Source organism: Lacerta agilis, chromosome 8 (assembly GCF_009819535.1).
Source record: "Lacerta agilis isolate rLacAgi1 chromosome 8, rLacAgi1.pri, whole genome shotgun sequence".
In the NCBI taxonomy this organism is placed as follows: domain Eukaryota; kingdom Metazoa; phylum Chordata; class Lepidosauria; order Squamata; family Lacertidae; genus Lacerta; species Lacerta agilis.
This window is the reverse complement of record NC_046319.1, coordinates 64,086,670-64,158,053: the sequence shown is the minus strand read 5'-3', so window position 1 is coordinate 64,158,053 and position 71,384 is coordinate 64,086,670. Positions and strand designations below refer to the sequence as shown.

The 71,384-nt window shown below is 40.9% G+C and overlaps 1 protein-coding gene across 12 annotated transcripts; it reads left to right on the top strand.

Moving 5' to 3' along the window:
- Positions 1–14,796: 14,796 nt before the first annotated feature.
- Positions 14,797–70,439, top strand: LOC117051511 (lethal(3)malignant brain tumor-like protein 4). Of its 12 annotated transcripts, none has more exons than XM_033157975.1 (22): positions 14,820–14,947; positions 28,497–28,626; positions 31,775–31,928; positions 33,970–34,075; positions 36,068–36,215; positions 36,781–36,835; positions 38,350–38,438; positions 41,415–41,519; positions 42,354–42,489; positions 43,660–43,751; positions 45,395–45,546; positions 48,437–48,513; positions 49,981–50,066; positions 51,797–51,907; positions 54,185–54,299; positions 54,401–54,524; positions 57,087–57,251; positions 57,879–58,016; positions 58,477–58,538; positions 60,010–60,176; positions 65,473–65,535; positions 69,923–70,439. In XM_033157975.1, exons 2-22 carry the CDS (start codon positions 28,510–28,512, stop codon positions 70,049–70,051), a joined length of 2,391 nt encoding a protein of 796 aa, XP_033013866.1. In that variant the 5' UTR covers positions 14,820–14,947; positions 28,497–28,509; the 3' UTR covers positions 70,052–70,439. The 12 variants fall into 12 exon arrangements, with proteins under 12 accessions (XP_033013872.1, XP_033013866.1, XP_033013863.1 ...); XM_033157972.1 differs by having other exon boundaries at positions 28,457–28,626; XM_033157974.1 differs by having other exon boundaries at positions 14,934–15,030.
- The last annotated feature ends 945 nt before the right edge of the window (positions 70,440–71,384 follow it).

Sequence of the window (71,384 nt, the reverse complement as noted above, 5' to 3'; positions counted from 1 at the left end):
GAGTTTTAAGCGTCTGAGCAGAACTTAGTTGGATACACCTACTCAGTGGTGAGGCTTCTGATCTTCTCTCGGTGTGGTGCCATTGCTCCAGTGGGTGGATTAGGAGTTCTTCCTTGCAAATGTAACCAATGAAGTTTTGTTTAGGTTTTTATTCCACCTGGGAGCTCTTCAGCTTCTGAACAACCCATATGCTGCATTGACAGCATGCATTTCTGGATCAAAGAAGGTGAACACATGCTACATCTAAAGCTCAAGAGTGCCTTAAACTCTTGGATACATATTATTAAAGTTTGGAACTGCTATGATCTTCTGCAGTTGTGCTGGTAGGAATAGTGTTTTTCGGGAGGCACAAATATATATATATTTCTGCTCAGATCACTTCTATCAAGGAACTATTTAGTGTTGCAGTTCTGATGCAAAATCTTCCAAGTGGATGGTGCAAGACGGTAACGAAACAAGATTAATAAATTTTCTCCTGGACTATGGTACATAATATCTAAACTTTGAAAACTGTCTGTAATGGAACTGAACTATTCTTTTATAGCCTTGTGTATTTAGACTAGCAGAGCATTTGGGAAAAGATATACGTGAATTTCTTGTCTATCTGGACCAGTACAAAAATAAACTGTTTCCTACTGCTTATTGCATTGTAGTTTATATGCCAGATCTGTACTGCATGGTACACCACCAGGAACTGTGGGTTTTATAATGTTAGAATCAGCCTCGTAAATAAGTTCGCAAAGTTAATAGCCTGCTGGAGTGGCGGAGTAGGGATGGAGAGCTGCATTTCTATGCTATGTGCAGCAGCCCCATCTGTTTCTACACTGCATGCAGCAGAGAGCCACAGCGCCCTTTCCTTCCTCTTCCAGTTCACTCATTTGCATGGAATTCTGTTTGCCTGCATGGAATTCCAGTTGCCTGTGGCTACCAGACCAGTGTTTAAATACATGGCTGATTAAAATGTTTACCCTGCCCTTCAGGGATCTGTCCATGGTCTTGTCCTCTTACCTTTACCACAACCTGGTGAAGCAGGTTGAGCTGAAGGTGAGTGACTGGCTCAGGGGCAAGCTTTGTGGCTGAGCAGGAAATTGAAATGGAGTCACCCTAACTGAAGTCAAAAGTTCCAGCCATTTCACTGTAGTTGCTCAGTGGTTTGAAGAATGCTGTAACAGCAACCTGATGCAGCAGCTTTTCATTCCATGGCTATGCTGGGCTGTGAGCAATTCCTGTCTAAAATCTTGACACATTACTAGCGGCAAGTGTAAATACTGAGCTGGATGGAGGAGAATCATAGGATTGTAGAGTTGGAAGGTGCCACAAGGGTGCAGTGTCTCTGGAGCCTTTTTGCCCAACATGGGTCTCAAAACCACATCCCATGAGATTAAGAGTCTCATGCTCTAAAGGACCCCTGACCATTAGGTCTAGTTTTGTCCGACTCTGGGGTTGCAGCGCTCATCTCGTGTTACTGGCTGAGGGAGCCGGCGTACAGCTTCCGGGTCATGTGGTCAACATTACTAAGCCGCTTGTGGCGAACCAGAGCAGCGCACAGAAACACCGTTTACCTTCCCACTGGAGCGGTACCTATTTATCTACTTGCACTTTGACATGCTTTCGAACTGCTAGGTGGGCAGGAGCTGGGACTGAGCAACAGGAGTTCACCCCGTCGCGGGGATTTGAACCGCCAGCCTTCTGATCAGCAAGCCCTAGCCTCTGTGGTTTAACCCACAGCGCCACCCGCATCCCTTCTCATGCTCTACAATTGAGCTATCCCAGCTCCGTCTCAATATACAGATCTTCCTATGATGTTCCAGCACATGGTTCAGCAGCCAAGTGGGATGTGTTCCCTCCTTTCCTGAAGCAGCAAGACGATGGCAACAATAATGGTGCTGGACATAGTGGACTAGAGGAGAAGCTACATTGGGGATATTGGAGACAGGAGGGTGGACTAGACAGGGAAGTGAATGTGAAAGAAAAAGGGTCCCTTGGCTTACGTTCCCTCTCCACCCCACTGGAATTTCACGTTACCCTGAAGTGGCAGCACTGTCGAGAGGCTTCAAATGAAAATTTAGGAGAGACTGGATACATGTCATCCAGCCTTTCAAAGCATCTCTTCTTCGTGTGAAAGACAGGAAGAGTGATGGATGGGCCAAATGAGTTTCAAGCAAATGTAATATTTGAGGAATTTAATGGGGCAGAACTTCAACACATTCCCTTTTGGCATTCTCAGCAGCACAGCAAGTCTAGGTGCAAGCAATATTTAATCCTTTCTGTGGAAGCATAATGGGTCGCTGCTAGCCAACTCTTTTCCAAAGGGTCAACTTTGGGTATTTTTTTGAGGAAGATAATTTTGCACCACCTGAAGGCGGGACTTGATTCCATTATGGGAAATCCTCTCCAGTCCCTAAGGAAAGCTGTCCAATGTGTTTTCAGGGATGGGAAATCATCCGTTGTTAATTCTTCCTTTATTTAAGCTATTCATATACTGCTTAATTACCAAAGTTTCCTAAAAGGCCTTGCTGCAACTTGATAGCTGCATAGCAGCTAAAAGAACCTCACTTGAACGCCTGCTACCTCTTTCCCACCCTGCCTTCTTTCGTAAGACTGGCCAGATGCAGAGGGAGCACCATCCATCTGATGCCAGATATAAGGAGCTCCATCCATCTTCCTCCAGGGTTCAGGCATGCTAATCAGCTTCTGCCAAGAGGAGCACAGGGGAACACAGGAATAAGATGTCCTCTGCATAACACCAATAGGGAGACGGAAAGCGGAGGAAGAGCTTCCCCTTAGGAAAACACCAGAAGAAGTATCAGACAAGTAGGAAGAGAACAATGTGAGGGCAGTATCAATAGATACAAAATTCTGAATGAGACTGACTTTCAAAATTAGCATCTCTAGGCACAGTTGCGAGAGAGGTTATTCTGGCTCAATGAATTTGACTTTTTAAAAAATAAATAAATAAATGATGCATTTGTTTTCAAAAGAGACACACTGATGCTTTGATCAAAGCACCTTCAAAAAAAGACCAGTGTGGGGCTTAACTGCCAAATCACTTGGATGTGTGCCCTTCCCGTCAACAGAATTTTTAATCTCACCATTAATAAAAAGGTGAGGGGGATGAAAAGGTAGTGCTTCCAAAAGACTTGCTGAAATGCCCTGACGAAGTGTATTTAAAAGGGTCCCAACCTTTCTGCCTTTTATACTATTCAGGGCGTCACTTTCTTCCATTGCCACAAAGAAGCAAAATAAAGGACGGTATTAGCAGCCCAAAATCTCCATGCGGGATTTAGCACATAAAAGACTTTATTTCTTTCCGTTTAAAGATTCCACAGACATTTATACACACACACACATATACAGGTGATTTTTTTATCATTATTTTTCCTCTTCCTTGACCTCTTATGTATTATGCAGCAAAATCATTCAGCACAGCCTTTCATTCCTCCCCAGCTGCTCTCCCACAGGCTTGGGTCCCCAGCAGCATTTATCTTTAGTCGCATACGTTGTGCGCAACTTCATTCTTTTCCAGGGTTGTATTGAAATGCTTTCGGAAGGAAAATAATCCCTTTGTTACTCAGAGTTTCAGTCTTGGCAAGCTTAATCCTGGGGCAAATAAAGCAACCAGCTTCTCTGTTCTCGTGCTTTCTACCAAGGGACTCCCCTGTCTCAGGTTCATTCATTTGCCCAGGTCCCAAACTATCCTTCAGTGTGACAGAGGGCCCCGCCAGGTGTCCTATTAATTAGGAATTGATGACTATTTTTGTACATGATGGTATCAGGGCAGTTGTGCGTTACCCCTTCTCTCAGTACTGTTTGCTCTTGTCCTGCAAAAATTCAGATTGGGCACGCTGCTTTTATTCCAATCTGTGTGTGCCCCATAACTTCTTGTTGAAATACTATAACTATTTACACCACAGGTGTTCTGTTTTTGTTTTACTCTGCCCTGCTTTTGTGTTATATTTATTTTATTATTGCATTATATCCCACCGTTTTCTCCTAGGAACTCAAGGTGGTGAACATAGTTCTTCCCCTCCTCATTTAATCCCCACAACAAACCTGTAAGGTACATAAGGCTGAGAAGCAGAGACTGGCCTGAGATCGCCCAGTGAGCTTCATGGCCGAAGAGATTTGAACCCTGGTCTCCCAGGCTCTATTCCAAGAGGGCGTCTCCAAACATTAACACAGCCATACCTTGGTTTTCCAACAGCTTAGTTCTTGAACGTTTTGGCTCCTAAATGTCACAAACCCGGAAGTGAGTGTTTCAGTTTGCGAACTACTTTTGGAAGCCGAACGTCCGACAGGGCTTCTGTGGCTTCCGATTGGTTGCAGGAGCTTCCTGCAGCCAATCAGAAGCTGCGCTTCAGTTTCCGAACATTTTGGAAGTCGAACGGACTTCTAGAACGGATTCCGTTCAACTTCCAAGGTATGACTGTAATGCAATAACGTCGGGGAAGCACCACAGAACAACTGGTAAAACAAAACGTGTGTACAAGCCAGTATAAATTCACCATTAATACACTATGATTGGGTCAATTATATGTTGCAACACACACACACACACACCCAGCCTGAGCTCATGCACGGCTTTCCTCAAACATTTGCATTTTAGGTTGCTTCATAGTCCTCCAAATCCGTCTTTCTACCACCTTGTTTGCTGGTTGCCATTTAACACTAATTCAGTCTGTATATTTGGTTCATCAAGGTTTGTCTGTATGGAGCAGGGGTGGGCAGAAAGTAGGTTAGGTTCTGCTAGGAAACCTCTGGCCGATTTGAAATTCGGGACAGAAAGCTCTGCCAACTTTGGTTTCCTTGGTTTCTCATTTTATCAGTCCTAAATTTCTGTAAGCGCCACATCTTGGGAACCCTTGCTCCCAACTTGGTGATGATATCCAATAGGCAGCCAAACCTATAGATGTTACAGGATGGGAGGTGCTGAGAGACACCCCATCACCACGAACCTCACACATTACCAAAACATCAATCACTAAGGCAGTGCTTTTTTCTGGGGGGACGCATACCCATAAACATTTTGTGAATCTTTGTGCTTTTGTCCATTTATAGTATTTTTTTCCCTGATTTGAACTATAAAGTGGTGGTTTTCTTGAGTCAAAATGAGAGTACCCCTAAACATTTTTTTTGGGGGGAAGCACTGCATTTGGGTTCAAGACTCCATTCACAAAGTGCCTGTCTAATCAGAAACTCAAGATCCCCGACAGCAGCCCCTAATGTCAAGAAAATTAACAGCAACGTATCTACAAAGGCATTGCATCTGCAAGGGAAGCTCAGCTCAGTTTGTAGGAGGAGCCCACGACTCCCCGCTGAGCCCCAGGTCCCCAACAAAGGAAAACAGGGAAAGCGCCAATACCAAATGTAGCAATTCATTGATAAATGTATCCATGTACTGGCTCAATGGGAAAACTTTAGAAATCCATAAGATATCACTCGTATCAATCTTCTCGGTTCCAATGACATTTAGGACCCAGGGAAGTGAGGTACAACAAGGGGAGGGGTTAGCAAGCCCACAGTCATGTCAGCAGGGCCTTCGAAAGGAGTCATGACCAGTGATATCCTGCCCCAAAAGTGTCAGACGGATAACCATCTCAGTCACAATGCCTACCCCCCCCCCATATAGAATAGTGGGACAAGACAAAGGGGTGTGTTTGACTTGACTCAGGGACCAGGGAACTGTAAATACTTTCCTTTGTACTAGTTACAGGTAGGTAGCCGTGTTGGTCTGCCATAGTCAAAACAAAATAAAATAAAAAAATTCTTCCAGTAACACCTTAGAGACCAACTAAGTTTGTTCTTGATATGAGCTTTCGTGTGCATGCAAACGAAAGCTCATACCAAGAACAAACTTAGTTGGTCTCTAAGGTGCTACTGGAAGGATTTTTTTGTTTTGTTTTGTTTTTCCTTTGTACTGTGATGGAGTAGGTGTGAAAGCGTATATTTGATTGACAGGGGCATGCCTGCATCTCCACACTTTTTTCTGTGACATATCTATGATGTCTCGATGATGCTTCTGGAAATGTATTATGGGAAACTTTTTTTTAAAAAAAACTGATGTAACAATTGATCAGGGCTTCTGGCTGCTTCGTCTTTGTGGTAGTGGGAAGTCTTGTTGCAACAATAAAGATTAGGCCAACTGGCCGTTGTTTTGCTTCTATCTCCTGGCTGAAGTCTCTTGCTTGTGACCCCTGACCTGAACCTGTGGGAGTCAAGGTTAGGCAATTATAGGGTGCTGCAAGGGCTCCCTTTTACACAGAGAACAAACGGACGGACGGACAAGCCACTTTCCCAAATCTATATTGGATAAAACAGGTGTATCTGTTTTCGCTGGAAATTAATGGAACAACAGAGAATGGGCTGCAAATTGAAGCGATTGTGCTCTCCCCAGTGCCTCCTGAAGAGCAAGAACACTGGAGGACATTTGCATCTGCCTGTTTATGTACTCCAAATCCCTGGGCCTATAAACGACCTGTGATAAGAATTTAATAGCTTCTGTACAGACAGATGCAAAGCTCATCCCTTATCTCTTGGCTCCAAAAATCCCTCTTTGAAAAAATATTGCTTGAGAAAGTACTTTCTCGATAGCGCCGGGAAGATGCAGCAATATAGCTATGGCCAAAAATAAAAGGATACCCCCCCACCTTGGCAAAACAGAGCAAATCTGGGAGGAGGCAGGGAAAGCAAAATAATCATAATTGTGCTCATGTATCCCTCTACTGGGTACCTAATCTGCATTTAAAAGACTATATAAATATGTATTTTATGCTTGCTGTGACTTCAAAAAACACCAGGAAATACTTTGCTATGGGTTCTATTTTTTCAACAAACCTGACATAATTTGGTATATTGAAATAGCTGTTTCTCTTGGCTTTCATATAGGGCTAGTTTGAAACATTTCTGTATGTGGGAAGAGGGTTTGTCATTGCCTTCAGTTTAATTCAAGACCTTAGGCAAACTATTTGAGCAAACATTTTCAAAAACACACAGGGAGTTCTGATCCTTGGAGTTCTTGATTTCAAATGGGGGGTGTCCTACTGCAAAAAATAAAATAAATCACAGCATGCAGCTGTTTCAGTGACAACAGCACTTGGGGCACCTGGAGCAGAAATCTTCTAGTCAGTTAATCTGAAGGAGCCCTGGGCTGTTCCCATCAGTATCCTGATGATAGACAAGCTCTATTCCATAACATTTGAACCAGGAGAGTCTGTGCAATCCCTGAACCACTGGTAAGGCATGTCATTTTAGGGGGCTAAACTTAGGTTACCAGATTTTTTCAATGAATTCTGGGACACAATCAATCAAAATCAATCAAATATTTTTTTTAAAAGAAAAACGTTATTAAAAAAATAAAGAAGTAATATCTTCTCTTCTGTGGTCTCCTCTGTTGCGCGGCCTACCTCTGGGTCCCGGCCTTTCTTGCAGTGCTAGCTGTGCTCCCCTCTCCCTCCCTCCCTCTCCCTCCTTGCACTGTGATCCCCTACAGGCTTACTTGAGAGTAAGTGTTAGCAGAAACCCCCTCCTGCTGCCCATCTGCCGTGCAGTGCACCCATTTAGTGGGTCCGGGGCAGAACCAGCAGTGAGCGAGTGGGAGGAGGCATGCTTGGGCTGGATCAGCTCGTCTCCTACTCGCCTCTCGTCTGTGATGGCCAATGACGAGCTGGCCAACAAGCTGAGCCGCCACTTGCAAGTCGAGGAGCAGAATGGTGAAGCTGAGCAGCAGCCGCAGCCACCCAAGCACCACCCGGAGGCCGAGGCTGAGCCGACAGCCTTGGACAGCGGCGCTGACAAGCTGAGCGCCAAGTTACAGCGGTGCACTGAGCTCACTGATCCTGCGCAGCTCTCGCCTGGCGGCGGTGCCCAGCACCATGTCTTCAGCCCCTACACCGAGTCCCAGACATCATATGGGGACTTCCAGCGAGGCAAAATGGCAGGCGCCACGGCAGCGGGCAGCTCTTGAAGCCAGCCAGAGCCAACTGCACTACCAGGCTGGCGAGATTGCTGCTGCTGCTGCTGCTGCTGCTGCCATGTTTCCTGGGGACATTAGATGAAATCTGGGGACATTCCAGGGATGGAATTTGTCCAGGGACAAATTTGCAATCCGGGGACTGTCCCTGGGAAACGGGGACATCTGGTAACCCTGGGCTAAACTTTATTTTTGAAAATTTCTTCAGTGAGGGGAGGGGTCTTAAGAAAATGTTTTTGGGTGTGAGGAATTCAAATCTGGTATTATTTTTTGACTGCACAACATTTAGCTTGGTTAATCTATGTTTGATTAAAAAGCACCTAAATTGAGAGCCAGTGTGGTGTAGTGGTTAAGAGCGGCAGACTCGTAATCTGGGGAACCGGGTTCGTGTCTCCGCTCCTCCACATGCAGCTGCTGGGTGACCTTGGGCTAGTCACGCTTCTCTGAAGTCTCTCAGCCCCACTCACCTCACAGAGTGTTTGTTGTGGGGGAGGAAGGGAAAGGAGAATGTTAGCCGCTTTGAGACTCCTTCGGGTAGTGAAAAGCGGGATATCAAATCCAAACTCTTCTTCTTCTTCTTCTCGGAAAACAATAAAAAATACTAATTTTGTTGTTGTTCAGTCGTTCAGTCGTGTCCGACTCTTCGTGACCCCATGGACTAGAGCACGCCAGGCACGCCTATCCTTCACTGCCTCTTGCAGTTTGGCCAAACTCATGTCAGTAGCTTCGAGAACACTGTCCAACCACCTCATCCTCTGTCGTCCCCTTCTTCTTGTGCCCTCCATCTTTCCCAACATCAGGGTCTTTTCTAGGGAGTCTTCTCTTCTCATGAGGTGGCCAAAGTACTGGAGCCTCAACTTCAGGATCTGTCCTTCTAGTGAGCACTCAGGGCTGATTTCTTTGGTTGTCTTTGTCCATGGAGTTTTCTTGGCAGGGATACTGGAGTGGCTTGCCAGTTCCTTCTCCAGGTGGAACTAATTTTACCTTCTGAAAATTGCAGGTAGTGCTGAATTTTTTGTTTTGTTTTTCTGCATAAAACATATCCTACTAAGCATGCAACATTACCTTGTAATCATAAAACAACATTAGAAAGCAATGGCACCAGTTAATTTAAACCAAATGTAAAATAAATGTAAGCAACTTTCATCAAGTCTTGCTTTGATTCACTGACTTGTTTCTTGGCCTCTGATGTAGTCCTCACATTTCTCATTTCTCTTCATTTGACTTTTAATTTGTATGCCACCTTTCTACATTACTATGCACAAGACAGTTTACAGCAACAAAATGTACAACAAAGATCACACACCTTATGTGTATACACCTACCTGCTTCCTTGTTTCGCACACATCTCTATAGACTGAGCCTGACAGGGCCATCAGTTTACTTATTTACTTCCGCTGTTGTAAGTTTACATGTCAAAGGTTCATAGACCCCGTCAGACCAGTCTTATCAGCAACAACAGGGATGAAACACTGGAGTTGATGGAAGGTGTCCTTCTTGTCTGTACAGAAAGATCTGAGTTGAGACTTCAGAGCGCAACAACTGTCTGCCAGTTCCAGTTAGTTTGCTCATATGTGTGAATGTCCCCAGTCCTGTTCTACGTTTAGGAGCCATTGTAGGTCAATCCATACTGGTTAGGATGGAAGTAGTAGTAGCAGAAGAAGAAGAAGAAGAAGAAGAAGAAGAAGAAGAAGAAGAAGAAGAAGAAGAAGAAGAAGAAGAAGAGGCACTGATAGACAAGTAATATAACTGCAAGTACTTGGCAATCATTTTTAATGATTTTTATGCAATTTGTCACACATTTTTTTCACAAAAAATTAGTAAGACAAGTTTAAATTAATGGAAATTCCACAAAACCCCCCTCAAAAAGTCACTATTTTAATGTAGCTATTTACCATACCAAACTAAATTATGTTAATTTAACCAATACAGCTTTTGAATTCCTAATCCATGTTAAAACTTTTTAGCACCCCTCATTTTTGGAATTTGAAAGTTGAAAAATTCAACATGCCCTAGAAGCTGAAGACACAGAGTCATGTCTTGCTATGTGCTGAACCGAAGCTGCGACTCCCCTAGAAACCTAATGGGGATGCAAGATCTAATGAAGTGTTAATGCTCTGAGCCCCTCCATCCTATGCTCAGGTTATACACACACATATATCATAAAGAGGCTTCAGTGACCTTCATTCTAAGGAAACTGAACCTGAGGCATGTATTGACACCCTGGAAGTCTTCCTCAGTTCAGAGATTGAGATGTGCATGACAGGATATTGAAAGACACAAGAAAAAGTGACTTAACAACCTGTTGCAGATGAAGAAAACTTTCAGTTGCCAAATATATTGCAACCAACTGAAAGCTTCCTTGTCTGGGAGAGTGTGTTATGTTTTCATCTGTCTTTCAATACAAGCTGTAATTTGTCACTGTGTTCAGAAGCTATTTTTTCTTGCTGTTGAGCAACTGAAAGAGTAGTTTGCCTCATTTGCATAATTTGAAATAGTTTGCCTGTTGTATTCACTTGTATTTTAATATACCTTGCATTTTATCATTGTGTATAGAAGCTGGTTTACTTTGTTGCTTTTTTTGGTGCGCAATTATATCTTGAATCAAATTTGCAGTGTTTGATGGTCCTAACTGTGCATATTGTGTTCTGGTGCTGAATGGTCCTCATTCTTAGATTCTGCCTAACTTACACAGCACACGAGACATCCCTAAATCATTATAAAATCAAAGGGTCTCTGCATCACATGGAATGAGATACATCTTTCTAAAAATCACAATTATTTTCCAGGAATGTGCCATAACATTCACATGAACCTTTATGGCAATTAATGAGATATCCTTCTATGGGTGCACCCCATGCCCTGGGTGAGATAGGTGGGGCCATGAGTAGAAGTCCTTTCCAGTAGTCCTTTCCACCTAAATTCCCTCCTTTAGCATATATGTTCATGTCAACCTTTTAGGCAGTTTGAGGGTTTGACTGGCATTTGATTTGTTCTACATAGATTCTGGTGTGTTTTGCTGTTTTATTATGTTGTTTCATTATAACACATCGTGGTATTCTTTTATATCCATCTTGACCCTTTGTAGAAACTGGGCTATAGTATGCATACATATGTACTGTGGCTTGTATCCAATGCAGTGTTAAGTATCTTGTCATCGCAAGAACTTAAGTGTGTGAGATGGGACATTCCCCCCTCTCCTCCGCCTGTGTGCCCCCATTTTTGTTCTGAGGTTTCCCCCAAACCTTTGGAGCAGATTTGGGGAAGGGGAGGGTGCAGGAATAAGTCCTGTTGCAGAAGAGTAAATCCTTGCACTAATAGGACAGTTACTTAGCACTACACTGTATACAAATCATAATAAATGCATACATTTCTTGTTGTCTATTCAGTAATTTTATTGAAAGCATTTTTATCCTGCTCTTCAGCTGGAAAGGCTCCCGGAACAGCTTACATAAATAAATATATATTAGCTTAGTTTGGAGAATGTTCCTGAAGAACTGTGATGTCTGCCAATGAAACATTTAAAGATAGAAGTATATATCTGAGTATTATATCCCTACCCATCTTGTATCTTCTTCCATGTCCCCCCTCCCCAAAAATTACCCCCCTCCTTGATTGTCTCATAACGGGACAAAAAGGAAGGATACAAATCTTTCAAAACATACAAACAAATAAAATCTACCTGCAGCTGTATAAACTGTAAAGCAACAGGAATGCTAAATCATCTGACAGACTTCAGTAGATTATGCATACTTGATATACTCATGGCAAGCCAGTTGTACTATTTCAGTTACAATCGATCCTTTCACTTTCAGCACAAAAGATAAAGGAAGATCAGCTCCGGTCACTCCAATCAAAACGGCTCATTTGGGAATCAATTGGTTGGGGGAGAAATGGGCAAATAGAAGTTTGGACTCCAAAAGGAAGCTGCTTCTTTTAATTCAGTGATACCAAAGTAAAGGGTTTTTGTGGTAGCGCCAGCTGAGGTGAGCGACACCGACTTGTCCATCATATTGGATGCATTATGCTAAACTCTTATCACCACGCCACAGCTTTAAAAAGATGAAGCCTGAAGAAATATGTGAGCAATTATTTCGAACAGCCATTATGACATTGTTGCTACACCACTGTATAAAACCTCAGCAAGCACATTGCTTTGTACTATCCATAAAGCTGTCACTTTCCAGAAGATCTAGAATGGGCTATTTTGGACAAAATCATTACAACACACACACACACATACAACCCAAATTAAATTTTTCATATTGTATTAACATAAACCACTTTGAAAACCTATCAAATCTGTGCCAAAGTTCCACACGTTGTGAACTTCCTCATTAGAGCGGCCGCTGTTATGAACTTTGAAATGGCTTTGCAAACATGTTTAGAAGGATTGCACTAACCATAATTTGCAGGTTTGAACCATAGAATCATAAGAGTTGGAAGGGACCTCTAAGGGTTATCTAGTATAGGAAAATGCGGAGCAGGCAGGATGGAATATAGGGAAGGGCCATAATTCAGTGGTAGAGCATCTGCTGTATATGTAGGTCACAGTCCTATCCCCAGCATCTCCAGGTAGGGCTGGGAGAGAACCCTATCTTAAATCCTGGAGAGCCACTACCAGTCAGTGTAGACAATACTGAGCTAGATGGATCAATGGTTTGACTCAGACTATGTATACACTAATCTGTTTGTAGCACAAAAATGTGGGTTTTTCTCAATCTACAATCATTCATGCTAGCCCTCAACATGCTGCTTTCAATCTAGATTGATTCTAGATCCTGCTGTTCACAGGGGTGGGTGTGGTTACTTTGATTCACACTTGAAATTCCTTCTCTTTATTATGTTCTCCACACCTACACACAGGTGAATGAAGAAGGAAGTGGTGATTGTGATCTCCGCATGTGCCCAACCACAAAGTCGTTGGCCAGGTATGAACCACATGCTTTTGTTTTCATCTGACTCAAGAGCCCTGTGGTGGAAAGTGGCACAAAGCAACAAAACACACACAAACAGGAAAATGGTATAAACTGCCCTACATTGGGGAGATCTCTGTCTGGTTCAATAACAAATTAGCAACTTTGCTCAGTTTGATGGACTTGGTCAAAGGTCACTGATGATAACTGCTGCTAATAAATCCATTGTGGGTATATTTAAATTAATAAATGTTACAGCGCAATCCCATAGACCCCAGATAAACAGATACAGGATTGCAGCCTTAAGAACAGAAGACACCATAAACTTGTGTGTGCGCACATGCAGATGTGTGTGTCTGTGTGTTGTATGAGTTGCACCAGTATGGTGCTATGCATGTTTCGTTGTTGTTGTTTAGTCATTTACTTGCCAGTAATTCCTATTAAATTTGATGGGATTCCCCCCCCCCCCCATGTATAGGATTGCAACTAAAATGTACCAGCATGCTGCCTAACCATCAGCAGAATCATGATTCTAACATCAAATCAGATATGCAGATTAGGCAAAATATGTGCTCCCGTTTAGTGAATTTTAATAGCAGGTTTTAAAAGTATCTCACTCTAGCAATCAAGACTAGTTTAACATGTACTTCATGTGAGCCATTTAGCTTCTCACGTATCATCTTCCTTCGATCCCATTTTCATTTAAATTGTAACAGTTTCAGGCCTGCTTGAGGCTTTATTTTTCCCTGCATTATAGATGTGTCTTACAACTCCAGTGGGAGAAAACTGTTTTTTATTGGGGGGGGGGGGAATATTGTTATTGTTTTAGCATTCAAACAAAACTGAGCAATAAAGTGTTCCCAATTATGGAGGTAAACAACGTGAACAAATGGAAAGATAACAAAAATACCATGCATTAAAAGTGGCAAGACAATCATGACCGCATGACAAGACTTATTGAATCATAAAAGCTGCTGTAGATGCAAAAACAGCCTTGGGTGCAAATTTGGTAAGGGGCGTTGGATGTGAACACATACACCCTTCAAGTTATTTTCTTCATTATCAAATCCCAACCCTTTTAAAAGACAAGTAATACATCAGAACTCACAAGCGTAAATATGACATGCATGTGGATACGATACCAGGGAGGGAAAGATCTAAATCAATCCTGTTGCCACATTAAAAAACTGAAAAAAGGAGCTGCTGTTCTTGAAAGCAGGGATGGCGAACCTGCAACCAGAGCCTGAAGCAGCTGCTTCAGGCGGCAGAATCCCATGGGCTGGGGTCACACAGAGGCGGCTTCCATTCCATTCTTGCATAGGTGCCCATTCCTTGGGGCCCTGGGTGCCCGAGAACCCACAAAATTCCCCATGAAGAGGCTGGGCACTCACAATTTCAGTGCCAGGGCCATGCACGCTGCATGGCACCCACCACCCCGGGCAACCACAGTGGCGGGGCCAAGCCGGCACTCCTGATGTCTTGCAAGATGTAGCTTGCACGAGATCTCACCAGATCTCTGCCAGACCTCCCCTGGAAGCTGCCACCTCATGACCCCAGTAAGCGAGGCTTAGGCAAGACGGGGGAAACAGGATGAGCCACCCCTGTCTGGGACACCCACTCACTCACCCACCCACCCACCACAAGATGATGTTGGACTCCAACTCCCATGAGCCCCAGCCAGCATGACCATGGGGCAGGGAGGATGGGAGCTGTAGGTCAGCAACATCCTATGGGCCAGAATCCCCATGCCTACAAGATTCAGGGCGTGTGTGTGTGTTTGTGTGGCAACTTGTGTCACGCAAAAAACTCCCCTCCCAAGTCGCCCGCCAAAACATCCCCTTGCCCCCCCCCCCCGCCCCAGGAGGCAGCCGATGCGCGCGCTCCCGCCTCCCACAGGCTGAGCCTCGCGCCCCTCCCACCCTCATCCCCTTGCTCGCTCGCGCGCCCCGCCGCCTCCACTCCGGGCCTCAATCCCTCGGGTTCCCTCACAAACCGGCCGGAACGGCCCGCGCCGCCCCAGTTATTACGCGCATGCGCTCTGGCCGCTCCGAGCACCGCTCCGGTAAGGGAAGAGTGGAGGGAGGGGGGGGCGGGTGAAGAATTGTTGTGGGAGTTTAAAGGAGAAGAGTCCAGCGAGGGGAGGAGGTGAGTAGGGAAAAGAGATGGGGAGTGGGGAGTGTGGGGGGGGAGTCGGCCAGGAAGGAAAGAGCGGAGGCTCTCAACCCCTCTTTGTACTTCAAATTCAGTTTGGGGGGGGGGGATGGAATGGGACGGGAGAAAAAGAGGATTAGTTTGTGCATGGGGGGCGGGGAGGCCCCTGTCTTTTGTCGTCGTCGTCGTCGTCGTCGTCCCCGTCGCCGCCGCCGCCGCTTCGCGTGCGCTGCACACACCGTTAGGCGGCGCTTCCTCCCGCCATTTTGAGAAGAAAGTGAGGAGGAAGGGGGGGTCTGTCCCATTAAGTGCGCTCAACCCCCCCCCCAAAATCGGAGTGAGTCGCTAGGTAAATGAGCGAGCGACAGAGTCGGGGCTCCCAACCTCCCCCCCCCCACCTCGCTCCGGGACTCGGAAACTGCCCCTTCCCCTCCTCTAACCCCGTGGCCGCTTCGGCCGCTGCGCTCCCCAAGTCCTGTGGGGAAGTTTGAAGAGGATGCCAAGTTGTCTTTCCTCTCCGCGCCCCCCCCCCCCGCCACCCGCCGCATCTTTCTTCCTTCCCCATCCCGTAATTTCTGCTTTGTGCTTGGGTGGGTGGGTGAGATTTCCCCTCTCTCCCCTCCCCACCCAACCCCCACCAAAAAACAAAAACAAAGGTCTTGATGGGGAGTGGTGGCTGTGTGGCTTACCCTTGCTTACCTGGGAGTAAGTCCCATTGCAGTCCCTGGGGTTGTTTTTGTTCATTTAAAGTTGAGGGATGTCTAGGGTTTCACAGTCAGGCAACAACAAATGTCCAGTGGCATCTTCAAAGACTTACTGTGACAGGAGGTTTTGTTTACCCCCCCCCCCATATTTGCCTGATGTGTAAAAAAAATATGGAGAGAAAACTATTATGTGGTGGTGGGGAGATTGTCTTATTCCTGTCTATTCCTGTGGTATGGAACTCTTGCAAACTGTGACCCCAGGAATATAGGAAGCTGCCTATATTCCTGGTCAGATTATATGTTGATCTTGAATTGAAACCTGGGGCCTTCTGCACGCAGCACTTGTGCTTTCGCTGAGCAGTGCTCCATCTCCTCCTACTTGCACGGATAATAATGCATATATGGCACAAACAGCCACAGGGCTGTTAGGAGGGGAGTCTTACATGCCCTCTAGACCAAATTGCTGCTCGCTGTAGGAAATCCAGAGTTAGAGCATCCCAATCAGAGGACAATCCAATCTTGAAGATCTCTAGGTAACTACCGGTAGTTCCATTATCCGACTGCTTTTACCATTAAGAAGTTTCTCCTAATGGGAAATTGAAATCTATCCTGTAACTTAAGCCCATTAGATCTACTCTTTCTCCTACGTGACAGCCTTTTAAGTACAATATTTGAAAAGTGCTATCATTTTCTCCCTCCATCTTCTCTTTTTTCGGCTCAACATATCCAGTTTCTTCAACCTTTCCTAACAGGAGTTGTTTTCTCCAGTGCAATGTCCAGGACTGAATACAGTTCTTCAGATGAAATCTGACTAGTGCAGAGGTGTACAGAAAAAATGTAAACAATGGAGCCAAACTGCAGAGCTCAAAAGTATACATGTCACAGATTGTACCTCTGGCATTTAATGGTCCTGCTGTTTACATTTTTTTTCTTTACACCTGTATATATGTATGTCTGCTAGCTGAGAATGGCAATTGATTAAATAAGTTCTGGGCCACAAAAGCTTATGTCATAATAAACCTGTTGGTCTTTAAAGTGTCACAGGACTCCCCATTGTTCACAACAAAGTGTATACTCTCTAGGGAGCTGTAGCCAATTCTGCATAGCTCTTTGATTAGTGTACTATGAAACATGGTTTTAAACATGGGGTTGTCTTTTTCACATATTACATTATATGTACCCTCAAAGCATTTTAGATTTACAGCAAAAATATAATATGTAATTTGTCCTTGAAGATGTCTCAGATGTGGATCCTGGCTGGCCAGCTGCAACAGTCTGTACCAATGCCACTGTCCCCTTCTGAATTTCAGGAAAGGATAATAAATGTGTTCCTCATCCTCATCTCCTCTGCTGATAGGCCAGATAATTCCACAGAAAGGTCACATTAATGCAGGACCTGAAGTCATGGGTGCAAATTTCACCAACTAACTTAATATGTAGTCATATACAAGTCACTTTCTCTCAGCCCCCTTCCTGCAATATGATTATATGACTGGTGTACTTTACAAGGCTATTGTAAAGATTACTGAGAAAATATATTCTAAGCACTTTGAGTGCTTAATCCTGTCTTGGCAGGATTATTGACTTATGGTGGAAGAAGTCAATAATCTTCAGCAGCCTCTGCTGAAACCATTGTAGTCCCTTTGGGAGTTAATATATAGCAGAATAAAACCTCTAATTGTACCTTTACACTCCCTAAGTGTACATTCAAAATGAATTACTTTGAAGCAATAGATAAGACAGAAAAGCTGTTTTCTTGCTTGCAAAGATCATTAGTAAGAATTATAGAACTATATGTTTTCAGCCCAAATCATACTATATTTTGAAATAGTTGGCCAGGTTCCAGTATAGAGTGTCTGTGAAATCAAATCCTTAATTTCTATGGGGCTTAAATGCTCATACATGTGCATTTGCATTGTGGCCATTTCCTCTTAGGAGCCTCAGTTGGCACTGGTACCGGTAGTTACAGGGCTATGGCAAAAATCAGGTGTTCTTGAACTTCACTCTCATCCTGTAGAAATCATTCTTGCAATGAATGGGTTTACATGCATGCAGAAGTTCTAGTGTGGTGAAATAATTGTATAAGAATTAGAGTGGCAAGGGATAATAGCAGGTAGAGAGATGTATAAAAGGAAATAGCAAGGAGCAAAGGTCATTCTAGCAGGACATTATTCCCACCCTTCAATCCCTATTGTTTCTGCCCATGTGAATGGCCTGTGTTAATAGAACCAGTAAAGTAAATTGATTTTGCTGGTAGAATTGCCTGCTTGTTTGTGTATTTCCTGATTCTGTGGGAAGGGGTATGGGGGTGGAGAATACAGTGTTCCTTGTGGCCTATGGCACAAAGAGCTGTGCAGAGGTTCCCCCTGAGACTTTCATTGTCTAGCATAAGAATATAAGAACAGCCCTGCTGGATGAGGTCAAAGGTCCATCTAGTCCAGAATCCTGTTCACACTGGCCAACCAGATGTCTATGAGAAGCCCATAAACAGGACCCAAGTGTGACAACACTCTCTTTTTGTGATGCCCAGCTACTGATATTCCGGAGCATACTGCAGAAAATTTTGATTTCAGGATTAAGATTAAAACTTTTTCACTTGTAGGATGGGCTCAATAGTATATGTGTAGGAGGAGCCTGGGTTGCAAGTTTGTGCAGAAAAGTTTAGAAAAGTTACGGTAGTTGCAGCGTTCTCTGGATGGGGCTATGGATTGATTAGACACTAGTCTGACAAAAGTTTGGTTATGTAACTATAGCTATGTTAAGTTTCCCCCCTTCCCCCACATATTGATGGTAGGAAGCATGTTCCTAGAATCCATGTTCATAGTTAGATACGCAAGTTACCTTCCGACCATGGTTTCAGATCATAGTTAGTGAGCTTAGTTGGATCTGAATGTACAAACATGCTAAAGAATTAAGCTAAACAAATAATAGTTTAGCATTCTGTCTGAAACAAGTTACTATGTTCTCAGTATGAGAATTTCATCATTTCAAATTAATTCCCACCTATACTGTTATTTTGGAGACGTTAGAAGTATAGTTTCATTGCTAGTTGTTTTTGTCGGCAAATTATTCTTGAGAATAATTGATTTTTTATTTTGTAGCATATTTGTCAAACATTAGAAGAATGGAATACTCGACTGTGTAGTACAGGGATGGGGAGCCTGCATCCTCCAGATGTTAATGGGCTATAGCTTCCATTATTTCTGACATTGGCCATGTTGGCTGGGGTTGATGTGAGTCCAACAGTGTATGGGGGGGCACAGGTTCCCCTCCTACCCCCAGTGCAAAAGCTGAAAGACAGAGGCTGCAATCCTTATACACACTTAGCTGGGAGGAAGTCTCATTTAACTTCTGAGTAGACTTACATTGGATTGTGCTGTATGGCTTTGGCCCTTTATGTGCTTATCTGGGCAGCAGTTAAACTTATTTCCCAGTTAACATGCGTAGTAGGATAGAATGGAAAGAGAGATGAGGCTTTGTGTTCAATTTCTAATGTAACATTAAACTGCTATTGTATCAGCACCTTCAAGTTATTCATAAGCAAAAATGGAAAAGTATACAGTGGTGGAAACTGTTACGTGATAATAGGCATTTGTGATAAACAACTCATACTTCCTATCGGATTCACTCTTTTCTCTTATCTATCTTTTATGCTTTTTCTGATGATGTGACTAGGAAAAGCCATGTTTCATCTGTTGATTGGACAATGGAATGTTTAATATGTACAAATCATGAATTATCAAAAGAATGGCCTTGGAACCTAGTGAGAGAGTTCTAGCAAAATAATTACATGTATAACTCAAAAGAGATGGGTATATGGGTGAAACTAACAGTTATTGCCAGTAAAGGAGTGCTAGTTTTCCCTCAGAAATAAATTGGATGAACAACCAATATATATATGTGGACATCATTGAACTGAGTAATTTCTCAATCTACAAATGTTTCCCTCCAAAACTGACTTCTTGTAAAATATGATTTTTGTAAAATATAGATATGGTTTCTATATTTGAAGCTCCAAAGAATTCCAGTATAAATTGTCAAAGTGCATATTGCTTTTCATTTGCTCTGATTAGCAGGAATCTCTTGCTTTATGAATGATATTACAGTATCTTTTATTGCCGAAGTAAATGATAGTGTTAATTTTAATGGGATGAATGGTGTACATGAGAGCACATTACATTCAGTTGTTATCATGGACAATAAGCATATTTCTCATTTAACGTATTTTACCAGGTTACATTATTAAGGCTACTGTAGTAGCTGGTTATTTTACTCATTTCTCTATGACGAGACAAATATATTGTCATTACTGGTGGCTGGGAAGTTGGTTGTTGGTTCGGTAGGCTCAGAAAGGGCTTCCAGGTAGTCTGAAGTAGCTCAACCTTTCATAAGTGACATGATTGTCAGTAGTTGTATTGGGTTAGAAAGACCTTCAGACCTAGGGGTAGAGCCAAGAACTTTGTTCACTTACTAAAAATAGTACAATTGAACTTTGGATAAAGAGTTTATAATTATTTTAAGTGGACTGAATATAAGGTTATGTTAGCACATCAGTTAGATGAAATAATAAGAGAATGTGGTGTTCAACTATATTAACTCATGGTTTTAGTTTTTGGTGTAGCATAGCCCAATCCTATAACTGAGATTTGTGCAGCTAATCTCATTGATTTCAGTGGGCTAAGACATGCCTAAATCTGCACTCTTAAGTTCTTATTGTCCGGGGAAAAACATACTTTTGTGTTACTAACTTGCTTTCATATTAAAACCTGTCTGTTTCTGAAGTATGTTAGTAAATGAAAGTCATCCTTTAACCTTAATGTTTGATCACTTCTGATAAGGTAAACAAACAAGTTTGGTGCGCATCAAAGAATACTATTAAATTTCAGCATTTTAATTATGTGATATTAAAATGTCAAGGGCAGTGAAATATGCATAGTAATGCATATATTTCTACCAACAGGAGTCCTGTAATATTTCCAAAATAACAATTGCTCATAGATTTACAACTTAATCACACTGCCTCGTATAGCAAACTATGTTTATACACTGCTCACATTTTGTTCTTAAAATTCCCAAACTCTGTTCCACTTCTGTTCAAACCATTAAAAGTTGGTTAACTTTCTATCCTTAACTGTTGATCAACTGCCATGGAATCTTTTAGCTCCTTACACACATACTTTTCTGTTTAACCTTTCTAGTCTTTACATCCTTATGCTACAGGATGGTGGTTTTTATCTGGCTGATTTGTATCCCAATAATCTTTTTAGCCATGATAAAAGTGTTAATGTCTAAATTGGAGATGGCAGGTTTGTTAGGGTATTTTCTACTGGCATTTGTAGTTTTCACTAAAATCAGGAAGTGTCCATTCATTCAGGCGCCTTGTAAATATTACCTGGTTGTGACAGCTACTTAAAACACAAGTTTCAGGAATAAGCCAATACTTTTGTAATAATTTTTGTGGTAATAGAACCATGTTAAGGGAATTACTGTTGATTGAAACACTAATCATCATAACCAACTGGCCATTCTCTTAACTTACATTTTAACCTGCAATTGTCAAAGATGAAATGATTGTGACTAGAGTGAAATAATAATTGTGTGAAGCTTGTTAATGGTGGATTCCTTGATTACTTCTTCCCGATACCACTGAATAAATTTCCGTAATGCATATGACTAGGCTTCTCATTCACAGCTGATTCCCACAACCACCTTTGTTATATTAATTGTGTGCCATCCAATGTACAGTTCTGTATGCATTGACTGTAAGGGCTTGAAAAGTCCTATGTAGATCTGTATACAAAAAGCCAATGCTTACATCAGAAAGGGGAACCCTTTTCAGTCTGAGGGGCATATTCATTTGTATGAAACCTTCTGGGGTCACATGCCAGTGGTGGGCACAGGTAGAAGCAAAAGTGGTCTGTCACTTTTACTTTTGTACTGTTGGGCCACCTCATGAGAAGAGAAGACTCCCTGGAAAAGACCCTGATGTTGGGAAAGATGGAGGGCACAAGGAGAAGGGGACGACAGAGGACGAGATGGTTGGACAGTGTTCTCGAAGCTAGCAACATGAGTCTGACCAAACTGCAGGAGGGAGTGGAAGACAGGAGTGTCTGGTGTGCTCTGGTCCATGGGGTCATGAAGAGTCAGACACTACTAAACGACTAAATAGCAATAACCATTGGGCTACATTCTAGCCATTTCAAAGTCAAAGTTTTTACACCAATACAACACACATCTCTCCATTTTTCATTCATTATAACAGTTCAAACACATTGCAGGCCAGATAAAAACATTTAAGAAGGTGCATAGCAGGACTGGAAAGGGTGTGGGCTGGGTGGGTACATGGCCTAGGGAGAGTCTTGAGGGCCAGATAGGCCTGGAAGACTGCAATTGACCCCCAGGACTGAGGTTCCCCACCTCTGTTTTACAGGGTTGGTCAGATGCAGTTTGTGTCCAAACAACTACTTCTGCATGTGTTTATAACATGCAGTTTATATAACATGTTTATAATGTTTAGCATAAGTGTGAGTATGACTATCATAATGGAAAAGGTTGTGAGTCATTCTGTTAGCAAACTGAGTATTGTAGGTTTTATCTCCTTTTTCAACAGTGAAAATAAGGTTATGATGTGTTGCCTTTCTAGTGGCAAATTGAAAAAACCGGCTGCACTATCAGTTCTTCTTTTATCTCTGCACTGTGCCCTGGTCACCGAGTATATTTTGCTTCACTGATATTCCCATTTTTAGGAAGTGGAGGTTGTGGAGGACAGAAAAAAGGGATGACTAGAATAGAACAGAAAAAGAATTTATGCAGGTGTTTATTGAAAAGACAGGTCTTTTCAGATCACAAGTTCAAACAGGCAGTCTGCTACTAGATAAACAATATAAACAACCCTACTGAGGCATTTGAGAAGAAAGCATGTTATTTGCAAGCAAGGTAGCCATCAAAGGTTTCTACAAAGGAAATGTTTATTTCTGGCTTGAGGCAAACTCTTTATTGGGGATAGGGGCAGCTGACTTTAAAATGCCTGCTGTTTGCATTGGGGCAAAATGTTGATCCCTATCTTTGTGGAAGAGAAGGGTGCAAAAGGAAAATAACAGAAACAAGATTAATTGTGCTATTCTGGAAATTCTGTAGAATGTAATTCATACAGAGAGCCTGGTGCATTTTATAGTTTTAAAAATGAGAATAGACCCATTAAATCTCATTAAATATATCTTTATCTTTCAAGCAGCAGGCTGTTGTCCCTAAAAAATATTGTTCCTTCACAATATTCTGTTATAGATGTTGCAGGCTTCATTTCAACATATTGTCCTCGACAGAAACTCCATGTTAACTTTTTCTGTAAACATGGAGAGCTCGCGACCTTTACTATATTCAGTGGCTACCATTGCATAAAAATTATACATTACCATAGTTAGAGATATAGCTTGTCAATGTGGAAAAAGTATGTTACTATTATTATATTACATTGCAGTATCCCCTTATATGCCACCTTGGCTGTTAGCCCAGATAATCAAAGCCTTCTGCCATAAGAAATATTTTTTCCAGATGTTCCTATTATTAGTTAAGATACTACAAATAAAAGGGGGAAATCACTCCAGCATGCCTTTGCATATTTCTTCAAAAGTTCCTCTTCAGCACCACTTTTGACAGTACAGGAAGTTCTTAAATTGATGGTGATGCCACTAAGTCTCTTTTTATCAATGTCTGTAGCATGAGCTGGCAACATTGTACAGTAATGATCCTAGGAAAACCTTGCCCACTGAGCTGGCATAGAGCTACCGGAAGAGAGTTGATAGGAAGCCTTCATGTTTGATCCGCTTCTAACAGTTTGTGCATGTAATGTTAAGATAATGTAAAAGGCGAGGAAGGGCAGACATTAAGCTCCTGTGAACAGTATTCCTAGTCCACTTTGCATGTTTCTAATGCAGCAGAAAAGTCATTGTCTAACAGATTATGCATTAAGATATATCCTTAGATACTATCAGCAAACGGAGGAAGTTAATATTGGCCATTAGATGGACTAGTGATTTGACTAAGTATGCCAACTGTTTTGTAAGTTTGGACTATGTTGTATAATGAATACATGGTAATACTGCTCAATCCCTGATGCGTGGGTCGTTTTGGAAGAGGGCATAATGGGGGCATAATGGGAGTATGTGAAGTGGGGACAGAGCACAATGGAACAGGGTGGGTTTATGTGTGCTTTGCTAACGTGTGAGATGGCCAGGAACAGAACCCCTGCATGAAACTGTCACCACAGGTATTTTCCTGTTGTTTTGTTGAATATAAAGATACACTATGCCCATCAAGGGCAATCAGAGCACAGAGACAGATTTCTGCATGTGAATTGCCATTTCAGATCAGAATTGATGTACATGTGGAGTTCACATATCATATGGTACACCACTGAACTGTTAACTTAGAGGAAAGACCTTAAAAGTGTTGACAACTTGTACAGTACTGTATTTAATGCTTCCCCCACCCATAGAACTAGGTTTATTGTATAAATGTTGTTTCATAATAGCACAATATAATGGCATTGCTGTTGTAAATCAAAGGCTAATGTTTCATTCATTTATTTAAAAGATTTAAATCTGTGTCTAGGTCAGTCTTGCCTAGGTAAGGTCATGGTTGCAAAACCAGCCCAAGCAACCACCATCACTTGCATCTCCCTAGACAGTGCTGGGTCCAGGAGCATTCCCTGACCCTGACTGTGTACCTAACCGTTTAGAAAAAAATGACAGTATCTAGGGAAGTTAGATAATACAATTTCTCCAAATGCAGCCCATAGGTTAAGCTGATGTGGACACAGAAGTGAATAGCAAGACCGAGAAACCAGGCAAAGGACAAGAATGAGGCAGAGTGAGGAACAGTGTATGAGTTGAACCTTGTGATTGACTTTTTTGGAGAGACAAGGGACTAGAAAGCATTTAACAAATGTAACAGTATTTATTTATGCATTGTTTATTTATGAGCTATAAACTGCTAAATTAGGTAACAGTTAAAAGCAGAATTTGAGTGTTCTAAAATTTTGTATATTAAATACAAAATGCTATGAAAGAGCAGCAGGAAGGTAGTTTTCTAAGCTTAAAAGCAACAGCAATTACTCTGGTGCTGGAATCTTTGTAAATAACTTGTGAGGAAGGGTTTGCTTGGTGGTGGCATTGACTGTTCATATGACTTTGGTCTATAATTACAAGTCTAACATGTTTATTTTACTTTTCTAATAATATACATATCTCTTAGATGAATTCACATCTCAAGTTAGTGTGAAATAAAAAAGCCTACAAACATGTTTTCATTTACACTAAAGAAAACATTAAGGTTTCCACTATTGAAGTGGATTAAAGCACTATGGCACAACAAAGTGAACTAGAAAATACAGGATGACAATCAGTTAACAGGAAACAATATAACCTCCCCACAAACCTAAGCTCAATAAGCAGCAGACATCATATAATCTCTTTGCTAGCTTTGTGCAAACAAACTAGGATGAATGTGTAATAAACAGGTTGTCGGGTAGTGACCCTATAGAAACTTTGTGTGCCTCAGGATGGAGTGTGATGCCTTCAGATGCCATTGCTGGAGGTGGTACTTGCTAGAAGCCTTAGACATACTAAGGAGTTATTTGCTGTGACTGTTTACCTGTGTATCCACAAAGGAGTTAATCAGAGAGTTCACTATAGCAGCTTGAATCATAAATGATTCTTCAAGGCAATGGACTTATTGCCTCTCAAAAAGTTTCTTTTATTAAATCAAATGGCATGAAGTTCTGGCAATGGATTGTTTTGTCTTGTCTTGTATTGGTTTTTTTTTAAAGAACCATACAAATGAAATGGCAGTGTGATTTCCCCAGAGCAATTTGTTTTCACTGGTTATGGGTTGAAATGAATTGACTGTCAATATTTTCCTGCCTAGATTAGTTTAGCATAGTTTTGAGGAGGAAAATGGTTAAAAATTCTCTGCAAAGGTGTGTGTGTTTTTGTAACCTTCATTGTTAAATGTTAGAAGTATTACATGTATATAATTTAATGTATTTTTGTGGAACAGCTAAGTAATAATTATTAAAGTAATCCAACAAAAGTTCCCATTATATTATAGAATTGGAGGGCCTTTATTCTGCAGCATGAAAAAGCTGTTAGTGGGAAGTGAATAAAAATATAGCTGGAACTCCTGTTGGCTCCCCACATAACACAATTATAAAATCGAAATTTGTGCAAATTTGCACAAGTTCTTGCTTTGTTTATTCAAAAATATGAAATACCTGTATAGACCAGATATGGGCCAAATGGCCGAAATAAACTACCTACCTACCTACCTGTATAGACCACTGTATCCATTATTCCCATACTCCCATAGTGAGAGAGGTTGGGGGCCCAGGGTATGGTTGGTTGTCTGTGGTTGGCTGCAGTGGGGTTTGTTTGCCTTTGTGAGGGGGGATGGGCTTGTTGGGTCAAGTAAGCCAGATTGATTCAAATGCTGTTGGTGGGTTCTTGTTTGGTTTTGTATGTGATAAAGGGGAGCCATACTGGGGTGAAGGTATCATCTTCTATTAGTGCCCCATGTCAGTTTCAGTTTCTTGATTAGTTTTTCTAGCAAGGCTGTTTCGCACTGATCCTTGTTCACCCCTGAAAGGTCTCTGGCTGTGAGGCTTCTGGCTACTGAGAGTGGGTAGATTATAAGCTCTCTCTAATGTGAGTGTTCATTGTGATATTGGAAGATGTTCAGTACTGGGTCATTCCACGCCAAATCACCTGGTGCCATGTGCTCTGACAACTCAGATTTTATTAAAAAAAAAATAATGTGTAATATACCTATGAGATAACCTCAAATTATATTCAAAAGATTTTTTTGGTCCAAAATTGGGTGCAGGAGAAATTTTAATTTTTTTTAAATTTTCACATGATTCAGGCTAATGCAATTTCTGCGTCAGTTTAGGAAAAGAAAACCCTGTTTCGCTTATTTTTCAACCAATTGGGCTTATTTTGGTATCAAAATAAAGCTAATTTTGGTCTCTTTCAAACTAAGGTATGAGTGGTATTAAGTGCCACAGAAAAGGGTCACCGACCATTCAAAGTGAATGTTAGTCATTTTGTACCTTGGTAGGTTTGATAAGCCATAGCACGCAAACCACAACTAACACATGTATCATACTTTTTTTGTAGAATGGGCTAATCATGAGCTTGTTATGTTTTAAAAATAAGACGGTGTTTATCTGTGGTTATAAAATATTTTTCTTACAAAAGTTTTATTAATTATTTAATAAAAACAAAATACGTCTTGGAACCCTTGTTCATTTTATTGTGTGAAAAACACTTCTGCAATGCTATGGTCAAAGCTATTTTGTTTCCCACACATGTTATATGGTCAGTGGTGCTGTTTTGGCCACTGTATGCAACATGACCTTTCTGAATCAGCAAGAAAAAAAATGTATTTTTTTTTTTTACTTTCCAATTACAGGATAGTTTAACTATGGGAATTCAAGCACTGATAACCTATACTATTATAATCCACTCGGTGTAAGGGGCTACCCATGAGATTAGTTTAGAAGCTGCAGATGATGCAGAATTCTGAGGCCCAGCTGTTTCAAGGCATTTGCTACCAACTATATTCAAATCTTACTAATAGCACATAAAGCCCTAAGTAACTTGGGACCAGTGTACAGTACTTAAAATATTTCCTTATACTTCTGCCCAATCTACAGTCATTTGATGGTGCCTGGCTGTCCTCAACAAATTATGCATTTAGCATGGTATGGTAGCACCGGCATTATAGAACTCTACCTAACATAATGAAGTCAGTATTGTTGGAAATGAACTTTGAGTGTCAGCTTAAGTCTTGGTTATTTCAGCAAGCCTTCTTATGAAAAAGATATATAGTTTTCATTTTATGATTTATAGTCAGATGAACCATTTTTGTAAACCTATTTCTTTAATGCATTCTGCTTGATTTTGTTATTTTGTTTTGGTTTTAATTGATATTCTCTACACCACATGCATATGTTTTTTTATATGTGTTTGTGGTATAGAAATGACTTAACAACAACAGTAATAGTAGTACAGGTATAAGGATCTGCTTATACCGAGTCAGACCAAACTGTTCAGCTATTCCAGCACTGTCACCCTGACAACAATTCCTTATCTGGATAACAGGCAGTGATTTTTCCAGGCCTGCTGCTTGAGAGCCTTTTAACTAGAAATTTGGGAGGGACCATAGTACAGTGGTAGAGCACAAGGTCCCTGGTAAAATCCAAAAGTCTCCATTTAGAAAGATCAAAGAGCAGGTGATGTGATAGACTTCTGCCTAGAACTCTGCAGCTAGTCAAAGCAGACAGTGCTAGGCTCAATGAACAAATAGTCTGACTAGTATAAGGCAGCTCCTGGGTTCTGATACTTCCTCTGAGATGTCACAGGCCTTCTCTCGGCAAAGCCTATGATTTTTTTTTTTTAAAGTCATGGCTATTTCCTAAAAAATTTAAGTATAGAGACCTCTTCTCTCACAATAAGGTAAGAACTGTACAAATACGCAGGTAGGCAGCACACATTTAAGTCACAAACACTGTTTCTTTTACACCAATTGCTTCAGTGTGAAGATGCACCTTATTGAAGGATGACATTTTTTCATGTTTCAAAGCCTCCCCCCCCTAAAATTGTTCATAAAATGTACACAACTGGCCTGTTGATTCTGTGCCTTTTTGTTTTGTTTTCAAGCCTAGTTTTGTTTCTTAATTTTTTTTAAAAAAAATCAAAGACTAAGCTGAAAGATGGAACAGAATATATCGGAGAAAAAACCAGCCATCGCCCAGACTGCAGACTTCGATGTAATGGGTGCCTTAGACTGGAAAGACGGCATTGCCACCTTGCCGGGTAGCAACATACAAGTAAGGAAAAAAAATAAGGGATAGGGTAAGCAAAGGCCCTAACTTAGTAAGAATTACCAAATGTTCTTTTGTCAGGGTAGAGAAAAGATGTGCTGTGAAATGTATTGCCCTCTGGCATTAATTGGAGCTCTGGTGACAAAAGCAGACTGAGATGCCATCACCAAACTAAGTTAAATTTTGCTGATATTTCTGCTTGCCTGCTGATTTAGCTGTTTGTTTTTCTTGCTATGCAGTGAAGCTGGAGTTTCTGGAAACAAAATGTCAGTGAAGAAGTTTATGCACCAAAACAGAGAACTAATTTAATATATTTTCAGCCACATAAGTACACTTACTAAAGATAATCACCCTGTTTTAACTAATTTGTGAGACAGAGGAAAGCTCTCTTCTTAGCCTTGACTCCTTGGGTACCAGTATTAGACTGCAGAATAATAACTGTAGTAGAAAAAAACTGCAGCAGGGGAAAAAAGAACTGTGCTACCTTGTCTGGACCTGGTGACATCTAAGCCTCTACCAAGATGTTTCCTTAAACACCTGTGCATTATTAGAAAACTTGGAACCCAAGGCTGGTTGCTGGCAGCCAACAAGAACAACAGAGAATTGCATGGTGACAATAGTAAGGAGAACAGAAGAAACTGTGGCTGGTTGTGCTGATCAGAGGCTGGTCTGAAGACTGGTTTGGCTTGTGGGCCACCTGTTGAGGAACAGGACCTTAGGAGAGAATAGCTCAACTTTGCAGTTAATCTGCATCTAATTTGAGAGTTTTCGGCAAATATGGTGTGTTGGAATGCCTCTTCTTATATGTAGACTTTTTCATTACAGATTTATCCCCATCCCACCTGCTAACTGATCTCCATAATGTTATTATTATTATTTTTAATTAAATGTGTTAGCTGTCTTTTTAAAAATCTCAAAGTGCTATAAACTATTGAAGGATTTAATATGATAAATAGCTTTAAGGATGAAGACCCTGTGAAGTAATAACTGTGTTGCACCATGCGCAGAGGGCATTTTCCTTACCCCTGATCTATTATTCTCTTTTCCTCTCTTGGGTTCTAGTGTGGGCATATAGCCCATGGGGTGTGATTTTATAGATGGTTTAAATTCTCTCTTTTCAGAAATTGAGAATGGGCAACACTGCAATCAGAAAATTTGTCAGTCATTGTTGGTATGATTTTTAGAGACAAATTACATGCCCCCCAAGAATAATGTTCTAATAAAATAACCACTACTTCATTATCAATGTGAAAGTCTATCCAGTATGTCATATCTAGGCAGTATATCAGTATATCGCCCAGGATCAGTATGAGGAGCTTCACTCAGTGGTATATCGCTGGTGACACCGACACAGCTCCTGAGTCTCTCTGCTACCAGTGTCCACTAGAGTTCCTACCTCCAGTGGCACTGCTAGCAGAGGGACTCAGGCGTGGTGGCAGTTTCACCAGCAATATATCGCTGAGTGAAACCGCCATCACACTCTGCCCTAATACGATGCAAAGGGAGAAACTTTTCCTCCCTCTTCATCTTTAAACTGCTCGACTGAGGAGTGTGCACCAGGCTGTCTCAGCTGGGGAGAGGGAACCTTTCCCTTCCCCAGCTGAGCTGCGCAAACAAACTGCATTGTCCCAGTCCATGAGTGCCTGGGTGAAACCGCCTCAGTTCTTGAGGTGATAGCTGGGGCAGTTTCACCAGGTGCTCGCTGGCAGAGGCCAATGCAGCTTGTTTTTCCAACATCGCAGTATATCACCAAACCACGATGTTTGGCTGGTGATACACCACAATGCTGAAAAGCTGATATTGTCCAGCCATAGTCATAACATCTTGCCTTTAATGACACATAATAACTGTAGTGAGGTTCACATTGTAACCACTTATGTTTGTGTCTAAAAATACTTAGATCATTCTTTTGTTGCTCTTCCATTTAAGAAGCAACAACATAGTTGTGACAATCTGTAATTACCGATCAGCATGTTGGCTGGTTTGCATTTTTTCTCAGTCAAGTAAAAACAATGCTGTATTATCCTCGGATTTGTAAGAATGGGTCAATTTGATTACAAAACAAGTGATAAAATATTTTATTTAAAAAATGCTGAAGAATGCTTAACAAATCTTCACTTGTTTTTCAATGGTCTTGCATTATAGTCCTGTTTATGTGTTTTAAAATATTGTTCTGCCCTCTGTAATGGGTGAATCTCTAAATACTTGGAGATGCAAGTGTACTGTGAGCAACATCCAGTCAAAAAGAAGCCCTTCTGACATCAGTGATTTCATTTGGACAGTTAGGTACATGCTTAAATATTTCACATTGAATTCATTGGGATTTAGGGTGATATCCAGCTAAGTCATACTTGGAGTAGACCCCTTGAAATTGCCTAAGTCCATTGATTTTATTGGGTCTACTCTACTAGCGGATATCAATCTTGGTGTTTACCACTAACTGGATTGTACCCTGTCTGTTGAGTAGTTTGGTGAATTGTGGCATACTGGTTAAGTGCTTACGGGGACTGAATAAACATAAACTGGATGATACAGCAGAAATGTTTACTAGTACCCATGTACTTTGCTTTTTTTGAAATTCAAATAATGTACACATCACTTTCTGGACTGTTCAGAGACATTCTCCTTCTTGGTTATAACTGCATGTACCATTTAGAGGGTTGGTGCTCTAGCAGTATAGGAAAGTACTGGTAGGTGTATGCCAGTACCAGCTTGATGTGCTGAGACATCCCTCCAAAGCAACAGTTACTGGCAACCATGGTTTTCACTTTTTAGATTTTGATTCTAATCAGATAACATTATGAAGGAGTGCTTACTCTCCCTCAAATAGCACTATAGTTTTGAAGATCTTAGACTGTGTATGTAATCATCCCTCATTATATTTTTATATGTTTCATAGGTCTGATTCATGTTTACCAATGATGTCTTTCTGTAGGTACATTGAAAGAAATGAGTACTCATTTAATCTGTGTCTGTGCTATAGTAACGATGTCCTAGATTATTGTCATTGCAGTATTTAATGCATTTTCTTTGCTATTAGTTCCTTTTTACTGCAATCTACCTTGTTTCCTTGTTGACTCTCATATACTGTTTCCTTTCCTTCAAAAGTCTCTTTTGTTACATGTTTACTTCATTCACTTTTTATCCCCTGTAGTTTCGTTTAACTGAGTTTGGGACACTGGAAATAATTACAGAAGTTGAAGCAAAGGCTACAAAAGCTCTCTCTGCATCACCAATAAATACCAGTTCAGCCCTTAACTTGTCTACCTCTTCTGTGCCCAACACCATAGCTGCCTGTGGTACTGAAGGTGAGCCTTAGACTAGTAGACTATATAATGGAACAAGAGCATGAAGCAACATGTAGCAAGAATGGGTCTGTGCAGTAGCTTGCAATCTGGTGAAACATTAGAACTGCTTGTAATTTTTACTAATTTAGCATTATTAATAGTCACAGTTTATATTTGTCCTTAGGAACAGAACAGTAAAACAAGAGTGCCACTTTGAACTTTGAAACATTGTGGTTCAACCATCAGGACTCCTATTCTACCACACAGGGGGGGGGGGGCGGGAACTGGAGTGCACAATTTTCCTAATTATGTCTCTTGTCCAATATTTTGCACCCAAAGCATCCTTGTGGGCAAGACATTGTTTCTGGAACAGGTTAGCTGGGATAGAATATTTTATGTAATTATGGAATGCATTAACATCAACTCATGTTAGCAATCTTGAATTTTCAGGGGGAAAGGGGAAAACATTAGCTAGCAACTTTCTGTTGTTTCTGGTAGTCAGATGTAGTTTCTTATTACTAATTCTTGTTACTTTTACATTTGTAAGACATTGCTAGGACTATTTAATGCTATTAAGAGGGAAAAGTGCACTGTTTGAAAACCATTTAAGCTTATCTGAATTTGCCAGGAGTGGCCACTGCAGTGGGGCAGATTCATCCTCCTGACACTGATATTGCTGCCACTTGCCCACTGGTACACTCATGAAGTTGTTCAGGTAAGTGGCAGTGACACTGATGTCAGGAAGGTGACATTGCTGGACTTCTCTGGCTATTCCTGATACTTAGATTGGCACCATCTAAGTTAACCTGGTTGTATTGCCTCTATGGAGATTATTGAATATACTGCCAAGTTTCGTGATTTTAAACAAGAATTTATGAACAAAAATGAACTCATACTGTATGATTACTAACTGTAAAGCTACAAATTTCCTTCTAAGCAAACTTTGTACTAGTAGCGTACAATTTTCTGTTTTGTCCACATGTTATTGCTGAAGATTTTTGATCCAGAACAGAAGCATAGCTGTCAACTTTTCCCTTTTTTAAAGGGAAATTCCCTTATTCCGAATAGGATTCCTCGCAAGAAAAGGGAAAAGTTGACAGCTATGAACAGAAGAATGAATCCAACTAAAGTACACATGAAAATATGCTTAGATATAGGCATAATTTATTTATAAAGTCTTAGTTGTTTGCATATATTTAATATGTCTGCACAAGTTTATTAAAATGTCAAAACAGATACACCTTTATCAAACTGGAAAACACTGACATCCATGTAGACAGTTAATTTATATTGTATTCATCATATTTAAACCAATCTCATTCTTTATTGTTTAAATAAGTAGGTTATTACAAGACCAACATCATTATCAATTGATAAAATAAAAAGATAAAAATGTCCCCAAAGCCAAAACCAGTAACAACAGGGTGCATATAAACAATCTATATATTAAAATGCCATTTCAATACGCATAATTAATGACATTTTTAGCTGTTAATTTTTGTTTCTGTTTAGTTACAGCAAATCTTGCTTAAATGTAACCTATTTCTCTCAGACAGAAAATTCATTATTTTAATTAAGTCACCATATCTTTAAATCACTTTCTTTTATTGAATGTGGCCTTAAGATATATGTTTAATGAGGTGCCTATAACTCATACTTTTTTGCCACAATACATTTTATTAGCCTATGGTGTTAAGACTCTTCTTGCTGTTTTTGCTGAAGCTAACATAGCTACCCCCTCTGGAATTTGTCAATATAGATGAAGTTTTGAATTTGTCATTTCATGGGGTAGGTGCCTAGAGGCTTTATACATTTAACAAAATTCAAAACACTGTTCTTCTCATCTCTAAAGTTCACCCACAGTTAACATATCCACAGAGTCTTCAGTTGTTTGTTGCTTTGGCTTAAATGACTTCACAGACTCTTTAAATACCTGGTCCACGGTGTTCAGTTTCTTTTCAGGATTGTAAAAAGCATTGAAAGAGCTCCATGAAAGGTGTTAGAAGTCCCAAATACTTTTATTTTGAATTAATCAGTGCCTATCCTTTTTTTTTTTTTTTAGTGCCCAAGGACAATATTCCCAGATCTGAACTCCAAACCTGTGAAAATAACAGACGCCCTGGGAAAATGGACTGCTTTGAGAATTCCCGTCAGGAACCTAGAGATAGGTAATGTCTTTGGTCTCCTCCTTTGTTTCATGGGACACAAGTGGAATCTGGATTAATCTATATTTATCTCTGTATTAAAAGAGCAAGTATCAATTTCAGTATTTTTTAAAAAGATGTTGGAAAACAGGTGGCTGGCTGCTGATGCAGTAATTAAATAGTAAGGCTACACACTGAGCTGGAAGTCAGTACCATTGAACTGAGTGAGGTTTACTTCTGAGTATAGGATTGCAGTGTAAATTATTTTATGAAAGAATGATAGCATTCAAGGTGGAGACTGGCCCCATGTATTGATGAGGCACTGACCAAGACAGATTAAGGGAGGTAGTGGTTTTATCTTTATCAGTTAACATTATTCAAAAGAGAGAGAAATGCAGTTGTTTTCTCTAAACAATATTCTTTGATTAAATTTAAAAAGGTCTAATCCTTCAGCATGACTGAAAGTTAATTATCAATACTTTATTCAGAAAGGTGGAAAAAACGTATTGAACCTCTGATCATTTAACTGCCCTCTGCATGCCCATCTAGTTTAATAACACTGTAACTATATATAAAGAATAACCCAGTTTGTCTGAAATTCAGATTATTCACATATTTGTGATTGCTTTAAATAAATGAATTATAATACTCAAAAGTTTCATTAATTTGAGTAACTTCTAACTTCAGATAAGTTATGTATTGCCACCTCAGTTGTTTCCCACCTTAACTTTCATGCACCAGTTTTGCATTTTTAGTAATGCTGAACATTGAAACATTGAAGTAGCCCATAAAAATTGTTAGGGTGGTAGCAAACCTGTCACTCAAATGGGGTAGTTATATTCCTATTTACCTCACAAGACTTCCTCTGTCGCAGCAGAAAAATGAATACATATTCAGTTTCCTTATAAAAGACAAAATGAAATGAAAACTCACCAAGCAAGCTGTGATAGGAAAACCGTTGGTGGTATGTCTGAAGCACAAGAAGGCCACATTGCAGTATAAAAGTGTACAAGAACCTTTCTTAAAGGAAATTAGCTCTGGTGCTTTCATTGGCTCATATTGAATGAAAATGTAAGCATTGTTTCAGCTTTGCAGTGCTTGTTTTCCTTGATGTGAAATATTCAGTGCTAATATGAATGAAGCTTAACATCAAGAAAACCTGCATGGTTGTGCAGTTGACCTGTGCTTCAAGAGAGGTCATTATTGTACATGATTTTGGTTTCCTTAGATTTCATTAATTGCTAATTAAGATGCCAGTTAGTACTAGCTATTAAAGCTTAAGTCCTGAACATACTTCCTAGGGAGTAAGCCTCATTGGTCATAGTGAGGCAGAGACATGTCTGAGTAAACATGGACACGATTGTGCTGTAATTCATACTGCTGCAGGGGAACTTGTAATCTATCTGTGCAGAACCAGCTCAGGGGGTTAAATAAACATTTGCTTCATGCTATTCAACTGTTTAATTCCTTTTCATTAACTTTTTTTGAATTTATTCATTTAAACATTTATATCTTGCCTTTCCTTTTGTTTGGTTCCACAAGGTACCTTAATAATAATAATATACAAACAACTAATGAAAATATAGTTAAAGAGCAATATTGTAGAATTAGCATCAGTAAAAGGAATATAACAGAGCCCATTCATTATCCCTTGCCCCAAGTGCCCTTTATAACAACAGTCTTTTAATCTAGTATGTAGACTCTAGTATGTAGTACTGTATGTAGAATTCCGCAAAATAGGTAATGCTGCTGAAAAAGCCATGTCTTGCGTAGCTACCCACTGAACATCAGATGGAGCAGGGAACCTAGACCAGGACCTCAGAAGATTATCTAAGCGAGCAGGTCGGTTTTCATTGAAGAAGCTGGTCTTTGAAGTATCCTCGCCCCAGACCATTTCTACTGTATTGCCTTTTAAAGCTGCCAGTCCAGATGCTTCACCAGTGTTAACGGGAAGGGTAACTTTCTGTAACTTCACATGGATACTTTGCACTTATTTTAGGTTTTGTCTCCTAGTAGAGTATCTAAGGACAGCCCAGCTGACTTTGGGAAACAGACAAGTAGCAGCCAGATTTATGAAACAGACAGACCTTCCAAGCGCCTACGAAAAAAGAGGAAGTTGCTTTTGGATTCTGAAGATGAGGAAGAAAATGCAGATGATGATGAGGTATTACAGGTTTAGTTGGAATCATAACCAGGCGACTACACTTGATTCAGGCAGTGGTATATGTAAATCACGAAAACTTTTTTGAATTAGAAGCTAATGTTGACATTTTATATTCAGAAAATATCACTCTGGAAAGTTTATAAATACAGAGGGACCCTGGGTTACGTACGCGATCCGTTCCGGGCGTATTGCGAACGAACAAAAAAAACCCAAACCTGGAAGAAGCGCAATTTGAGCTCTTCTGTGCATGTGCGAAGTGCGCAGAACGCTTTGCGCATCCGGGGGTTGCGTGCACTCCGGAAACACTTCCAGGTTGCGGGTGTTCGCAACTTGAACATCCGCAACCCAGGGTACCAATATATATATTTTTTTTTGTGTTTGTGTATTGTGGGGGGGGGGGGATTACACTATATGGCAGGTTATGCTTTCTTGTTTTTTTGCATTTCTACCTTTCTACCAAGGTACCCAAGGTGAGTACTAAAGCTTTTTATTTTTATAAAAGAATGAAAATGTCAATCACATGTTACAAAACCTTGGTGTATTTAAAAAATATGTCTATTTCTAGGAAAAGAATAAATTGAATTTGAAAAACCGCAAGAATACTAAACCAGTAAAGCAAGGTAAGTGGAAGACTTAATGCTGAAAAGCTGCTGTATAGTGGATAATTTTGCAGCCCAGAAGGCTGGCACTGTAGAACCCATAATATATCTAGAATAGTAGAATTAAGGGTTATGAGTAACAGTATACTAACTTGCTCAGGTGGCCCCAAAGCATCTGGATCATTCATTCTGGTGTCATCAAACTAGAGTCCCTCTTATGAACAGCAAGCTGAATATGATAAATCCTGTTAAAATAAACACTGGAAGATAAAATTGAATTGAAATGAAACTGATAATGATTGACGGGCTCTTAAGGATCATCTTAAATTAAATTACATCCTCAAATATTGTTCTTCTTTTGCATTAATTTGTTGAACGCTTTTACTAAAGTCAGAGCTGGAGACATTTACAGCACACTGAATTAAGTGGAACTTGGTAAATATGTATAAGATTGCAGCCTGTTCATATTCCTCATGATCTGCCGGCTGACCATTTAATTTCTTTTAGATTTGCTTTATTGCTGCTAACGGTTGCTCATCTTTTCCTGTACACAGTCTATTTTGAAGGACTATGGGAATTGTTGTTTTGTACTGGGCAGTAAGGGTCTGTTTAACCAGTGCACCATTTACAGCTATCTATCATTTTAATTTATAGCCAGGTAGCAGATAATGGGGATGCGGGTGGCACTGTGGGTTAAACCACAGAGCCTAGGGCTTGCTGATCAGAAGGTCGGTGGTTCGAATCCCAGCGACAGGGTGAGCTCCCTTTGCTCGGTCCCTGCTCCTGCCCACCTAGCAGTTCGAAAGCACGTCAAAGTGCAAGTAGATAAATAGGTACCACTCTGGCGGGAAGGTAAACGGCGTTTCCGTGCGCTGCTCTGGTTCACCAGAAGCGGTTTTGTCATGCTGGCCACATGACCCGGAAGCTGTACGCCGGCTCCCTCGGCCAGTAATGTGAGATGAGCGCCGCAACCCCAGAGTCAGACACGACTGGACTTAATGGTCAGGGGTCCCTAGAAACAAGAAAACCATATTTAAATAGCATTAAAAGTCTGCCTCATATATTTACAACACAGAAAATATTTTGAAATTTATGAGCAGACATTACAAAAAACACACCAATTCTGAGTATTTTTTCCTGTTTTATTTAGAATTATTATATATGGTTAATTTTTTCTCTTGCTGTGTTTTTGTATAAATAACTGTAAATGTGTAAATAATTAATTGTATATCGTATGTTTGTAATTTTTAGAAAAGCAACACCAGAAACCAGATCCTTCCTGCAATTAGTTTTATTCATTTTTAAAATAGTAGATAGTTTTGCTTATTTTAGTTCCCTAATATATATTCTAGTAAGGGGAAGTTGATAGCATTAGAATTGTTGGACTGTTCTTGAAAGCTGCTATCCATCTATTGTAGAAGAGATGGCTTACCTTTGGATACCCAATGTGGCAAATAGAAGCACATGTGTGTGGCTCTCTGCTTCAGTGCTTTGCCCTGCAGAAATAATTTCCCTCTCGTTTTGTCTTTGCTCAGTTACTCCTGGAAAGAAGCATGTGTGGAACTGGCTGTCATACTTAGAAGAAGAAAAAATGGCACCTGCTCCACTGAAACTCTTCAAAGAGGTTGGCAGCTCTTGGATAATTTATTTATTTTGTTCATGTGAATATTTAATGACTTTGTGCATTTGGTTACCAGAATGGGGGGGGGGGGCTGGTGTTGTTTTGGCATGTGCTGTGGTGTGTACAGAAGAAACAGAGTTTTCACTTTGCCAAACCAGCCTAGAGTTCTTGCACACAAAAGAGTTCTGCTACAGGGAGGAGCCAGACAGGGTTGACATCCTTTATTTTGTGCTGCTGCTGCAATACAATGAAGGGCTAGATTTACTGATGGTGTTGTGTTGGCTGGCTGGGTTGGTGGGTAGTTCCATCTTGTCTGAAGGGTGCTTCCTGATGCCTTTCCAATAATATCCTAAAAGTTAATAAAGCACTGAGAAGCAGTCTGCACAAAAATGTACATCCAAAGCTGCCTTTTGGGTCAATATGCAAGTTTGCTTGTTAAAAGGGGAAATCTGTAATCAAGCCCCATTTCTGTTTTGGTCTTAGGAAGAATGCAAGGAACCCTTGCTCCTTTCATTGTTTCCTCTGTGTAGTCAGGAATAGTTTGCCCATTTGGATAGGGAAGAGCTGACACTACAGAGTGACCAGAGCTGTTGCAACAAGGTGCTGCTCCCCAAAACAGCTTGCTAATGAGATAGGTGGCACTGGGCTTTCTCATTGTGAGGGAGTAGTAGACAAGAAAATGGGAGAGCAAGTGCTACAAGACAAAGGTCAACTGCCATGGATGCTTTTGCTGAGATTCTTGCATTGCTAGTGGTTGGACTAGATGACCCTTAGCTACCTTCCAACTCTATGATTCTAAGAAATCTTCAATTGCTGCCTGTACTGGATGCCAGAGAAATGAACCAATATGGACAGAGGAGGGTTTTATTTGTACATGTTCCCCTGTTGAAATGGGAATATGTAAATCACTCACTAGAGAAAGTTTAATAGTTGTACAGTGGTACCTCAGGTTACATAAGGTTCAGGTTACATACTCCGCTAACCCAGAAATAACACTTCAGGTTAAGAACTTTGCTTCAGGATAACAGAAATCGTGCTCTGGCAGCGCAGTGGCAGCGGGAGGCCCCATTAGCTAAAGTGGTGCTTCAGGTTAAGAACTGTTTCAGGTTAAGAATGGACCTCCAGAACGAATTAAGTACATAGCCAGAGGTACCACTGTATTTTTTTTTAAGTTTGCACCCAACCTCTGTTTTAATTTGTGCCTTAAGTATGTGAAATTGCTCAGCGCTAGGGTCATATCTTAAGCCAGAGACTGTGTGAAGCTAGCTTTAGCTTTGCTAATTAGCATGGTGCTTATATTAATTGGATCCTTGACTTTTAGCATGTTGTAGATTATCTTATTAAAAAATAATCATTACAAGTGAGGGTACAAGTAGCAACCAATTGGCATGTCTAAAAATATGCAAGAAGCCAACCCCTATAGAATGTGACTATAGCACACATCCTGTATGATACTGAATTCCCTCAATTTCCATTGTAATGAAGAAAATAGCACCTTGTAACGCTGGGGAAATGTTCAGTCATCCATTTTTTTCCAGTGGCACCTTTCAGCTTTGATCAGTTACCGTATGTCTATAAAGACCAACTTCTTGGTGGAAGTATGCATTGGTTATACAGTGGATGCTCGGGTTGTGGACGTAATCCGTGACGGAGGCACGTCCACAACCCGCAGCATTCGTATCATGCAGCGGTGCCTCTGCGCACGCGCATGACGTAATTCAGCACTTCTGCATGAAGCGCAATTTAGTGTTTCTGCACATGCACGAGCGCTGAAACCCGGAAGTAACCCGTTCCGGTACTTCTGGGTTTGGCGCGGAGCGCAACCTGAAAAGACGTAACCTGCAGCGATCGTAACATGAGGAATGACTGTAAAAGGTTGTTTCAGGTTCCATCACCAGAATTCCTTTAATTATCTACCTGTTCTTAGCCAGGGTTTGAGAGTTATGACTCTTTTTATGTAAAAGCTTGAAACTTTGTTCTTGGTTTGATGCTTACAAAAGTCAGAAGAAGCTACTCAGTTCAGGTATCACACCAAGTCACAATTCAGATGTCAAACCAAGTTAGTTTTGTGCTCACAATAGTTTAGATTAGAACTAAACCAATGGATTGAGTTTCCAAATGTTTAACAGTCAAATCATGGTGTGCATCAGGGTGGAGAACCTTTTTGACTGCGTGGTCAGGATGCCTTCGGTGGGTGGGGCTGTTCATTGAATGGAAGCCACTTCTCTTTCCTTGATCAAGGTATGCTCCTACCAATTCTTGTTTGCTGACGGATCACAAGCCATCGTTTTTCATTTCAGAGTAAGCTTAACTATAGTTTCATGCCAACTGATGTCTGAATTGAGTGCAGAAGCTGCTTGTCTGATGTGGCAGAACCACAATATTAGCTTTCTAGTAGTGACAGTGCTGCCAGTTACCAGGAGATGAAGGAGTGAGAAGGTCAAGGTCATGTGGGTGCACCAGCAGACCTAATCCAGTGCGCTCACTGTTGCACCCACTATGCATTGACCACCCCACTGCCTCACCCCACTCCATCGTGGTAAGTGACAGTGACACTACTGCCAAAAAGTTAGCATTGCAGTTCTGTCCCACTGGGCAAGCCATTTGCGTGGACAGGCGGAGTCCCCCCAACCCCAGGTGACCCCCGAGTGGAATAGTGACTCAAGACAACGTGCTATGGAATTAAAATTGGCTACAACTTTATTAAGTTTCAGATGTAGGGAGACCTTGGCTCAGGCATTGGCCATTTATTCTTCCCAGTCCCCATTCTGATATAGATGTCATTCACCTTCCATCTCTCAATGTAAAACAGGTACAGAGTTAGCCATCTCTGAAGTTACCTCTATTAGAGAAAATGGATTACACTAAATAACTAGAGTTCATTTCCTTCTTATTTTCCCCATATAGTATTAACACTGCAACAAGAAAATCTTCGTTGAAGTGTAAAATAATGTTTTCCCTCCATTATTTCCACTGCAGTCTCAGTCCTTTCCACAAAACAAAAATGGATTTAAAGTTGGAATGAAGCTAGAGGGTCTAGATCCTGAACACCCATCCTTATTTTGTGTTCTTTCTGTTGCCGAGGTATTTGCCTTTCTTTGTATTGAAATCAACAGTATTGAATTATTTTCTGAATAATAAGGGGGAGGGGAAAATAGACAGAGGGAAGGTCTCTAAGGCATGCTCTGGATAAGTGAGTTAAAACTATGTCTAAATGCTTCACATTCTATTTAATTAAAAATATCTTCTGCCTAGATTTTGTTATTTTAAATTAAACAATTTTAATGGTTTTAAAGACAGAAACAGATCCTGCCAGTCTCAAAGTGTATTTTCAGGTAAACAAGACAATATTTAATGTGTGTGTGTTTTCTTGGGTGTTTACTTGAATTACCTTATTTTTCTGTCTATAAGATGCCCCCATGTATAAGACGCCCCCATTTTTTTGCGGCAACAACCAGTCGCCAGTCCACCCTCGGCACTATCCGTATATAAAATGCCCCCTATTTTTGACATTATTAAGGAGAAAAAGCCTAGTCTTATACACAGAAAAATACGGTAATTTTGAGGCCTGAATAAATGCCTACACATGTGTAAAATGGATCTCCTGGTGGGTGGGAGTGAGTGAGTGAGTGAGAGAGAGACTCAACATCAGTGTGACTTGACACTGCAGTGCAGAGACTTGAGTTCCACTGCGACAATAAGCATAAAACAGACTTTGTAGAGCAGTCCCTACAACTATAGATATTAAATTTTAAAAGAGAGCATTTCTATCTTTTGTCAAAGATTATAAGGAGATGGAATCAATCCAGAGTTAAGTTGTTTTTTTTACAAAAAACAAAACCCCAAACAAACAAAATACAACCCTAGGGTTCATTTGACTTGTGAAAGGGATAACTTTGAGTTGCTTCATGCTTACAGGTGCAAGGGTACAGAGTGAGATTGCATTTCGATGGTTATTCTGAGTGTTATGACATCTGGGTTAATGCGGATTCTCCAGAAATCCACCCTGTTGGATGGTGTGAAAAAACAGGTCACAAGCTGCTTCCTCCTAAAGGTACATGAACTTATTTTTTTGTTCAAATAAGTGCATTTAGATGTAATACTAAGCCACATTTTAGCACCTTGGGAACACACAGGGTGAGCTTCAAGCTTTTATGCTCCCATCTCATTTTTTTTTAGGGGGGGGGGTTGAAGAGAAAGTTAAAGGCACCCAGTTCCTGATTTGAGTTTGTTGTAACATCCACACTTGGAACTCTGCTTAGTTTAAACATAGGTTTGCTGAATCAAAGCTAGGTTGTTTAATTTACTATAGTGTGTCATTTCTTGTAAATTTTAGTTAGTTCAAACATGGATGTGGATGCTTCCAGACTCCTTGCCAGAGGAGGGGGAAGTGAGGAGGGAGCTTGCAAATTCATGGCTCGCCTGTGCTCAATCTGATAACACTAAAGTTAACATTGTTAAAAATGGGAAGAAGTAATTGAAATCTAAACCAATAAGTAGCCACTTCACAAAGTAGAAATGGGTACATATTAAATATAACATTTGCACCTACCTTTACTTGCTTGCCTTTACTTGCTTGAGTAAAGGCTATAAATATTTGTAAATAGCTTGTCAGGAAAGCAGTACATAAGTGCAATAAATAATAAAATGAATAAATAATAATAATATGTGAGATGTTGAGACACCGTTTGCCCACCCTGTGTACAGCATGGAAATAAGCTGCTGAAGCAGTGTATTGTTTGCAGTGGATCATGTGTGGTAAACCTTGGAAGGCAGAAATCTTACTGGACAGAAGAGAGTGCATTCACTTTTGCTGTAGTTTATGAAGCAGTTTTCTTATAAGAGAAAAGACAAACTTTTTTTGATGGAGCCAAGCAATGGAAAACGTGAAATACTGTAATGAGAACTTCTTTCAGTAATGTGCAATGTAGCAAATGCATTTGCTACTTTCCCCCCCTATTAATGTTTTTCCTAGAGACTTCTGAAGTTTCAGATTAATGATTAACAACTGCAATAATGTATTTAAAAGACAGAAGAAAGTGAGAGATATGTTAACTGAAGCCTGTAACTCCTGCCTATTTCACAGGGGCAGCTATTATGCAAAGTTCACATTCTTCCCACATCATTTCTATTTCTGAAAAACTAATCTGAATGTCGCAGCAGCCACTGTATAAAACAATACTTTTATCTCCCTCCCTCCCTCCCTCCCTCCCTCTCTCTCTAGGTTACAAGGAAGGGGAATTTAATTGGACATCATATTTGAAGAACTGCAAAGCTCAAGCTGCCCCCAAAGCTCTTTTCAGAGCCCTGAGCACAGTAAGAGGCAGTACTGATGTTTTAGTCTTTTAAATTCCAGGCATTTCTAAAGCTTCAACCAGGATATTATTGTGCCTTTTCCAAATGCTTGGAACAGAGGCTGAATCCCTAAGAAACAGGGGAATATCAGATGTCAAATGGGAAACCTATTTAATTTCTCACATTGCATTTAGTAAACAGAGTTTATTGTCTGGCTTTTTATTTATGTGCACATGGCAGACAACTATCCAAGCAAAGAAACAATTCTATCATCTGACTACTTACTAGGTGATTTGGCACAGACGAGATTGTATTTTATCATAAAAAACATTTCTCTGGCATTGGTTACATTTTACCAGAATACCAGAACTTGCTCAGTCCTTGACTGGAAAATATTTGTTATACGTGTACCTACATCAAACACATTTCTGCTCATTTGAATAAATGCATTCATCTTCCCCATCTCCAGCATTTTTTAAATAGCTTTAGTTTGCTTCCTGTTCCACTCTGTCAAGTATCTTTGCTTGTACATTCGCATAGCACCTTGTCCAATCTGTAGCCTGGCAATGGTTGTCAAATTGTGTTGATTTCAATGAATGAGAAGGCCCTTTGTAACTCTTCTGTGCAGAGTAGCCTTGTGGAGAAAGTAAGATCTGATCCAGCTTTTCTTTGAGTACAAGAGTCACTTTCCAGCAGCATTTTACATAGAGTCATATAATTGTAGGGTTGGAAGGGATCCAAAGGATCATCTAGTCCAACCCCCTGCAATGCAGGAATCACAGCCAAAGAATCCCTGACAGATGGCCATTCAAGCTCTGTTTAAAAACCTCCACTGGAGAGTCCACAACCTTCCAAAGTTGTCTGTTCCACTGTCAAAGAGCAGGCAACCCATTTTTCAGCCAAGAATTGCTGCCAGGAAGCAGTAACTGTATTTGTGGATAAACTAGCCCAGACATTACTTCTTTCACATGATTGTGTCTGCAGGGCCACTCTATATGGAAACGTTTCATATATTTGAACAAGGTCAGGGTCTTTAGGTTTCAGTCTGAGTGATCCCCCTCTATTTATGGGGAACATCTGCTGCGTTTCAGAGGATTTGTCCAGTAATGTGCCAGAACTTGCTGTTACTATAGTAGAATTGTCATAGGATTCAGCCTCTAGCACTGAATTTTGATCCAAGTGGAAAATAGCATTTGCATTATGCTGTCTTGATGTCATAGCGGATTATAGTTTAGAGGAGGGAGAAGAGGTTTGGATCTAAAGGTTCTCCTCCTCTGGATGAAGGAATCCTTCTGTCGGAGAAAGGGAAAATTCAGAATGCAACCTATTATCACACATGTATTGCCAAGTTTGGTCTTTAATATGTCCAATTAGAACAAACTCAAGAACCATGCCTGGGAAGGATTTCTACGTGAAACCTCTTTAGATGGATAAATTTATTCAGCTGCTAGATTAACCTGCTAGTTTGACCTGGTATAGTCGGTTTTTTGATGAGACTTTCCCATATCTAACAAATTCTGGTCTTTAATCTCCACTGGAAGGTGAGATTTTTTATTTTATTTTATTTAAAAAAATACTTTATTAGCATTCATTATACTAATGAAGCTCTAATTTCAATAATCTAGCAAACTGCAATGCTTTCTCAATTTCCTCCTGTTCCTTAGCCAGTCACACCTTCTGGTTTTCGAGTGGGAATGAAGTTGGAGGCTGTAGACAAAAAGAATCCTTCCTTAATGTGTGTAGCAACCATTGCAGACATGTTGGATAATCGGCTGCTAATTCATTTTGACAACTGGGATGAAAGTTATGACTACTGGTAAGTAAAGAAATATCTCCTCTGTTCACGCAACTAGGGTATTGCTTGGCATTGCCTAGATAGACAATGAATTTGAGTTAGGATGAGGGGGGCACTAGTTCTGCATTTTGAGTCAGGCTCCAGTTCTGAATTTAGATTCATCAGGTCTTATTCACTTCCTGAATTTCTGAAGCTATCATAAACACACTTAAATTCCATTTAGATGTGTGCACCTTTCCTCCAAGTAAATATGTTTGGGCCCAGTTGTTTGCTTGTGACATCATTGTCAAAACCTGTAGAACTGTGTACAGTTCACATCTCTTTAAAAATCTAGTGGGGAAATATTCTTTTACTTGCAAACTTATGCATGCTTACCATTTGCCATTATGGTTTAATTAGTTATTTTAGAGGTATGTGTGTATGTATATGTATACAGTGGTGCCGCGCTAGACAAATGCCTCACTAGACGAAAAACTCGCTAGACGAAGGCATTCGTCTAGCGGAAGGCTGCCCCGCAAGACGAATTTGTCTATGGGGCTGCCTCGCAAGACGAATTTATTTTTTCGTCTAGCGAAAACCACGGTTTGCATTGCCGCTTCGCTAGACGAAAAACCCGCTAGACGAAAATACTCGCAGAACGAATTATTTTCGTCTAGCGGGGCACCACTGTACATAACTATAGATATTGTTGCAATTTTGAGTCACCCTGGGAGTCCTGTAAAGGACCAAAACCCAGAATACAGTGGTGCCCCGCTAGACGAATGCCTCGCTAGACGAAAAACTCGCTAGATGAATGGCATTCGCTAGCGGAAGGCAGCCCCGCAAGACGAAAAAGTCAATGGGGCTGCCTCGCAAGACGGGAAAAAAAAAATTTCGTCGTGGAAACCTCCGCGCTCCATTGCCGCTTCGCTAGACGAAAAATTCGCTCTACGAAGACACTCGTAGAACGAATTAATTTCGTCTAGCGGGGCACCACTGTATATATGTAACTGAAAAAAATAAATGTACTCAACATTTAAGTTTTTCTAGCTAAGTCTTAGCTAGTAGAAAAGGAGTATACAACCTGCCTTAGGATCTACTTATGTCTGGAACCTTCTCTCTCTCTTTTTTTGTAACACAGTTTTTATTCATTTTTATCTTTAAACTGTTTAACATGGTTGCATTGAGAAATATATTTGTTAACATTAGAGCATATGACATGCAACAATTACATAAAATTAAAAATTAAACAATAAAGATGCCAGGAACTTCTGAAGGTGCTCTATACCCTCTAAAAGGCAGGCTGCCCTACAGTATGAGAATCATTGGCTTATCCCTCCCCATGCCTGCTGATTTCTCCATGAAAATAAAATCCCACGCCACGTTTGTATTTAGCTCAGTTTCTCCCCGTCTTGTTTCTGACACCAGAAATACACCCAAATGGAGGAAAGAAGGTCACAGGAGACATTAGGAGGGGAGAATTGACAAGTATGTGAAAGGTTAAGCACTCTTTTCTCACATTCACCAGTGCTTATCTACACATGTTCTTCATGCCCCTTCATTCACATTACTTTAGCAATTGTGGGTTGGTAATGTTCCAAGTTAGGATGGAACTACACATTAAGGTTTAGGAGATTAGGGAATAGTTGACAAGTGAAAAGGATAGATTGGTTGTTCCATGCAGTGAACTGCTACCCACTGAAGGATATCCAATCTTCTCTCATTTCTGAACCTTCTTTCTCATTGTATGCAAATTTTAAATCTTTTGCAACTTTGATTACTAGAAGCATGCTTGGAGAAAAAGAAAGAGCACTGAGAATCCCAGCATATCAAATTATGCTGCACATAACAGGTTCCTTAAAAAAACCCAAAACATCCTGCCTTTCTTCCAAGTGGAACTCAAGGCAGGTTCTCAGCACAAGTGTAAATGCTGTGTAAGGTAAAGGGGCCCCTGACCATCAGGTCCAGTCGTGTCCGACTCTGGGGTTGCGGTGCTCATCTCGCTCTATAGGCCAAGGGAGCCGGCGTTTGTCCGCAGACAGCTTCCGGGTCATGTGGCCAGCATGACAAAGCTGCTTCTGGCAAACCAGAGCAGCGCATGGAAATGCTGTTTACCTTCCCTATTTATCTACTTGCACTTTGATGTGCTTTCGAACTGCTAGGTTGGCAGGAGCTGGGACCGAGCAACGGGAGCTCACTTCGTCGTGGGGATTCAAACCACCGACCTTCTGATCAGCGAGCCCTAGACTCTGTGGTTCAACCCACAACACCACCTGTGTAGATCAATGCAAATATACACAGTGGCTACTCACACACCAAGAGAGGAGAGGAGGCAAAAAGAAAAGAAAAAGAATACAGGGGAAAGCTGTTTAAAAAGGCCCAGAACAAAGTCTGAGAACGAAGCCTTCACTGACAGACAGAAAGTCAGTCTAGTTAGAGGGATGATTCCTCTCAATGGAAAGCAAGCATAGGGTCTGACTCATCCCTCCAGTACAGGCTTCCGCAAACTCGGCCCTCCAGATGTTTTTTGGCCTACAACTCCCATGATCCCTAGTTATCAGGACCAGTGGTCAGGGATTATGGGAATTGTAGTCTCAAAACATCTGGAGGGCCGAGTTTGAGGAAGCCTGCTCCAGTAGGAGGCATCATCTTATTTTAAAAATGTATTTCATCTGGATCTTCAAACAGAAATTCACATTTTCCCTGCCTTCCAATCACTAGGAGGGATTATAACCCACTTTGATACCTTCTTATGTTGGATAAGAAAAAACCCTTCACAGTAAGTTCCAGTGTTTTGGTCTTCTTGAAGACATAGTTTTATTACTTTTAAAGCAAGTAGCTTCCATGTATGATCAGGTTCAGAAAAGAAACATCAGATTCATTTTTTCATGTACTGGATGTGACTGGAACTAGTTCTCTCTGTTTGATCCAGGTGTGATGCTAGTAGCCCTTATATTCGACCTGTTGGTTACTGTCAAGAAACTGGAACTCCCCTTACAACACCAGCTGGTAAGTTGAAAGTTCACAAGCCCCTGTTGCATTCTAAACATTTGCAAGATGTGACCTGCTCTATGTGATTCAGATGTCTATGTGGTGTGTTCTGGTTTCTCCTCCCCAACTAAATCTGCTAGATTTGTAGAATGGGAGACACCCCCTGGCCCGCCCATGAGTATGGTCATATCCCAATTCCATAAGGATAAGGGTAATGGCATGCTGGTGCTGGGTCAAAAAATAGGGTGTTTGTTGACAACATGATGTATTGATGCTGGCTTAACAGGAGGGGGTTTCCTAACAACTCTCAGCACCCTTGGCAGACTACAGTTCCCAGGAGTCATTTGTGGGAGGCCATGACTGTTAAGCCAGCCTCAATACATCATGTTGTCAACAAATGGTATGATATGGCTTTAGACATAAAGTGCAGATGGAGCCCTAGACAGAAGTTGGGGTGGGAAAGGAGAATTGAGAGCAAAAAGGCCTTGCTTAAAAGCTCAAAGGATCTCCACAGTGGGCTGGGGGATCTTGCTGGTGAGGATAGGTGTTATTACTGCTGACTGAGGTGGCTGAGAACAGTGTGTCACACACTGCTTCAGGGAGGAACAACTGTAGATTCGGGCCATTTGTCATGGATGCTTTAGTTTAGATTCCTGCATTGTGGGGAGTGGACTATATGACCCCCAGGACCCCTTCCAACTCTACTGTTCTATGATTCTATGAAGTCTGGAGGGCAGCTCATTATGTTCACTTAAATCACCAAGTCTATTTTTGTCCAATCTCTTAAGGTTGTGGAATTTCAACTTGTAAGTTTTAGAGGTAATAAAGGTGCTTTAAAAGCCACTTTACATACAGAAAATGCAGTAAAATTAACTTTAAAATGAAAATGAATACTAATGTAGTTATCGTTATGATGTGGACCCATTTAGTGAATTTTCTGAGACTGCAAGAGTTATGAATGCTGTACTAGTTTCTACGTATTATAAACTCAATACCAAAGTCTTTGAGCTGGTTTAGGCTTGCACAATTATTCATTCCCTCACACTTTCCCTAGCTACTACTTTTGTGCCAAACGTAGTTTGCTTTTGCACAAACACTGGTAAACTGTGGTTTGTGCTTATCCTCCAGACCAGAATTAAAAGATAGGATCAAAGTTTGCAATGTTTTGGAGGGCAAGAACAAGCTATCATTTGTTCAGTTCAGATATGATGACAAGCTATGATTTTCCATGAATGGGAATGTATTGTAGTGTATTGTATGAAGGAGAGAGCAGCTTGTACACCAATCCATGATGTAGCATAGATGTAAAACAAGCCTAGGCACATAACCTGAAGTGGAAGCTTACATTATATACACATTTTTTAAAGTGATTTAATTTCTGATTTCAGTTCCCTTGCATAACAATGTATTGTTTGGTTAATCTACACTTCCTATCACTTACAGTTTGTAGTTAAAGACTGATAATATTTCTAAACCTCTCTGCAGAATACAAGGATTTCAAAAGCTTCTCATGGGAGAAATACTTGGAGGAAACTGGTTCCCAGGCAGCCCCAGCAAGAGCTTTTAAACTGGTTGGTCAACATCTTTTCTAGTTTTATATTGGTGAATCATAACATTAAAAGCTATGGTTTTACTTTTGTACAGCTCTTAGTTATAGGTGGATGATGATGATGATGATGGCTACTGCTGCTATTTTATTATAATTATTTATGGAATGTTGGGTGCAAGGCAAATTAGAAATCATGATCTAGATAAACTAAGTGGGTTACTTGAAATGCTTTAAGGTAGCAGTATTTTTTTTTAAAGCTGGTAAAAGGCACTGGCTTTTTGAATTTTAAGAAGATAAGAAGAGCCTGCTGGATCAGACCACTGGCCCATCTAGTCCAACATCCTGTTTTCACAGTGACAAATCAGATGCCTGTGGGAAGCATGTGTGCAACAGCATTCTGCCTACCTGTGATTCCCAGTAAGTGGTATTCAGGGGCATACTGCCTCTGATAGTGGAGGTAGAACAGGGCCATCATGGCTAGTAGCTGTTGATAGCCCCAATCCCCCATGAATTTGTCTGATCATCATTTAAAGTCATCCAAGTTGGTGGCTATCCCTGCCTTCCATGGGAGCAAGTTCCATAGTTTTAAATTCAGTAAGCCCACAACTTAATGGGGGTTAGGTTCTGGGGTTAGAGCCTAAAACCAAAACTGCATACAGTGGTACCTCGTTTATGAACTTAATCCATTCTTAAACCAAAACCGTTCTTAACCCAATGCATGCTTTCCCTAATGAGGCTTCTCACCACTGGTGCCCTTCCACCGTTACGATTCCGTTCTTAGACCAAGGTAAACTTCTCAAACCAAGACACTTTCCGGTTTTGCGGAGTTTGTAAACCAAATCGTTCTTAAACCAGACTGTTCTTAAACCGAGGTACCACTGTATAGTCAAAAAAACATTGGGTGCATTGGTGGGTGGAATTACCAAAATTTATTTCCCCAGACACCCACCCTCTTTTTATTTATTTTTAAAATTGCCAAGCACATACAGCTGAGTACACACAAGTTAAATGCACGAAAGTTGTGAGTGTACTGTATATGCTGTGTGAAGAAGTATTTTACCTTTAGTCATATTGGTACTGAAACAGGATAACAAAGACATATCTCAGCAGCTAAGCAAAATTTTTAACATGGATCAGTTAGACCTAGACTAATCTAAGCCTTCCAGACTAGAATTTGTACTCAGAATTGGGTTAACTTCCAATCCTATATACAGTTACTTGGTAAGCTAAGTGAAGATGTGTTGGATTGTGATTTTAATTGTAGTTATAGACCCAGAGGTTGAGGGTGTTGATTACTTGGTTTGCAGTCAAAAAGAAAGCTCCTGGAATCATGCTTGTGCCTCCTTCGCGTAGAACAATAAACCATAGCTTAGCATTATGGGTTGAGCTCCACTCTCTTTCATCTCCTCCTCCAGTACGTGCCAGAGGACATTCACTTTCTAACCTAAACTAATGTCATTACACCTGAACCATGCCAAACTACTTAGTTTCAACTGTGGTCTATTGAAAAAAACCATTTGCCAGAAACCATAGTTCAAACTAACTACAAGTTAGTTCAGATGTAAGAAATTGTGGTTAGTTAAACCAGAAAGCAATTTCTTCCAGAGACACTCTGGCATGCACGCAAGCAATCTTATTTTTTTAATGCTAGGCTGTGGTTTATCATTACGTCCAGACTGCACCTTTAAATTACATATGGCTCACCTTACTCTCAGTAATGCTTTACTGCATTTGCAATGCGTTCCTTTACAGCGCCCAGCTCATGGATTCCAGCCTAACATGAAACTAGAAGCTGTAGACAAGAGAAATCCCATGTTAATTAGAGTGGCGACCATAATTGAAAAAGATGACCATCGTGTCAAGGTATGTGCATTCAAATAAGCCATGGTGCTACTCTAAGCTTATGAAAAGAACATTACATTGAGCTTTCAAGAAAGCAAGCATCTTCAGCAGTAATATGACAGCTTGATCTTAGTCCCCCCATGAATTGCAATGCTCCTGCTCACTATTGCTGGATGCTATTGTAATGCCACTTATTCTGGAATGACATTTCTGAATTGATTTTTCTTCCCCTTGAGCAATTCTCTGTATGAATCTAACATAAATTTGCCATGTTAGAGCTCTCATACCTTGAGGGTGACTTGCAATACGAACCTCAACATCAGGTTAACCTCATTTTTTTTAATGCTGAACACCTCTACTCACCATCCTGTAATGAGTACATAAACACATCAACTTTGCATTCAACTCATTGTATAAAATGGAGGTTTGTCAGATACAAAGATTGAAAATCTCCCTCAGTTCACAGACTAGGTAAAGCAGCAGCAAATTTTTCTCAAGTGCTCCTTAGTAGGCTCCTTCAGTTTTTATTTATTAGAATTGGATTTAGGCTATAAGAGCCCTCTTGCAAGGTCAAAGCAATGATGCTTATAGACCAACGTTCTGCCTCTGAAAGTGTCTAATTCAAGATGCTCTAGAGAAAGCATATAAGAGACTAAGAAACTAAGAGTCTCCAGTTGAGCACCTACTGTGGTTTCATTAATAACTATTTATATACCCGTTGACTATACATTTGTAGTTTTCCATTGTTGGATATCCACAGTAATTCTATTCTGTGTATCTGTCAATAAGGTTCTTCTAGTTTTAATGCTGTAGATTTTGTGTTATGGGTAAACATTCATTAGAACTCAAGAGTGATGCCATAAACTGATATCAGAACCAACAATTTAGATTTACTGGGTAGTTAGCTTTACCCAGAATATTATTTTTAACCCAGGAAACTTAGCTTTACTGGGCAGTTTGGGTGGTTCCCCTCCTACTTGGCTGACTGGCTCCAGAAGGCAGTTCTTGGGGAGCATTGTTTGACTCCATGAGTTTTCCAGTATGGAGTCCTGCAGGGGTCAGTCCCATCCCTCATGTTGTTTAACATCTAAGTGGGGTCATAAATAGTTTTGGAGTGTGTAATCAGTATGCTGATGACACACAGCTCTATTTCTTCTTTTCTTCTTCTGCAAGGGAGGCAGTGGACGTGCTGAATCAGTGCTTGGTTAAGACTGGATGAGAGCAAATAAACTGAAACTTAATCCAGGGAAGACAGGTGCTGTTAAGTGGGTGCTTCCTCTGTCTGGCTGAGTGGTGTGCAACCTGCTCTAGATGGGATCACACTCCTTCTGAAAGAGCACGTTCATAGTTTGGAAGTTGTATTGGTTGCATTGCTGTCACTTGAGATACAGGTTGCCTCAGTGGCGGCATGGCGTTCCTTCCTTCAGCTTAGGCTGGTGGCCTAACTATGACCCTCTCTGGACAGAGATAACATGGCCACAGTAATCTATGCACTGGCAACCTCAGGATTGGACTATTGCAATGCATTTTACACGAGTCTGCCTGTGACATTTTCTTTACTGGCTTTGTTTGTGTATTTATTAACTACATATCCTTTTTACACATATCTTCTCAAAGCAGTGTAAATACTGTTTTAAATTCAGTACATAAAATGATAAAACAGTTTCACAAATGATTCAAAAGCAATTCAGACTTATTTCCATGGAGCACAGTGGCTACTAGTTCTGATGGTTATAGCAACCTCCAAGTTCAGAGGCAGTATGCCGCTGAGTACCAGCTGCTGGGGAGCAACAACAAAAAAAGGCTTCTGCCCTCATTTTCTGCTTGTAGACTGCTCCAGTAGGAAACAGAATTGTAGACTAGATGTACCAAAGGTATGATTCAACAGGGCTCTTATGTTCAAAAAGCACACATCCAGGTAAATCCCTGGTTGGGGGAGAGTTTCACTTTTGTCTAAAGCAAAACTGAGGAAGATCAAAAGACTCTCAAGGGAATGTATTCCACAGCTCCAGAGCCACAACCAAAAAGATTCTGCTCCTATTAGAAGCTCTTAGAGTTGTTACAAGAAACATTATCTTATGGTAATGAAAATGAAATAAAGAGAGACGATGAAGCTATTAAGAGGTACCGATATGAACATGCATAGAAGAGTAAATAGACTATGTACGTAAACGTAGAAGATGGTGTTTATCTGTAAATTTAAAAATGCAATTAAAATTTATTTAAAAAGGAAAAAAAGAAACATCATCTTATGACTTTCATTCTTTCTTCCTCCAATATGGGTTTCCTCCTCTTTAGATACACTTTGATGGCTGGGACCACAGTTTTGATTTCTGGGTTGATGCTGACAGTCCAGACATTCACCCCATGGGCTGGTGTGCAAAAACTGGACATGCCTTGCAACTCCCACCAGGTGAGACAAAGAATAATGTTGTAGTTTCTTTCCCCCCTCCTTACCTAATTATTTAAAACAAGACTTTGAAATCTATTCCTGAACAAGTTTTGTTTTTCTAGGGACTGCGGACCCATCAGGGGCAGTAGGACAGGGATGCCCTACTCCTGGTTGTCAGGGATTGGGTCATGTCAGGGGACCCAGATATGGAACGCATTACACGTACGTGTGCCCAAGAGTTATGGGGTAATTGCCAGCAGATTGTAGGGCAATGTGTATCAGTTGCCCAGCACCTGTTTATCAAGTAATGCAGCTTCAGTGAACTACAAATATGAATGCGTGTCTCATTTATAAAATGCTGTGCTTGTAGCTCCCTCTTGTGCTTTGTATTTGGCTTCACTGACAAGCTTTATACTGACACCACAGAAAAGTAGCATCAGAACCTGGCTACATATTACAGCTACTCACATGAGAAGAGGCAGCTCTAGCTGTTTAGAATCTCATGGTTTCATTCCCAAAATTTTGCCAGCAAGAAGGGAAAGTTGGAGTGACTTGAAGAGGTGTCCTTCAACATTCTCATCCCACCCAGGAGAAAGTTGAGACAAAGGAGCAAAGAACAGCTCCTTAGCTTGGGAAAGGAATTGTGTTTCATAGCTGGCTGTGTGTGTGTGTGTGTGTGTGTGTTTAGGATTTCCAGTGTTTGTTGGGCAAAAAGCCATTAAATTGCTTCTCCCCAATAAACTCTGTAAGATTTAAAAATTATTAAAGCAAAGTCAGTAAGGCAAAGGCAGGACTCCCTCTTTTAAGCAAGGAGCTGTTTCTACTACTTTGACTCATTGACACTCTCATAACACACTCTTTCTAAACATGAATATAAAACCAAGCTGTGCAATGGGATTCTTGCCGTTAAAATAGCTGGCTGCAGATATAGGCTCTGGTGGGATACAGTTTGCGCAACCCAGGTGCAGAACTAAAAAAACCCACACGATTACATGGACTTCTCTGCTTTGCATCTTTATGCTTTCTGCGTAATATTTCCTACATAAAAAAGAGAAGATCCATAGCCTACTTCCTCATGAATTTCGAGATTCTTAAAGGCCTCCAGAGTGCTCCCTCCTGTTCTGTGCCACTAAGCTGGTGCAGGATTGCATATTAGAATGTTCCCCCATGTTAAACACTCCTAGATTATAGAAAGGTAGCATATTGGGATAAGGATATTGTTTATTCCTTCCTCCAGCCTTGATGTGCTAACTGGCCATTTAGAGGAAGCCCTTTATGTGGGGGAACAAACATGATGCATATGTTTTGCGGAGTGACAATATTGTTGTTTTGTTGGTTTTAGTTATTTTGAATTTGTATACCCCCTCCACAGCAAAGCTCTCTGAGTGGAATTACATTAAAAACCATTTGGGGGAAAAATATTTTTCACCTATCACCTGAAATCCAGAATGGAAGGTATAAGTGAACTTTCTTGGACAGATAGTTTCATGGCTGATCCAAAGATCTCAGAATGAGGGACAATTAACCTTCAGTAAATAATGGTACCAATAAAAATCAGGATACATAAACCAGCAGTAAAACCAGGTTGGCATAAAATCAATCACACTTCCCAAATGCCTTTGTGAAAAGACACGCTTTAGGCTGGCATCAGAATAACATCAAAATAAATGTTTGTCAAATCTTAAGGTGGATGAGATTCCAGATATGGGAAGAGGTGTTTGTTCAGATAGGCAAAACCTGTGTTCATTTTATTTATTTATTTATTTATTTATTTATTTATTATTATTATTATTATTATTATTATTATTATTAGAGGCAAAGCTTGATTTATAGGAAGGAAAAAGAAACTTGTGTTTAAAGGTCAGAACCATTTGGGGTGGGGGTGGGGAAGAATAACCAACCTAAGTTTTCTCAGACCTGTATAATATGGTCCCAGTGTCCAGAACAAGTGATGTAATTCTATTGGAAGACTAGGTCAGCCTTGAGAATCTTAGCCATTGAAAAGGCCGCCAAAATGTAGGCGTTTTGTAGCAATTGCCTTTCTGTGTTTGTGCCAGCTCACATCCCCACCTGCTCCTTTTGTTTCCTTCTTTAATGTGTGTGTGTTTATTTTTAATTTTATTTATATTTCTTTATTTGTAATATTATTTATATTCCACCTTTTGGGGCACAGCCCACCAAAGTGGATCACAATATCATAAACTGATGATTAAATACAGTGGCTGAAAACATGGACAAAGGCAGCAGCATTAACAATTATTACAAGGGTGGTTAAAACAGAGGCTAAGAAACAACTATGCATTTTGAAACAACATTTTGAAACGGCTCCAAAGCAAAAGCCTTTAGGAAATGGCAGTTATAAAAAGATGGGATGTTTTTTTAAAAAAGACTTGTTCTTTACATTAAGGCACTCTTCTCTTGAGCTGACCCACCTTACCCCCTGCCTCTGGCTAGCTTTTTATGTGCTCTGTTTGCTGAATTCTGGGCAAGATTTTACTTTCATTCATGTTGCCCCAAGCTCATTCAGCTACTTGGTGTTGTTGAAGAGCAGTCATTTTGGCAGCTGATGTTCTTCCCTCCTCCTTTGGCTGAAAACTGCATCTCTCTGCAGAATTTCTGTTTTAGCCTGTGGCTGCTAAGCATTTACTTCCCAGGAGCCTTTATCTTACATGCCTGCCATTTGTTGCTCTTGCAGAGTTGCTGTATTATACCGCTTTGCTAGTTAGTATAGGCCTCGGAGGGAGAAGGTGGAACAATTGGGTTGCATAATATTTTTCTTGTGGAAACCTTTTTCTGCTTTTGATGTAGATTAGTTGGCTGCCCATATTCTGAAATCAATCGCAGCAGGGAGAGTTCTTTACAAGATCGTCTTGGTGGAGAAAAACCTTCACCCAGCACTAGTGTTCAGAAGCCCAAGAAACCTGAGACTTCTGCAAGACTTACAGACCTTCAGGAAGACTCTCCACAGTCCAGGTGAAGTTTTAAACTAAACCTTAAGGTCTACTATAATATTGGACACATTTATTAAGCTACTCTTGCACTGGTCTTTTTTTCCACTTGCCCCAGCCCTTTTCTGCCTCTTCCACACCCTACAATTACATTCTAAGGCCCTTCTCTGTGTGCCACTTCCAAGAAAAGTTTGGAGAATGGCAGCAAGAGAACAGGCCTTTTCAGCAGCAGTCCCCACATCTGTGGAACACACTCTCCAGAGAAGCTTGCCTGGTGCCAATATTGTGATCTTTTTGGTGCCAGGCAAAGATGTCCCTGTTCTCTCAGGCACTTGAGCAATGATACTGTGTTGGTTTTGTGGCCTTTTCCTGACAACAGTTGTTGTTAACCCTTTTGCTGGGTGGGGAAAGATTCTTGTTTTGTGACTGACTTTGGTGGGGAACCTTTTTGTGTATCTTTAATTGCCCCACAGAACTTAATTAGAGTCACTGACAGCTGAGCTAGTCCTATCTGCATCATCACATCCTATCCTGAGGCTTTATCTGCACAATCACAACCCTTAGTTTGTGAGGATTTGCCCTGAGTTCTAATTCTTGGCTAGTTGGGAGTGTTGGAAAATGGTTTTTATAGCCATAAATATTGTATTCTTAGTAGAAAATCATCCACACAAGATGGGGAGAGATCAGGACGGAGCAGTGTGCACAGTCTTTCTGAGCAGTCTGAGACCAGCCAAGAGAAGGACTCAGTGGAAGGGGAATCGTCTGCTATTACTAAAATCAAATCAAAAGGGTAAGCAAAGTTGTTCAACTTGTCAAACCTACTCCTAATAAAGTTTCCCACTTGGACCATTTAGTTTTGAAGTGAAGGAAAAATGTTGGGATACTGTTTACAAATGCAAAGATAGCTTTCAAGGAGAATTAAACATGGAGTATCAATAAATGTACCTGAACAATTCCAAAATCAGTTAAAAGTGACTGAGTCAATTTCCAAACCATTTTTTTTACATTACAATTGAGTGATCCTCAACTGGCACTGGACCCATAAACTTAAAGAGTTTTAAAGGCTAGCATGTATTGTGACATAAGCACTTGTAAATCAGAGCTCATTTTATCAAATGCTGGTTAAACATGCTACAAAAAAAACATTTTAAAGTCTTTTATTCAGCTCCGTGATTTAAGCATTCTTTGGAGAAGTGATTTTATCTCTTCTGTATAATTGTTTGCCTTACTGCCCAAATCTGTGTTTTCAGGATTGGTTGCTCACGTAGCTATATACAGCTCCAGCTAGTGAAGCAGGATGCTGATGGAAGAGGTTAGTTAATTTTGTGTTTGTGCTTTTTAAAATCATTGAAACAATTGTGGAGGTACTGGAAACTTGGTCATGAAAATTATGCATTTTGCTAAATGGGTGGTTTCAATGATAAGGTGAAACTATTTGTTTTGATGTTTGCTGCCCACCTCTTTTCCTCTGGCAAACCTGTTAAAATGAATGTTAATTGTTTCTGCAGAGATCAGGTTACTTATTGGACAGCCATAAGTGTTCCATCTCTTTACACTGACCACTGGTCAATATAACAGGTGCAATCCACAGGGAGAGCTGTCTTCACTAGAGAGATTTCCCTGCTTCAGTTCAGAAAAATCTATAATCCGTATAAAAAAGTGAGGCCCACAACAAAAAAGTAATGTATCCCCAGCCCATAATTGCTCATCTTCTAGCAAGCTTATACCACTATCTCACAGAGGAGAGGTTTCAGGAAGTGGGAAAGGAAGAGGTTATAGCTCCCCCCCTCCTTTCTCACCCTTCCAAAAATTTCAACCACTTGTGCTGTAACAGCACCAAACAGCTTTATTGTTATGTATTTGGGGGAGGGGTCATGTTGTTTCCCTGACAACCTCCTTGTAAAACGCAGGGAGGGGAGTTGTACAATCTCATCATAAGCAGCCCATTTGAGCCCTAGTATTCCTCAATCATTTTTAAACTAGGGGAGGAGTAAGAACACAGTATTTCACAGACTGTTCAGTCCTTGCTCTCTTATAAGCAGTATATCTTAGTTATTTGAAAATGCCACTAGATGTCACTACAGACCTTTACAATAACCATCACTTAAAAGGTCCTGGTGTTTTGAAATACCTTTCTTTTTGTGTATGTGTCCCGGTGGAGGAGGGGGAGCGGCAAACATAATTAGCTAATGTTGTTAACCCAATAAATCATGCTAATGTTGTTAATCAAAGAAATTGTGCCATGCCATGTTAATCAGTGGCTCCAGTATATGCTGCATAGATAGCCACAAATCTTTACTGCACCATGACACAGCAATCATCAGATGATCTTATATGTATGAGAAGGATAGAGAGGCAGGCAGGCGGGAGATGTTTTCTTGTTCTTAATGCCACTGTTGTTTGACAAATGGAGACTGATACTAACGTCTGGAAGGAACTGCCAACCTTCCTGACCTTGGAGTCATCTCTCCAGGGATGTGACCAGTGCCTGTCATTATCTCGTATGCAGAGTGCTCTGAACAGGCTGGATACAAACTGTAAGCTGGAATGGTGCCATTAATTTCCATCTGAAGATGCAGTTACCCAACCTCTTCCTCCCTGGCAATCCCTCCTGTGTTAGCATCGGGGCATCTCTTCCCTAAGAGCATCTGTAACAGCACAGGGCTTTCTTCTTTACCTTTTTCGGGAGGGACGCTCTGAGCACATCCAGCCCTGCACTTCTAAATTGCACCTGAACAAGGACTGACTCATCTTCTTTCCTTCCCTGCCCTCCCTCTTCCCAGACACAGCATTTGCTCTGCAGCAGGCCCTCCACCAGTCTGTCTTCATGCCTTCCCTTTCTGCAAACCCTACCCACCGCCTCCATCTCTGCTGGGAGCAACACTGCAAGCTGCTGCCGGAGGTCTCTGGCCTCACCGCCAAGAACGTGGCCAAATGGAGTGTTGAAGAGGTGAGTTGTGCTTCCTGATTCCCCCCCCCCCCCGGTCTAATTGGAGAGCATTTTTAATACAGTGGCAGTGATTCTTTTCTTCCTCTGCTTTACAGCTGTGGCTAATTCAGAACTTTAGATCAAGAAACATAGATTTGCACTGATCCTTCCTTGTGCAGCCATGCCACTTTTACCAGCTGCCCCCTTTGGGGCCTCTTCCGACAATGGCCTTTTCTGTGCTTGTCTGCTGCTGACTCACTTTACATTGCAATTGTCCTGCGCATGCTTGCATGACTGTGGCACAGAATACCCCTACAGTTTGCATGATTGCTGACAGACAGACCCATTCTATTGAGACTATGGTTGTGCTTTGCTGCAAGCCAATACGTTTCCCCTGCAGTCGGGGATTGAGTGACACAGCATATCTGAACCGTGTGCTGCACATTTGTACCAGTTGCCTTGGGAGTTAGCAATCGCTATACCATAGGCTGAAAGTGGCAAAGAGTGATTTTGTTTGAGTTGATGTGAGTGGGTAGATGAAAGTCCATTTGGTTTGACGGTCACTTGGCCCTATTTTGAAAATGTATAAATTATACTTTTTTCAAGGGTTATGCTTCATAGTAGTTGCGGTAGTTGTTCCTGTAAAATTTATTCATTTCTGCTTCAAAACTTGGAGATGTTTGATATCATGAAAGACTGACACTTCAAAAATTTGAACCAAATGTTACTACTTTATCATTAACATGTTATGATTATTATTTTGATTAATACAAATATATGAAGCCGCCTTATACTGGTCTTGTTTTGATATAATAATATGATGTGCCATTACATTAACGAGACTCGAGCTCACACATTCCCCTTTCTTGCTCCAGCAAGGCCATGAGGAGGAGATATAAAACTTTCATAGAAACATAGAATTGCATAGTTTGAAGGGGTCCCAAGGGTCATCCAAACCAACCTCCTGCAATGCAGGAATCCTGCCCACAGTCATCTCTGGGTGGGCTCAAACCGCCAACCTTCTGGTTAACAGCCAGAAGTACTGACCCATTGTGCCACATTTAGTATTATGCCATACCCTCCAGATGCTGTCGTGCTGCACCTTTTGTCATCCCTGACTATTGGCCATGCTGTCTGGGGCTGATGGGAATTGGAGTCCAATGTCTGGAGGGTACCATGTTGGTCACTCTTGGGCTTTTAACTGTGATTTATTAAAACAAACCAAATGAGTATGCTCTTGACTGCCATAGTTCTCCTTCCTAGGCCAGAGAGTAATTGCTGTGAATATCCCTCTCAGTCCTTTTGAGCCAAAGAGAGGCAGCTGCAGTAGAACTGTAGCTTTCATTCTGGCCTAAGCCCCTATACATCGGTTGGGCATTGCAATAATATAGAACTCCAGATGCAGATTGCTTCACAGTTACATAGTGGTCCTTATTCTGGCCTGGAGAAAGAGAGTGAGGTGACTGGAGCTTGAAAGATTTTGATTGGGAGGAAATTACTTCTTTGCATAGGGTACAGTGCATAGTTAAACTGTGGAACTCACTCCCACAGGAGGCAATGATGATACTTGGATGGCATTAAAAGAGGATTGGGCAGATTCATGGAGGATGAGACTAGCAATGGCCATGAGCAATGATGGTTATGCTCTACCTCCACAGTGAAGGCAGTAATGTTTCGGAACAGCAGTTGCTGGAAGCCACAGGAGGCAAGTGTGCTCTTGGGCTCAGACCCTGCCTGCAGGTCTCCCCCCAAGCATTTGATTGGCCACTGTGAGAGTAGGATGCTAAACTAGAGAGGACCATTTGCCTGATCCAGCAGTTTCTTGTGTTATTATTGGGGGGGGGGGACACACTTGCTTGTCCAGCTTAAAGCCTCCTCGACTAGTTTGACTTCTGAAGGAGAAAAGCTATGTATTCAGAATACAGTTCTTGAGACAACACTATAAAATAGTTGAGCTCTTTTTAAAATTGCTGATCAAACAATTCTTAATGATAATATTCTTTCTGCCCACCATGCTTCTTTAATCCAGTTAAACTCTGTAATTGCAGGGGGAGAATATTAAACCCACTATCATGCTCCATTTATTTTCTTCACCTTAAATATCCTTGAGTTTATCTGTATTTTGGAGAAAAAACATCTCATTCCAATTTCAAAATCCTGCCTGTAGAACTACTACTTAGTGGGTCTGACTGCATAGACATTCCCTAGCCAATCATCATCCTAGGATAGGAAGTGAAATTTATTAGTATGTGACACTTAATTTGCTTATCACAAATGGTGTAAGCTCAGAAGGAACAGCACTGTGAAATCACCGGGGAACTGCCCAACTTGCATTTTGATCTTATGCATGTTTTCTCAGATGAAAGTCTCACTAGGTTCAATGGGGCTTTCTCCCAAGTAAAAGGCAAAGGCTGCAGTTCTGTGCTCATTAGTATTTGAATACTGAATGTGTCATAGTGGTAGTGGAAGCATTAGTGCTTCTGAATACCAGTTGCTGGAAACCACAGTGCTGTTGTGTTCAAATCCTGCTTACAGGTTTCCCACAGGCATCTGGTGGGAAACCTGTAATCAGGATGCTAGACTTGAATGGCTATTGGCCTGATCCAATAGCCTCTTCTTGTGTTCTTCATAACATGGGCAGAACTGAACTTTGTTTATGAACTTAAAATTGGAAGAAGAAGAAGAAGAAGAGTTTGGATTTGATATCCCGCTTTTCACTACCCGAAGGAGTCTCAAAGCGGAACAAGGAACCCACAGCCTCTGTTAAAAAAAAAAGGGAGGGGGGTGCCTCCAGCTTTAAGTAGTAATACTAATGAAACCAAAGAGGATATTTTAAATTAAATTTTAGGAAATTGCTGCAGAAGTAGGAGTGTTTCTCCTTCATTGCAAAATCTCAAGGAAAGGCTCGTTCTGAATAATCTTTACCCTCTAGTGAGAACTTATCATTTGAGTGTTGATTATTTCTCAAATGCTTCTTAAAATGTTTTCTAAATGTAACTGGATGGGAGGGTGGTTTTGTAGCATGTGTGACAGTTTTATCTCCCTTTTAGTTAATCCCACAGAAGAAATTAATACATGGATGGGAATCCTGTCCAAAGCTTAGGAAGGCTGGTTCCTCTTTGCAGAATTTCAAAATGACACTGTCAAATCCTACTTCCTTTTGTGCATTTTTTTTTTACTGCAAACAAACATAGTTTAAAGCGTTTGCTGGGTGAACTGAGGGTCTTTTACAATAGTGGCACCATCTGCAGTGCAATGGGATGTGTTTAACAATGTCCAAATTCCTAGGTTTTGCCTCCCCATACCTTAATGGAGCATATGATGGAAATTACCCTTAGCAGTATCCATTGGAATTTAATCTGATCTTGCCCCCTACCAGCTAGGAGCAACTTTTCATCTCTATCCTTTTCCCTACATGGGCCTCCTCCTGGGACCATTCTTTATTCTCTTGTGCATGTTGCCATTCATACAAGGAAGGCTGGGGCAACTTTTGATACAGCCCTTGAGAAGGGGCTGTAACTCCATGGCAGAGCACATGACTTGCATGCAGAACACCCCATATTTAAGCCCTAGCATTTCCCGTATAAAATGTTCAGGTTGTAGGTGGTATGAGAGACCCCTGCAGGAGTCCCTTCATTAGTCACAGCAAGCTGTTCTGTTCTAACTGGACAAACAGTCTGACCTGGTGTAAGGCAGCTTCCCGTGCTTAATAATCCCATATTGCTGTCATTACTGTATCAGCTGGAGTTGCAGGTTTTTACTGTCTCTTAAGGTGACGCCTGCTTTCTGGCATGGTCTGATTCAGGGGTCAGCAAACTTTTTCAGCAGAAGGCCAGTCTGCTGTCCCTCAGACCTTGTGCGGACCGGACTATATTTTTTTTGGGGGGGGGGGATGAATGAATTCCTATGCCCCACAAATAACCCAGAGATGCATTTTAAATAAAAGGACACATTTTACTCATGTAAAAACACGCTGATTCCCGGACTGTCCATGGGCCGGATTTAGAAGATGATTGGGCTGGATCCAGCCCCTGGGCCTTAGTTTGCCTGCCCATGGTCTAATTCTTGTAATGCCAACATAAAGATATGCATAATAAACTAGGAATGATCTTGTGCAAAGAAATGTAAGAGAGAAATTTATGTTCATATGGGCAGCATACTTTTCTTATGCAAGCTGAGAGGCAAGGAGCTAGATAACCTATGGTACATAAAGGAGGAAATTGTTTCTGACAGTGTCCCTTGTAACTATTTGTCCTTTGGTATTGGTGAGAGGAATGTCACATCTGTAACAGCTCAAGGTCTGTATAATAGAGTTAATTCCTTCAGGGAACATGAGGTTACTGAAAAATTGCTGGATCAGAGCATGTTTTATTTTGGGGGAGCTATACAAGTTGAGAGTTGTAGTAAAATGTATACACTCCTTCCATTTTCTCCCATCTTCTGTCTCTTAGGCCCCAGACCATTGTGAAGATAGCCTGGCCTACACATGCAACAGAATGAGTCGGTAGAATACATTCTAATGCTACTCATAAAGGTGGGGGATGCCAGTTTTGTACGTCCCCCCACAAAAAGCTTTCAGAAAGAAAATTAGCAAAGCAGGGAGTAGGTTAAAAGCTTTTTCCTTGATTATTTTAAATATTGTCCACAGGAAGTTTTTTCCCCCCAATGGGGAGCACTAAAAAATGGAATCCCATGCCCCCTCATCTGCAACTTGAAGTGGTTAAGTCCATTCAGCTACCTCAGGATCCTACCTCATTCTGCTGTATGTGTAAGTCAGGCTATCTTGGATTGATAAGGCTTCATTGCTTCAAATTGATTATTTGTTTTTAAACTCATCCTCATGATGTTTTTCTTTGTGTTGCAGCTAATTTGCATCTATAGGTATCTGTAGTCCAATATATGTGTCCCGGCATCCTCTGCCAGAAAGCAAAGGATCCAGGAGCACATCTCTTTGACCGCATGCTGCTTTGCTGGTGCACACCCATGCACAACTGAGTTGGCCCTAAGTTTGTCTACCTTCAAGGCTTCTCTTGCCTTAGTGCTTGCTGCGCTTCTTGTCTGTCCTGTATTACTGTACAGATCTACGTCAAACCTCGTATCAAATCCAGTGTTGTTGTTGTTTATATAAAAAATGGAAATAATATAATAATTAATTCCTATCATCTCTTGGTTAGAGACAAAGAAAGAAAAATCGTCATGTTTGCAATATTTTGTTCAAAGGAATGAAAAGTTGTTTTTCCAGACAGGAATTCTTTTATTATTAGGTTGCCGGACAGCCCTTTAATAATTCTGTCTGTTATTTCCAACACTTCATTAGGTGGCTGGATTTGTCCAGCGTCTTCCTGGTTGCAAGGATCAGGCTGCACTCTTCCGACAAGAGGTAATCCAGTGCTGTCTATGTAATGCTAATGGCAGGCTACGTTATCTTGCTATCTGTTCCATTTGGATAATTTGTGGCACTTGGAGGGGGATATTGAGAAGAAGAAAAACCAAAGCAAGGCACCAAAGTTAGCCACATCAAGTTCTGAGAAAATTCTCATTCCACAAATGCTTTGTATTGTGGAAATTAAGTAGATTTGTATATTCTGGTCTTTCTACGTAATTCTGCTTTCTTACTCATTGGAGGAAGGCGTGATATAAAGCAGGGCTGGCTAACATTATGCCATTCCAAAGCTGGGGGACTATACCTCCCACCATCCCTGAATCATGCTAGCAGGGACTAATGGGAGTTGGGAGTCCAACAGCATCTGGAGAGCACCATGTTGGTGAGTACTGGCACCTTTCTTTCTAGAAGAATAGCACTGCTCATTTGGCATGTAGTGGATAGGTTTCTGATCAGGATGAAATTAAACCAAATTGAAGAAATATCCTCTCTGTGAGACTTTGGCTAAGAAAAAGATGTTGTTGACAGAATTGCTGAAATCTGCTTTAATAGTCCATTAGCAGCAGTTGACACACCATATTTAGGTACATAATTCTAGAGATTGTAGGCTGTTGTGCTTTTATTTTAATTTTTATTTACTAAATGGCCATAGTTGATGTGAGAACAAATTGTGCAAGCTTTGTAAAAAGGTAGCCAAGTAGATTGGGTAAAGCTGCTAGCGATCTGCAGCCAGAGAATTATGCCTGTATGGGGGCCAACAGTCTGAAGAGATCTTTCTGAAACCGAATAGCGTGGTAGTAGTTGGAACTGAAAGGAATGAAAGAATCCAAAACCTTTCTGCAGTGTTTTCTCAATATGAGTAAAACTTGATCAAACATTCATTCTTTGTTTCTGAACACACACATTTTCATAGAATCATAGAATTGTGAAGTTGGAAGGGATCCCAGGGGTCATCTAGTCCAACCCTTGCAATGCTGGAATCTCAGCTAAAGCATCCATGACAGATGGCCATCCAACCTCTGCTTAAAAACCTCCAACGGAGGAGAGTCCACAACCCCCTGAGGGAAACCATATCACTGTCGAACAACTCTTATTGTCAGAAAGTTTTTCTTTATGTTTAGTCGGAATCTCCTTTCTTGTAACTTGAAGCCATTGCTTTGGGCCCTACCCTCCAGAGCAGGAGAAAACAAGCTTGTTCCCTCTTCCATGTGACAGCCCTTGAGATATTTAAACATGGCTATTGTATCTCCTCTCAATCTCCTCTTTTCCAGGCTAAACATACCCAGCTCCTTCAAGTGTTCTTTGTAAGGCTTAGTTTCCAGACCCTTGATCATCTTGGTTGCCTTCCTCTGTACACGTTCCAGCTTGTCAACATCCTTCTTAAATTGTGGTGCCCACAATTCTAGAAACCCAGGAGCTGGACAATTAAGTCACTTGCCAAAGGATAGTGTGGACAGAGAACCTTCTGACTCCTAGGCTAAAGCCTTTGATGCCCAGCTGTCCTGTACAATTAAATCAGCATCCTATTTAGCTGATTACTGGTACTAGTTTCCAACTTTTTAAAGGGAAGTCAAAACTTTTTCATCGATCTTTGCAAAGCTTTAATCCTCTTTAAATAAATTAGCATAAGCTATCATTTGGGGGGCATTAAGCTCTTGACCTTCATCATACTGAGCTGCAGTAGAATTTCACTGTGTATGTTGGGCAATGGTTGTAGGGATACTTATTTTTATATTACTGTTTTATATAAGTTCTTATATAATGAATTTCCATTGCTACTCTTCAAAGTCTTTTACAATGGGTATCCCCCCCCCCAATTTCCTCAGTATCATTTGCATCTTCCCATCTTTCCCACATATAGATGGGAAGTTGAGCTGGCAACTTAAAATATGTATTCATACTCGATCCTTCTCAACTAAACCCCAATCACACACTACCAATTTTAAATTTGCAGTCTTTGAATGTAACTATTCATAGTCTGTGTATTAAAAGAAAGAATTGCTGAAGATGTTATTCTGTTGTACCTCGCTAATCATTCTCTTTTGGGTATCTAACCTGTCCTCATTCCACCAGGGCAAGCTGCAGCCCAGTGGTAGTTAAACTATGCTGATGCTTCCGCTGGTGGAAGACCAGTCACTGTTCTGTGCTTCCTGAGCAACAGTTCAACAACACACTAGCAACATGCTGGGCTTATATAGCTCAGTTGGTAGAGCATGAGATTCTACCAGGGAGTTGCACCAGATGACCCTCATGGCCCCTTTCAACTCTACAATTATATGATTCTAACATTACAAACCAGTCATTTGTTTTATTATAAGCAATAGCCTTCAAAAATATAGCATCAAACACACAAAATTTGCATTATTTAGTAACAGCAGATAAAAACTAACCACGGTGGAGAAGAAAAACAACAACAGGTCTTGGGTATTCTTCCTATCGCCCCTACTGTCTACTACATTCCTGTCTACAAAGCTCCTTCTAAGTTTAGCCACTGAAACCGCAAACGAAGCTGCTTTGAAAATTATGCATTTGTCTACATCATTTAACAAATATGTAAACTTAACACAACAATGGTCAGCCTACTTTTCTGGCCAGAAAATGGATGCAGCAATTCCTTACTAGGAGTGATTTGGGAACAAAACAGTCCATACATGTGCAGGCTCCACAATAGCTGCTGGCCTACAAGGGCAAAGTTTTCCTTCACAAGTAGGGTTGCCATACATCCGGGATTTGGCCGTCAGAAACAGTATCTGGCCAGAAATTGCTTAAATGTCCAGGAAAATCCAGACGTATGGCAACCCATGTTAGAAGTGTTAGATTTTGGTGAATTTCCTTAAAAATAGCTCAAAAACTTCTTTTTTCTTTTTGAGATCTTGCAAAAAAAAAAAAAGCTCAGCCGCATGCACATGGCGCATCACACTTCTGCCCTAACAATTGAAGATTCCATAGTTTGCATCTGAAGAGAGAGAAAGAGAAAGAGAAAGAGAGAGAGAGAAGTCTTAAAAAATAACACTACAAGAAGGATAAATGTAGCAAAAGCAGCAACCATTTCCCTGGACTCCTAAGCAATTGTACAACCACCAACAATTCACAATATGTCTTATGGATAACGTTCCTATGAACTCTACATAGAAAGCACCAATCAGCATCATAAATGTAGAGCGTTAGCAGCACATGTACTAAGGATGGAACAGGGTTGTTCATCTGTGAAATATTGTTTACTCACGTGGGTTGTTCCACTTACTCTGGGGCATGAAAATTAGAAGATTTTATCCCTTCCACTAGAAAGCAGTCCTCTCCATTTCTGCATGCTGGCAGAGCTTGAGGTGAACTCTGCTTTTCATTTCTTTTCACTGCAGACAGAAGTCCCCCCCCCCCGCTATTTTCCCTCCTATTTCCCCTGCTAGGTCCAACCATGGTCTGTCAGGAAAGCAAGGGGGTTATTGTTTAGTAGTAGTAACAGACACTCCACCCAGTCACCTCAATGCAACACAGCCCAGTGGTGTGCGTAGTGAGACAACCATCTTAAAGTTAACATAGTAATTTAGGAATGGGGAACCTTGGGCTTGGGGGGCCAAAGGCAAGGACTCTTCCCATGCTTCTGGCTTGCCTGGATGGAAGAGAGAGGAGTGTGTTTAAAGCTAGCCTACTGTACAGAGGTAAAATTCATATTCATTGCTCTGCCCACTTTTGCCTCTGGCCTGCCCACCACTGGTATATCACCCCTGGAAGGTCACCCAGAAAGCATTGCACAGCCCTCAGGCTGAAAATGGTTCACTTCCCCTTGCAATAAGGGAAGGGCCTTGAGACTGTTTCAGCATATACCTTTATATATGAAGCACCATTTCTCTGTTGAATTGTAAAGTACAAAAACTTCTCAGATATTGGTTCTGTTCTTACTGGACACAAACCAAGCAATGTATGAAGCTTCCTTAAGCAGGGTGGGACTATTGGTGCATCTAGCCCAATCTTGTCTGCTTTGACTAACAACTGCTTTTGGGTCTCTGACATATAGAGTTCTTCCCCAGCTCCTGCTTCAGCTGCTTTTGACTGGAGATGCCAGGAATTGAATGTGAGACCTATGGTGCGAAGACATGTGAACACTTGGACACTTCCCCACCACAAGAACTTTTTAAAGTTGCCATTTCTATTCAGGTGTTTAAGAGTCTATAACCCTGTCCTCCCTTACAGAAAGGGGCCACCTGCAAAAGATCTGAAGTACACTAAAGGATACTGCTTGGAAAAAGCTTACCAAGGGTGTAATTGATTATCCTATCAAATGTCATTCTTATTGCCCTTCCCATGCTGTGTTAATTTTAAGCATATGGAAGCTGCATTGTCCCAGCTGTAATATTGACTTTCTTTTTATTTTTCCATCCACCAGCAGATCGATGGTGAAGCCTTCCTTCTCCTGAACCAGTCAGACATTGTTAAAATTCTGAGTATCAAGCTGGGACCAGCACTTAAAATATACAATGCCATCCTCATGTTCAAGACTGCGGAAGAAGACTGAAGCAGCCCCTCCAGGACCAGTCTGAGCCAGGAGATCAGAGCTGGGAAAGGCCTTCAAAGAACAACTCAGCAGCAGAGATCCATGTTACTGAATACTGAGCAGGTCGGGACCTTGGAAAGGCAGTGGTCTAATTGCATTTCAGACTCTGGAACCTGCTGAAAGGATCCCAAAGAAGTACAATCCCTTCTGCCACTTGGAATGGATTTAGTGGCTTCCCTTCTAAGAAGAGATTATTAATTGTTGTTTTTTTCCTAATTGAATATGGGTATGGTTAAATTGATCTTTTGTGAAGATCTTGATGATGCCTCCAGTTATAAGAGGAATCCCGGGTATTGCTATTGGTGGGGAGCCAAACTGACTAACCTGTTGATAGTGCCTAAAAGAGAATCCAAGTTATCACTGATGTCCATGACGACTTCTTTGTGTGCAGAACTTGGGGATAGGCTTTAAGGGAACAAGGAAAGAGACAGATTCTTCAAAGCACTGCTGTTCAAATCCTCATCAAACATCTGTGCTTTTTCCAAACTAGTTTTGAATTTTTATTCTCCTTCAGCTATTCAAGCACTGGCAATTATTATTTTGGTCTAGCAGGATTTGGCAGGGGGTGAGGAGTGCCAGGAATGAAGTCTGACTCCATACCATTGATTATCAAGCTATTATACCTGCACTTCAAGTTGTGCAATTGCAGAGGTTAAGAGATGAAATGAAGATAGGTCTAATAAAGCCTATTGGAGATTGTTCCAACAGAAGATAAGTCAATCACTTGGGTGGAGGGCTCCCCTAATTGAACTGTAGGAAAACTTCTGGAGAGCCATAACGAAACTATTAGGGTATGTTTTAAATGTTTCCATCTCCCTGTGGTTCAGTGCAAGGAAAGTTTAGTGATCTTTCTGAGGCAAGAATTGTTGGAAAGAACCTGGAATCCCCACTCTGAAGCATTTTGTTTTGAAAGCACAGCTGGTTAATAAATGGGAGTATTTAGTGTGGACCACTTAAGCACAAAGGAGCCAAATATACAAGTATTGCTGCTTCACATCCTCCATTCAGTTCAGTAGTAGTCTTAGTCTTTAGAATGATATCTGCATGCTTTGCTGTGCAGCAGACCAATCTCTGGGAGCTTTTGCTGAAATGCACAGGACCATATGGGTGGATGAAAAAATAAGCGGGGGGGGGGGGGATGCAAGGTGCCAAAAGAATATTAAAAGAGAGCAATTTGACACAGATCTTCACTGGGGAAGGCAGATTCTGAAAATAAGCTCAGTTTGTCTATGAAGAATTGCCTTTACACCTGCAGCACGTAATGGCCATGTAGTCCATATTTCTGTTGCTGTCC

Bases quoted from the DNA above. Each gene is read 5' to 3' on its own strand.
- LOC117051511 (XM_033157975.1), top strand. From the start codon at position 28,510: ATGGAACAGAATATATCGGAGAAAAAACCAGCCATCGCCCAGACTGCA. The intron at 36,836-38,349 runs GTAAGTGGAAGA...GTCTTTGCTCAG, and splicing joins TACTAAACCAGTAAAGCAAG to TTACTCCTGGAAAGAAGCAT. The intron at 41,520-42,353 runs GTATTTGCCTTT...TCATGCTTACAG, and splicing joins GTGTTCTTTCTGTTGCCGAG to GTGCAAGGGTACAGAGTGAG.